The sequence below is a fragment of the Macrotis lagotis genome, chromosome 5 (assembly GCF_037893015.1).
Source record: "Macrotis lagotis isolate mMagLag1 chromosome 5, bilby.v1.9.chrom.fasta, whole genome shotgun sequence".
In the NCBI taxonomy this organism is placed as follows: Eukaryota; Metazoa; Chordata; class Mammalia; order Peramelemorphia; family Peramelidae; genus Macrotis; species Macrotis lagotis.
Genome location: NC_133662.1, coordinates 43,248,057 through 43,320,145, shown reverse-complemented (window position 1 = coordinate 43,320,145; position 72,089 = coordinate 43,248,057). Strand labels below are relative to the sequence as shown.

Sequence of the window (72,089 nt, the reverse complement as noted above, 5' to 3'; positions counted from 1 at the left end):
ATATTTTTATGAGAGGGAATTTTTACTTTATCCTCGTTTTAAATAAAAATACAGTGTGAAACTTAATGTAGAACTAGATCTGTGTTTGTCTGCTGCTGAGTCAAATATTGTACTTTTGTTCAACAAAAAGCCCATTCAAATTAAATCTACACATGAATATTATATAATGTTAAATATCTTCATTGGACATTTCATTTAAAATATTTATGCTCAACAAAATTTGCAAATACAGAAATTTAATCTAAATATATGCAATAATAAACATAGATGGTCTTTCTGGGTTCCTTCTTTTCATTCTTATAAAATTTCCCACATAAAGTATTCATTATTGCTTTAAATTTATCATTTTATATTTAGTTTTCATCATTTTATAGAATAGTATTTTACATAATATAATTATGCAATAAAAATTTTAATTTGGAGCTTTTGGGGGCAAAATATTATTATAAATACTTAATGAATAAATCTAAAAGATTGTGACAAGTAGTCTATTAAATTACCCTGAGGATAATTATTGTTTGTTGAAGGCTGTTCTTAGAACTGAAAACATTGGGAAAATTGGTTGTAGCAGAGAGTGATGATTTTTGGAGTCAAATCTCAGGTCCTCATAGAACATGAAAGCATTGTACTTGAAGACCTCTAATGTCCCTAAATCTGTGGTGTTGAGAATTGCAACAATGTCCATCGTTCATATGTAGACTAAAATGAGGACACTATTACCTGTATTAATTTACAGATTGAGAGCTATAACAATCAAAATACCAATGGGCTACTTTATAGAACATATAAAAATAACAAAAGTAACATAAAAATAATAAATAGTCTAAAATAATTGGTCTAAAACTGAAAGGGAAATTTGAAAGGAAAAGTGGGAATGAAGAAGAAAAGACACTTCTAGACCTCAGCTATATTATCGAGCAGGAATCATCAAACCTATTTCTTATTGGTTAAAAAAAAAATTGAAAAGAAAACCAGTGCAAAAAGTTGTATCAGCAAAAATCAAGTATAGAGAATGGAAGGAGAAAACTTCCACAGATGAGGTAGAATTCTTCTATATATAAATATTCTCTCACTTTTGTATCTGTATATCCATTGTCTAGGGCAGTTCTTGGTATAGAATATGTACCTTATAAATGCCCTTTTCCCCTATTTACTAAGGCAATGACAGATAAATAATTTCAACTAAATGTAACTCCTTTCCCAAAGCCCATTGATATAGGACTCTCTTTTTATTGGTGGAGATGAAGAAATGAAGCCGCTGCCCTGCTCAAGGGGTGGGGTGGAATTGAGAAGTGATCAGAACATTAGTTCTCAGCCAGAGCTCACTTTGGAATTCACTTTGGAATTCATCTAACCAGGGTCTTCAAGCACAGCATCAAATCAACTTCCAGCTGTAATTGAGAAGGTGGAGAGGCCAATCCATTTCAGGTTGCCTTTGGGAAGACATGGTAGGAGCAGACAATCTCCATCATATTTCTACTCCAGTTTGCTTCTCTAGAGATGGGAGCATTTTCTCTCAGATGAGACCAAGGATACCTTCTCTTTAGCTGAGTTAAGTTAATAAGAGAGCTTCTCTACTTTATATTGTTTGGTATAAATTCTCCTATGTATACTATTTCAAATTTCAGTTTTGCTATGATTTGGAAAAATGGTTTTCTCTGCTATTTGCTATGTGTGTTCATTGGGGAACTGGTTTTACGTGAGAAAACCTTAGATATAAAGTTTGTGGTCCTATTTCTCTCCCAGAAAAAAACCAAAGTAATCAAAAGTAAGATGGAGCTCAATCTACAAACTGCCTACAAAACAGATAAATAACTTCTAGCTTACTTAACAAAAAAATATCTAAAGTCTAGAGCTAGTCTTTAAAATGGTAGTCAAAAGAAATGAAAATTTAGTTCAAAAGAATTGTGAATTATCAATAGCAATATAAAAGATTGTTCCAGATCACTAATGAAAATATAATTTAAGCCAAAAATAACACTGTTTCAGCTTAGACCCAACAAATTGACAAAGATAATTAATTCTATATAATTCTATATAAATGTAAAAATAAAATGCATCAATATTTTTAAAATAAGGAACATGATCAATAGTAGAGATTTGGGGTTTATTTGAGCAGTATATGTGTTATATCAAAAAACCCTAGATAAAAAGACTCTAGCTTATTAGAAATCCCTCTGAAGGATTTATATGAAAATTTGGAAGTCACACATGGAATGAGATTTAAGCATGTTATGATCTAAACTATTGGAGGGAGTATTGGCCTCAGTGAAACTAATTAACTATTGAGATATCATTTAGTGCACTTTGGTTAGGTCCTTCTATAAACCCAACCCAGACCAGATTTCAATACATTACTCTAGAATGAGGAAATACACCAGAGGTAGTAGTCAGAGCAAATATTTAACTGGTCTGAGCAGGAAAACAAAGGCATTAAAGAAAATCCAGACATATATAAGCTCAAGTCAGAAAGACCCTATTTTGAAAGTTGCCTGAAAGATTCTAGGACCAACACAACATTCTAATTTTGAAGATAAAAATAATCACAGTAATGGGGGGAATTGTTACTCCCATGTTCTTCTAATATGAGCTTCTCATATTGGGCAAATCTTTCTATGGGGGACAAAAAAAAGACAAAGAGATTCCATATAATTTTAACTGTTGCTGGATTGAACCTTGTGTCATGTTTACTTGATTCTTGCATTCTTTAATGATTCTCAATAAAGGTATAAATCAGCATTTATGTAGTGTGGTAATGCATATTCTGAACCAAATCTAGAACTGCTGGTTCCTCAGGTCTAGTTCAGTCTTTGAATCAATTGTAAAGGAATATTGTGCATACTTTCAGAAAGAGTCAGTGAGTAGGATTCAACACAAGTATTCTGGGTCTGAATCTATATATAATAAATAGGAGAAACTTATTTGTCAAATGATGTCATATCTAATTAAACCAGTGGTAATGATGAATCAAACTGTCTTTTGTTTCTATTTTAAGGATCAAGGCTGATCCCCATACAAATCTCCCTATGGTGTTATTTAATTGAATTTAGTATTCCTTAATGAGAAACTAGATTCAATGCTATATACCACAACTCTCTTATTGTTATGAGGTTATTGTTTTCCTCTTCTCATGCAAAACCTGATAAATGATTTTGGCTGAAAGAATGGTGAAAAACTCAAAGGACCTGTTGTCTAACTTCAGCCTTTCATCTACAAAATCTTTGAGAATCCTTTTATGCAGAAAAGAAAACAAAAGGCAAGGGAAATATTTTCCCTCAAATTGATTTTCTTTATAAATCTCAACTTCCATGACTATGTTTTCTATACCTTCAGAGCTCACATAGAAAGGGTGAAAAAAGACAAACGATTAGTCCCTACTATTAAATCCCAATGTGTAAGCTCATTCACTTGTCTGTTGTTAAATTCCTGCAAGTATAAACTGCTTTGATCCAAGGATCACTAAACATTTTACAAGTATTACTTACTGATAATTAAAACTCTTTGAGGGCTGCTGGTGTTCCTACTGGTGTTTGGGGGGATGGAAGGTCTAAGATGTAGAAATTTGTTTGACAAACTGTGAAAAGGAAATTATAACATAATGGTGCAAAGTGCACTGGATTAGCAATCAGGAGACCTGGTTTTGAGTTGCCATTAAGAAGCACTAAAGAAGTAAGAGCCAAGATAGTAGAGTAAACAGCAAATTACTATAGCTCTCTCATATTCACCTCCAAACAACAGTAAAATAGCACCCTAAAACATCTTGAACCAGCTGACCCAGAAAAAAAATGGGATCTTTGACCCCAAGAAACTTGAAAGATCAAAGGGAGTGCAGTCCAGGAGAGGAAAAGTACAGGTAAGCCCACCTCAGAAAAACAGCAGATCCTAAACCTCAGTGGAACAAACACCAGCACCTACCTCTGCATTGCCAAAGGAATGGGCAGCCCCCAGGTCTGAGAGCCATAGGCTTCAGTGAAGTCTTAGGCAAATAGGAAATCTCTCTCAGGTAGACTTCAACATGCTTCAGGGTAACCTTAGGCCATCATATACCCAAGGGTGCCTAAGCAAAGTGTGGCTGCCAGTTCTGGGCTCACAGCATATATATTTCAGGCATTCAGGCAGCAGTCAGTGGGCAGACTGCCATGAACTTCAGAGTATTTCCAAAAAAACCCCACAGAAACAAGCCTCAGCACACATCGAACACCAAAACCAAGACCCCAGCAGCACCAAGTAAGCTGTCAGATTCCTCCAGCTTCTAGAAGTACAAGTTCACCCCCACAATCCCCTCAGTGTAACACCAGACACAAGGGTCCCCAGTGGACCTCAGGACAATATCAGTGAAGCACATGGTTGACATCCAGGGCCTGTAGCCCCTGGCACAAAAAGCCTGGGATAATGACCCTTCCACCCTAGGAGCAAAACTCAAATTTAAAAGAACAGAAAAGACTAAAAATGATGAGCAAAAAAAACAAAAAAAAATTGACCATAGGAAGTTACAATGGTGAGAGAGAAAAATCAAAACACTTAGAAGAGGATAACAATGTCAAAATGCTTATGAGCAAAACTCCAAAGTAAAAAATGGGGAATGGTCTCAAACCCAGAAAGAACTCATGGAAGAACTCAAAAAGGAACTTAAAATTCATCCAAAAGAGACAAGAAAAATTGGGAAAAGATATGGAAGTGATGCAAGAGAATTATGAAAAAAGAGTCAACAGCTTAGGGAAAAAAACAATTGCTTAAAAAGCATAATTGGTCAAATTCTTACTTAATAATCGCCTAGCTGGGTGATCTTGGGCAAGTCACTTAATCCCATTGCCTTAAATAAATAAAACTAAAAGAAATTAATTTTTAAAATGCATTTAAAAAAAAATCAAGCAAACATTCAAAAGAATGAAGAAAATGTCGAATACCTCATAGGAAAAACAACTGGCCTTAATAATAAATCCAAAAGACAATGTCAGAATCATTGTGAAAGTCACAATCAAAAGTAGGACCAGAATAGCATCTTTTAAAAAATTATCAAGAGAAACAGTTGTGTTATCCTAGAACCAGAAAGCAAGATAGGCATTGAAAGAATTCAGAGATTATTTTCTGAAAAAAAGATCCCAAAATAAAAATTCCAAGAAACATTATAGTCAAATTTCAGAACTATCATGTCAAAGGAAAAAATTCTTCAAGTGGTCATAAAGAAACAATTCAAATATTGGGGAGCCACAATCAAAATTACCTAGGTCTTAGCAGCTACAACATTAAAAGATCAGAGGTAATGAAATATGATATTCTGGAAGCCAAAATATTGAGACATTAGCTACTCAAATCAAGAATCACTTAACCATCAAAATCAAGCATACTACATCAAGAAAAAATGATCATTCAATGAGATAGAAAAATTTCAAACTTTCATGAGGAAAAGACTACAATTTAACCAAAAATTGGGTCTTCATTATAAAGATCCAAGAGAAGTATAGACAGGAGAAAAGGGAGAAGAAAACATAAGGGATTCAATAGAACTAAACTGTTTGCATCTCTAAATGGAATAATAATACTTGTAATTCTGAAAAGTTATAAAACTGACCTACAACTAAAAGGAATATACCTACACAGAGGGCATAGGTATAAGGCAAAAATAATTAGGGGATAAAACAGATGAGATCACTGGGTACAGAAAGCAGAGAAAGATAGAATGTGGTAAATTAATTTCACATGAAGTAGTGCAAAAGACCTATTACAAGGGAGGAAACAATGAAAGGGTGTGTGATGGGCAATACTTGAACCTTACTCATCAATACTGACTCAAAGGGAATAATATAAACAATCAGTTGAATATAGAAATCTATCTTATCTGACAGGGAAATAGGAGGGGAGTAGATTAAGTAAACAGAAGGGAGTGTGGGAAGGACTGACAGAAGGGAGGTAACAAAAGGAAAATACTGGTGAAGAAGGAAAGTGAAAGGAGGGAGAGAAGACAAATAACTGTGAATGTGAATGCAATGAACTCTCCCATAAAATGGAAGTGGATAGCATAATGGATCAAAAAACAGACTCATACAATAAGTTGTTTGCAAGAAATACACTTCAAACAGAGAGACATACACAGATTTAATAATAAGGGACTAGAGCAGAGTCTTTCTATGCTTAAATAATCTTTAAAGCAAATGTCTCTGATAAAGGCCTAATTTCTCAAATTTATAGAGAACTGTATCAAATCATTAAGATATGAGATATTCCTCAACTGATAAATGGTCAAAGGTGGCTATAGGCAAATGAAGAAGTGCTCTATATCAGTACTGATTAGAAAAATGGAAACTAAAACAACTGAACTAGGACTTTACACCAATCATATTAGCTATTATGACAAAAAAGGAAAATGATAAATGTTGGAGTGGATGTAGGAAAACTGAAACAATAATGGAATTATGAACTGATCCAACAATTCTGGAGACCAATTTAGAGTTATGCCCAAAGAGTTATATATTGTGCATACTTTTTGTTCCAAAAATATCAATACTGGATCTATATCCTAAAAAGATTATTAAAAAAGGAATAAGGACCTACATGTGCAAAAATATTTATAGCAGTGGCAAAATACTGAAATCTGAGGGGATGCCCATTTGAACAAACTGTGGGATATGAATGTAATGTAATGCAATAAGAATGATAAGCGGGCTAATTTCAGGAAAACCTTAAAAGACTTGCATGAATGAGTGAAAAGTAAAATGAGCAGAACCAGAAAAACAGTGTATACAATATCAGCAACATTATATGATGACCATCTATAAATACCTGAGCTTTTCTCAGCAGCATAATGATCCAAGACAAGTACAAAGGACTCATAAAGAAAAATCCTATCCATATCCAGTTAAAGAACTAATGGCCTCTGAATGCCAATAAAATCATATTTTTTTCCACTTCATTCTTTTTTCTGGTCTTCTTTTCTTTTGATCTGGTTCTTTTACAACTATGACTATGGAAATATGGAACTACTACTATAGAAATATCTTTTATTTGATAGTACATGTATAATCTATATCAAATTGCCCACCATTTTCATAAGGGAAAGGGGAGAGGAGGAAGAAAAATTTGAACTCAAAATTTGGATAAAACGAATGCTCAAAATTGTCTTGACAGGGAATTGGGGGAAAAAATAAAATGCTATTTTTAAAAGGAGCACTGGGATCAAGTTATTTCTTCTCTTTGGGCCTCAGTTTTCCTCTTTAACAAGTGAAATAGTAATATAGATTCCCCAAAATAACCTTCCCAGTTCTCACAATCTTTGAGCAGAAAGTAGAACTTTTCAATTATGACATTATGCTATTAGTCGGAAGACATTAAGATTTATTAATAAAATATGAATAAATATATCAACATGCTTTTTGTGGTACTTTGTAACTACAAATCATGGAATACCATTATCTAAGAATTGAAGTAATCCTAAATGGAATGGCACTATGCATGGGAGACATGACCAAGTAGAAGCATATTACCAACTGCGCCAACAGAACATGATTGTGGCTATGTCTTCCAGAAAAGAATAGGGAGATTGGATCTGGTAGTAAGAATAACAGAAAATAATGGACAGCCTTAATGCTAACACACACAAAAAAAAGACTTTCGGTGCATCAGTGCAATATCTAGAGAGAGAGAGAGGATTTTGGGAAAGATATAGAAGCAAATTTCACCAAGAGAGAAAGCATGGTTGGAGGAAGAGATGAAACTAGTGAACTCACAGATCCACCAAAGTATCAATTTCCTTTGACCATTCAATCTGCTATTTTCCATGTCAAGCTGAAGTACCACGTTAGTTTCAAGTAGGTGACAGGAATTATTACATTATACTGACTGGGGCTAAATCAATCAGATTCCTCATCATTTTAGGTCTCTTCCTGGACTTCATAGCTACCATAGTAGTGACAGTGCATATAGAATTAGCCATATATATCGCCATTTCCACCATTCATTTATTTTGCTATTTTCCTTCACCATTACAACCTGGATGCTGGGTTGACTTTTCAAAGAGTATTATTGTTGGTGTTTGGTAGTGATAATAATGATAATGGAGAAAAGTTTTATTACTCATATAATAGGACAAGTAAAAGACATTTCTGTATGAAGAAAAGATTGAAACATACATATTGGCTCTAATGACACTGGCATTTCAAACAACAGATGAAGGTATATGTCTCATATTAATTGCTCTGGAACTTAGAATGATAAGAAGAGCTAGATCTTTCTAGTGTAGAAATTCTTGACCTGGGGTCTATGAATTTGGTTTCTGAAAAATATTTTGATAACTGTATTTCAAAATAATTGAATCCCTTGGTAATTCACTATATGTTTTTATGTATTTAAAAACATTTTTTCAGAGAAGATGTCTATAGGCTTCACCAGAATGCCTACTGGTCAATAATACAAAATTGATAAGAACTTCAGATCTAGTTTAACTGTATCATTTTATAAATTTAAAAAAAATACCTTAAATCAAAAGAAGAGAGCTGACTTGCCTAAGATCCCAGAACTCCTGATACTTTATCCACTACACTTTGTAATAACTGATGATATGCTTTTAAACGTTCAGCTACTAGAGTCAGAAAGGTTATGCTTAAAACAGAAAATCAACTATGTAAATCCCAAAGAATTGAGTATTTTTTTCATCAAATACCTTATCTTCCTTATAATCAAGTTTCTAATTTCTTGTTTAAAGTAAAATATTACTGTATCTATGAAAGTAAATCGTCCTTTATCTTCTTACCTGAGGACCAGAGGAAAAACAGCAAACACTACAGAACTGCAAGAAGCAAGTACCTGAGTGCAACAAGTGCTTTGTTTGCTTACAACAAAGGTGATATTTTCTCAAGAGAGTGATAAAAAATAAATACAACTGATGTCAGTTCCCAACTACCAATGTTTCCCTGGAACAAAAAATATAAGAAAACAGTTCACATTAGAATAAGAAAATAACTATGTTCTTTGAACTAGTCAAAAAATTAGTATCATCTAGTTGTCTTGAAAGTCACCTAAAACTCTTTTTAAAAAATGTGACCTATTAAAGTCAGTTAATACAATTGATTCATAAAGGAAAACTTCTAAAGGATTGGTAACATCCAAAGTCAAAAAAAAAAGTCTCATAGTGGCTAATTTAAATGACTCTTAGTTAAAAGTACAGTCCTTTATTAAATTCTAGAATATTTTTCTGTTTTCTCAAAGCTCAAGATGCTATGAAACTGATTCTATAGTAGCTACATGAATCTAGAAAAAAAACATTCTATTTTAGAATTAATATAATAGTTCTATTTGTAAGTAGAAGAGGTAATTCAAAAGCTTGTTTAACAAATCATAACTGATACAGAAGAGTCTTTAACTTGGAATTCAAAGATCTTCCCCCTATCAAAAATAGATTAAGGGAGGAAGGGAATTTGAATGGGGAAATATTTTGATATCAGTTTCCTTTGTAATTCTTTGTTTTTTAACAACTTTTAAAGCATTATTCTGAGAATAGTCATAGACTTCACCAGATTGCCAAAAAGGACTATGAGTTTCAGACCAACCAAATCAATCAATCAATCAATCAATCAATCAAGTATTTTTAAACAATTATTATGTTCCAGGCAATCCCTGAGGAATTCAAGAGATTCTTTGAGTCTTGTTTTGCTGAAGTACAATTTCAAAACTCTCTGTTAAAAGAACTAAAAAAAAAAAAAAAGAAAGAGACATGAAGGATCTTCTAGTCCACCCTCCTCATTTGGCAATTTAAGGGGAATTTAAGAGGATTACTTGGGACTAGGACTGAAACTGTCAAATACTATGATATGATCAAGAGAAAAAAAATAATTATTAGGATTTAGAGTGTGGAAATTTTTGGTGTTGATGTTTACATTGTACATTAGTGATTGCTTAATATATTGCAAAGGAGAATACTACCTAAAGACAAAAGTCTCACTGATGGGGATGAATACAATAAAAGTAGATGCAATAACTAGATCAAAGATTGTTCATGTCCATTTCAACACGATCACAAAATGATCAGTGGTTAGAAGAGGTCTATAAGAGAATAAATAAATTTTCTACTCACCAGTTTTGAGAAAAAGAAAAAATAAGTACATAAATCTTTGAGCACTGTGGAATATTAAAATACAAGCAAAGAAATATACATAAAATGCAAAAAAAAGGTACTTGATTCCATCTTATAGCTGGCACTTAAATGTACTTTAAGGTTTGCAAGGAATTTACAAATATTAGCTTATTTTATTCTTCTAACAATCTTGGGAAGTGGATACTATTATTTCTATTCTATAGATGAGGAAATTAAGGCAAGCAGAGGTCAATTGACTTGCCCATGATCACACAGTAAATAAGTGTCTGGGGTCAGATTTGAACCCAGGATGTTCTGATTATAAGTTCACTTTCTATTATGTCACGTCGTTGAACAATACTTTTATTTTTTGCACTTTTTATATTGCTGTCCCTTAGCTTTACCAAGTACTAGATAAAGATAATGGTGAGTAGTTGATTTAAAGATAATTGAGTCTCATCCCTTTACTGCTATGTGATACTGACCTGTCACCTGAATCTTATCCTTGCTTATAGTCCCCTAATAGTCTCCTTAATCAATTAGGAATATCTTCCATATTTCTACCTCTGGCCTTATTCATATTTTTTCACCATTCAGCTGTTTTCCTTAGAGATTCATACTTTCAAATCCCTAAAATTCAAATGTTTTACTGTATGTAAGAAATTGGGCAAAACATAGACATATGTTATCTTCATTATGCAATGTGCTTTTTCCCATAAAAGTGAAAAATCCTAGATTTTTATAACCAAGAGTTCAGGATCATATGACTTTCTCTAATAGCATTGTGCACTTCTATAGTAGTGTTCCAAAGGTCAAAAACATACCAAAATCTATTCCTTTGAAACGATGTATTCCTTTCAAAGCAATAGATCTAGGGAAATTTGCAAAGATTCCAAACATAAGTGACAACCAACTTGATTAAAAATAATCAAAATCACAGACTAAATATTCTTCTCTGCCCAAATGACTTACATATGAAACAAATAAGTATTACACCTAAATGGCAAAGGTCAGTGCGCTTTGCTGAATTGGTTTGATAAAGCCAGAAATTTGACAAAACTTTTTTTACTCTATAAATTAATTTGACAGTGTTTATCTTTGAACACTGCTGTAGTTTACTTCACTGATCTATTGAAGCTATTGGGGCTGTATGACCATAAAAGGAAGGCTCAAAGTTCTTTGTTCTAACAATTATTTAATCCAAACTGTAACTCCATTTCCAATTTTAACCTTAATCTTTTAGTTAACATTTTGAGATTCCTATACATTATCTCTCTACTGTCACATAATCTAAAAATTCTTCTGGTTCAAAGTGATAGATTCAACAATCCTTTATATTTCTATTTTAAATACATCCTAGGAGCTAATAGTTACTTCCCAGTTTATTAAGTGTCTGAGACTGGATTTGAACCCAGGTACTCCTGACTCCAGGGCCAGTGCTTTATCCACTACACTACCTAGCTTCTTCTCTTCTTCTCTCTCTCTCTCTCTCTCTCTCTCTCTCTCTCTCTCTCTCTCTCTCTCTCTCTCTCTCTCTCTCTCTCTCTCTCTCTCTCCATATATATATATATATATATATATATATCCCTGATCTTCCCAAAAGTTACTTCCTCTGATGTCTATTTATGAAATATTAAGTAACTCACTGTACTAAAAGACTGTTCCTTCAAACTATCATACATGCCTTTGAACTTTGCATTTGGTATTTGACAAAAACACAAAGAAATATAAACCAGGTACACTTGCAATATACCTAACCTTTCTTTTCAGATATTTAAGTCAGTTGACTGTGTATTAATCTTTCTAAAGTCTCTAACTGAAAATGATAAATCTCTCAAATAATTATCTGAGATTAAATTTATTTTTGGTAATTAGATTTATAGTTCCACTGAATTAAATCACCTTGCTTTAGCTCTTTTTTTCAAAGTTCACCTATTTTATTTTAATTTTTCTAACATTCATCTATATGCACATGTACATTTTTAAGTTACAAAATTTCCTTCCACCCTCCCTTCCCACTCTCCTCCCCTAAACATCATAAGTCAGCTTAACAATGTACGTACATATTTTTGATAAATATTTATAGATTTATCATTTTCCATATGAGGAATTAGGATTGAGAGAAAGAGTTACATAAGAGATAACATTTATAAAATTTTCAACAGATGTACTTTTTGTTTTTGGTTTTGTTTTGTTTTTCTTCCACTGGATGGAGTTAACATAGTCCAAAGCCAGTCTAATACACTTGTCCTAGCTCTCTGAACTGCTGAGAGGAGCTGTTTCTATCAGGGTTGTTCATCTCACAAAGTTGTTTTAATGTGTGTTCTCTTGGTTCTGCTCCCTTCACTCAGCATCAGATCTTGAAGTCATTCAGTGCTTCTGTAGAATCTATTTATGGTTTCTTATAGAACAAAAATATTCCATGATATTTGTGTACCATAACTTGTTTAGTCATTCCCCAACTGATGGGCATCCCCTCTATTTCCAATTCTTTGCCACTACAAAAAGAGCTACTATAAATATTTTGGAACATGTGAAATTTTTCTCATTTTTTAATAATTTCTTCTGGAAATAAATCTAGAATTGGAATTCCTGGGTCAAAGGATATGAACAATTTTATTGCTCTGTGGGCATGATTCCATATTGCTCTCCAGAATGGTTGGATCCATTCACAACTCCACTGGCAAAGTATCAATGACCCTCTACTCCCAGAACTTCTCCAGCATTGAACATTTTGCCTTTTTCTCATTTTGGCCAATCTAACAGGTGTGAGATGATACCTCATGGATTTTAATTTTAATTTGCATTTCTCTAATTAAGAATGATTTGGAGCATTTTTTCATATGATCATATCGATAGATATAGATATAGATATAGAGCTTTAATTTCTTCATTTGAAAACTGTCTATTCATATCCTTTGACCATTTATCAATTGGGGAATGGTTTGTAACCTTATAAATTTGATGCATTCTCTATATATTTGAGAAATGCTTTCCCCAAGGTTACACAGCTAGGCAATTATTAAGTACTGAGGTCAGATTTGAATTCAGGTCCTCCTGATTCCAGGGCCAGTGATCTATCCACTGTGTCACCTAGCTGCCCTTTTCCCAACAATTTTTGTCAAATAATGAGTTCTTGTCCCAGAAGTTGATGTCTTTAGGTTTGTCAAACAATAGATGGCTGTAGTCATTTATTGTAGTTTCTTTTGAACCTGTCCTAATCCATGGATCCATTCCTTTATTTCTGAACCAGTACCAGACAATTTTGATGACTGCTGCTTTATAGTATAGTTTTAGTTCTGGTGGAGCTAGATCACTTTCCTTTACTTGTTTTTTTTTCATCATTCCCTTGCTATTCTTGACTTTTTGTTGCTCCAGGTGAATTTTGTTACTATTTTTTCTAGCTCAATAAAATAGTTATTCAATAGTTTTATTGGTATGGTACTGAATAAGTAATATAATTTGGGTAGAATTGTCATTTTTTATTATATTAGCTCAATCTAACCACGGGCAATTGACATTTTTTCAGTTATTTAGATCTGACTTTATTTGGATGAGAAGTGCAATCATACAGTTTCTGGGTTTGCCTTGGGAGATAAATTCCTAAGTATTTAATTTGTCTATAGTTACTTTAAATGCAATTTCTCTTTCTGTCTCTTGCTCTTGGGCTTCGTTGTTCATATATAGAAATGCTGATGATTTATGTGGGTTTATTTTATATCCTGCTACTTTGATGAACTTGTTAATTGTTTCAAGGAGGTTTTTATATGATTTTCTCTGGTTCTTGAAGTATACCGTCATATCATCTGCAAAGAATGAAAGCTTTGCTTCCTCATTGCCAGTTCTGATTCCTTCAATTTCTTTTTCTTCTTTTATTGCTACAGCTAGCATTCATATTATTACATTGTATAGTAATGGTGATAGTGGGCATCCTTGTTTCATCCCTGATTTATTGGACATGTTCTGAGTTTATTCCCATTACATATAATATTTGTAGATGTTTTAGATAGATAATTATTTATTATTTTAAGGAAAACTCCATTTATTCCTAAACTTTCTAGTGGGTTTTTATTTTATTTTATTTTTCCACACAATTGGTTTATTGGCTCTTCATCGAAACACTCAGCCCAGAAAGGGACAGGCTAGAAGTAAGTGCAGCTTTACTCAAAGCCTCCTCTCTATTCTGGAAGGGGGCGGGGGTTGACATCTTACATATATTAGCCAAGGGGGAAAATTTTCCTTTTCTGGAAAGTAAATTTTTAGATAGAACCTCAGATACCTGAATTCCAAACTGGAAGTCATTTTTCTCTCTAAGGCTTCTTTATCAAGACAATTAGGACAGCCACTCTCTCCTTAGCTCCTTAACAAGAGAGAGAGGAACAGCATAATACAGTTTTACTGGGACCTGGGATTATTTTACCCTTCCAGAGACACTGAGGTACCCTAAGTTAGGGAACGGAGCCCTAGCTCACAAGACACGATCATAGATATAAAATCTCAGCAATTCTGAGTCCAGTTTCCAGAAGGAAACAGACATAAGATTCAGTTCCTGGAGTCAGGCTACCTAACTCTTGGGGGATCTCCCTTACCCCTCAACATCTCCTAATTGAGTAGCTCACCCCAGATTCCTGAGTTCTCTCTCCCTGGAGAGCCAGAAATTAGGGCAAGGGAGTAGGGAGGCAGACATAAACAAGACTTGCCCCAGAGGATGAAGCACGGATCAAACAAAATAAATAAGTTATGGGGCTAGTCTCAAGTATGGTGCACCTCATGGAACATGAGTTCATGGGGGATGGCTGTCTCTGGACCAAACTTCATGGCTGCTCGTCGCTCAAAGGCAGCAACATTCTGTTTCACAATCTCATCGAAGAACATGGTAGCCAGCTGAGAGTGGAGCAGTGATCGAAACTCAAAGGAAATCGAAAAGTCCACAGTACAAGTTTGGGAGTAGGTGGGAAGACCAGGGCTGAACCTCCAGATGGTCTCTAAATGGTTGAAGCGTTTGCCATCAGTACAGACAGCCTTGACAATATGTGGTTTGACCATGGAGACAGCTGAGGTGTAACGTTCCACAACAGGTGGGAAGCCAACCTCCAACTGGGCCTTCAGGTGACCTTTCGGCTGGATGCTACTAAAGACTTCTTACACCAAGGTACAAACTCCCTATACTCTGGACATTGGACACCACTTCAAACATTTCCTGCATTGAGTACCTCATAATCCTGCATTCCGAGTAGGCCTTGCGCTTGTTGGTGAAGGGGGCAGCGAAGCCCATGAAGCAGCGCTGCGGGGCAGGCTGGCCTTGGCCCCCCAGGCCCGGGCAGCCCCGGGCAGCCCCGGGCAGCAGGAGGCTGCAGGAAGGCAGGAGCCTGGGGGAGAGGAAGGAGGGGGCGTCAGCCGGGCCGCGTCCCCCCCCCACCCCACCCCCACCGGGACTCCTCACCCCCAGCACCAGCTGGGGCCCACCGGGCCCCCTTGCCAAGCGGTCACCTCTAGTGGGTTTTTAAAAGAATGAATGCTGCATTTTATCAAAGGCTTTTTCAGCATCTTTTGAGATAATCTTATGATTTCTGTTGGTTTTGCTATTGATATGTTCAATTATGCTGAGTGTTGTCCTAATATTGAACCATCCCTGCCTACCTGGTATAAATCCTAACTTGCTGTAGTCTCATTGCTAAAATTTTATTTAAGATTTTTGCATCAATATTCATTAGGGAGATTGATCTATAATTTTCTTTGTCTGTTTTGGTTCTTCCTGGTTTAGGTATCAGCACTATGATGGTGTCATAAAAGGCATTTGGCAGAACACCTTTTTTATTTTTAAAAATAGTTTGGGTAGAATAGGAATTAATTGTTCCTTAAATGTTTGGTAGAATTCACTTGTAAATCCATATGGAAACTTTTTCTTAGGGAGTTTATTGATGGTTTCTTCAATTTCTTTTTCCAAAATGTGATTATTTTAGTATTTGACTTTCTCTTCTGTTAATCTGGGCTGTTTGTATTTTTGTAAACATTCATCCATTTCACTCAGGTTATCAAATTTATTGGCATACAGTTCTACAAATTAGCTCTCAATTATCTCTTTAATTTCCTCCTCACTGGTGGTTAGTTCACCCTTTTCATTTTTGACATGGTAATTTGGCTGCCTTCTTTCTTTTTTTTTTTTAATCAGATTATCCAAAGGTCTGTCTGTTTTGTTGGCTTTTTCATAAAACCAGCTCTTACTTTTATTTATGAGATCAGTGGTTTTCTTGCTTTCACTTTTATTAGTCTCTCCCTTGATTTTCTTTTCTTTCTGTTTTTTTAGGGTTTTTTGGCAAGGCAGTGAGGTTAAGTGACTTGCCCAAGGTCACATAGCTAGGTAATTATTAAGTGTCTGAGGCCAGATTTAAACTCAGGTAGTCCTGACTCCAGGGCCAGTGCTCTATCCACTGTACCACCTAGGTGCCCCTCTCCCTTGATTTTCAGAATTAATTTGGGATCTTTAATTTGTTCTTTTTCTAGCTTTTTTAGTTGCATGTCCAATTCATTGATCCTCTCTTTCCCTATTTTATTCATATAGACATTTAGGATATAAAGTTTTCCCCTCAGAATTGCCTTGGCTGCATCCTATAAATTTTGATATAACATCTCATTAGTATTATTTTCTTGGATATATTTTGATTATTTCTATTATTCCTTTTGCTGTGTGATCCACCCATTATTTAAGATTAAGTAATTTAGTTTCCAATTAGTTTTTGGTTTATCTTTCCATAACCCTTTATTACATATAATTTTTATTGCACCATGATCTGGGAAGTGTATATTTATTATTTCTGTCTTTCCACATTTGATTATAAGGTTTTTATGCCTAGTACACAGTCAATTTTGGTATAGATGCCAGCTACTGTCGGGAAAAAGGTATATATTTTTTTCTATTCCTATTAAGTTTTCTCCAGAAGTCTATCATGTCCAAGTTTTCCTAAGATTTCATTCACCTTCTTAACTTCCTTCTTGCTTGTTTTGTGGTTAGATGTATCTAGTTCTGAGGGCTTTAACTTTTCCAAGGAAGTAATTGCAAAAGTTAGCAATGGTTCAAAGACTAAAAGAAACTTCTGTGGTTAAAAATAAAATTTGTTACAAAATTAGAAGTCCATTAAGCAATTTAATAAACATTTAAGGGATATATTATAAGTAAGATACTTTTACGGTCACTGGTGTTGCAGAAACAAAGAAGAAATAGTCTCTGCAAAGAACTTGTGTTCTACTAGAATATGTCACATATCCTATGACTATATTTATACAGACACTATGTTATTGGATCAAATACGTAATCTTTATACACAGGAATAGGTTCATAGATGTTTTTGAAGGTCTGTTGTACTGAACACAGATAAAATTTGAAGATGTTAATTTTGGTCAGACCTGAACTTTGGATTTATATATTCATGAAAAAAATAGTTATTTACCTTTCCCTTCATACTCTAGATCTATTGGACCTTCATATCCTATATCATCATATGTGCATTTGATTTTACTGAGAGAGAGGGAGAGAGACAAAGACAGAGACAGAGTCAGAGACAGAAAGAGACAGAGAGAGAGAGAGAAACAGGAAAAACACCTTCAAGTAGCTTATATATTGATAAGGAGACCTATACAAAGGGGACTTGAAAGCCAGGGAAATAATTTTGATCTGGGGAGAATGCAGGATAATAAGATAACTATGGGACACTCAGCTAGTATTCCCTTACCTATCAATGGTACTATTGATTGATTACTCTTCTCAGAGCATTAAGTAGGAAGAGAAGGAAATTTATATGCAGTCAACAAACGGAAAGATGTCTGGGTGAATGACTAGATGGGATGTGAAAAGTCAAACTTGTTCTGTAGACTAAGGCCAGTTAGATATATTGGATGAAGGCCTACTTTATATTCACTCAGTCACTAGTCAAGATATCTAGCCTCCAAGGTAAGAATTCCAAATGTGAGTGTATCTACTTCCTCAAGAAGTGGTAGAATAGATGATAGATTTCTGGGGTACAGAAATCTAGTGCCATTGTAGAAAGTGTTGATTTGATCAAGGTTGCTACAGCAAACAGATAGCAAGAAAGCTTATTCATTGTAACACACATTGATATATATACAAACAAATATATGGTATTCTTCTTTATTTGTTTTTGTTTTCTTCCAAATGTATAATTTCATTGCTCTGGAGGATTTAGGGTATAGAATCCTACAGAGATCACTTATTATCTACAATCACTCAAAGACATTGCTTGGGGTTCTAAAACATTGATTCTTAACCTATTATCACCCAGGCAGTGTGTGTCTACAGATAGAGAGAGAGAGAGAGATAGAGAGAGAGAGAGAGAGAGAGAGAGAGAGAGAGAGGAGGGGAGGGAGGAAGGGAGGAAGAAAGGGAGGGAGGAAAGAGACAGAAGAAAGTAGGAAAGAAAACAAGTAAATTGGTAGATATGTAAATGTATTACTTAAATAAATTTTTAAAAAATACAAAATATAAGTATAATGCCTTCTGGAAAGTAAAATGAGACCTTTAAAACAGCTTTCATTTGGAAGGATTCTTTTTGGGAACAAATATAGCCTTGAAATGCTAGGAAATACAAGTATAATGAGGGGAGGATAGAGGCCAGGATGCTGATTTACAGCTCTCCTAGGTACCTTTCCTTGCTGATTTATGGATGTGCCATGGAAATGCCAGTAGAAGAAGGTTGTTCACTTTTTCAGTGAATGGTTATTGCTTTGGCACTCAGTCAAGGAACAAAGAGAGCAAGGAAGCAAACCACAGAAATTAAGTTAAGTAAAAGGTATAAATATTTTGAGTAACTTAAGTGCATTTCCTTTAATCATTATCAGTTTTCACAAACTCAATTACTGTAACAGCCAATGGAATCCAAGGTACTATCTTGAATTTCGTTGTTGTCAAAATTTTACTTTATGGTACACATTAATGTTATTGACCTTGACATGGATTCTAAATGAGTTTTGTTTAAAAACATTGTGCAAAATCACCCAGGTATATAAGAATGGTAACTTTCAATTCTACTCTTTTTCAACATTATGAATATTCATGATTTTGTTGGTAAGAATATTCCCTAAAGCAAATTTCCATTTTTCTGGTGCTTGGAGGTCTATACCTCAAAAATGTATCACTCTGTAGTCATTCTATAGATAATTTTATCTGTGTATTTATCCTTAGATCATGAGCATATGAACCCTAACCAGTGCTATAACTGAAATATTTCCAACCTTATAAAAACCTGCCAGACTAACATTCATTGCCACAGACTTTGAGAACTCAGAGACATCTACATTATAAGAAGCAAACCTCAGTGGAAGGTCAGTAATATGTACCAAGAAATGAATTAAGAGCCTAAAAAAATATAAATTTTAACTTCCAACTGAGGAGTAGTTATTGGCTCCTAACATAAAATAGAAGTAGCATGTCTATGTTAGACTATCACCATAAACCAAAGGAATACTTAGATTATTAATTACAGATCTTGTACCAAGTAACAGCAAAGTTAAGGAGAGGTTGGGAAATGAATACTAGGGCAGTGCTGGGAAGGGGGATGAAGGGGGAAAGGACTTTGAGCAGACATATGAGTGAAAAATTACTCCAGAATCCTGATAAGGGCCTCTATTTCAGTAGTCTGATTTAAATATACCTAGCAACTCCAAGTCAGAATAAAGAAGTAAACTAGAAAATAGGCAGATTCACAAGAATCAGAAGGATCTATGTATGGAGGGACATGATAAGTGGTAACTAATTCAGGTAGGAACCAAAGGATGCAAAGGGCAGTAGTAAGCATACAGAGAGACAAAATACAGCACCAATAGTATAAGATACCTTAATCTCAAAGCAATTTTCTCCTCTAACAAGGAACTTCCAAAATATATTCCATTGAAAATGAACCAATTTAAAAGAATAATTACTGGTAAAAGCAAAAAAGGGGCGGGGGAGGGGGGGATCTGGTTAAAGAAAGCTAGGGAAGACAGAAAAATAAGACCAGGTCCTGACTGTGACAACATAAAGATTTTTTGTAACATAAAATAGTTCTCTTTCATTAATCAATCAACAAGTATTCATTAAGGGCCTATATGCTAATTATTCAGCTAAAAGTTGGAAATAAAAATACAAGGAATACAATAATCTCCTACTCACAATGTGTTTATATACTAATAATTCAACTTTGAATGGAGCTGAATATTGAGTTTGTGTAATGGAAAACCAATGTGCCTTATCTGGTCTAATACTAACTCTTTCAGTGCTGAAATAATTTTTCCTTTCATTCCAGTACAATGCTAATTGTACCAAATTTGGGTCAAAATACAAATTTCATAGTTGCAGTTTATGTTAGTTTCTTCCTAACTATCATATAAATGAGTCTAAAACAACTAAAAAACAAATTGAACTTGCAGAAAATATTTATTTATTTTTAAACAGGCTTCCACAATGAAAGAACTAAATAAGTTCTAATTTAACCTGGACCTTCTTCATCTAAGATATTCTTAGATTTATACTTCTCATATTCATAGTTGAGGGCATTTATAAAATTATCATTGGCATAATTTGCAGCAGTCATGAAGAAAGATCATAGTCTATATCTAAGAGAAAACAGGTGTTACAATAGATAGAATGCTAGATTTAGGGTTTGGAAGATCTGAGATCAAATTTAGCCTCAGATGACTACTAGCTGAGTAACCCTAGGAAAATTAACTACTGCCTTCTTCAGTTTCTCCATTCGCAAATTGGGGATAATTACCAGAAAACACATCCTAGTATTTCTTTAAAGAGCAAATGAAATAATATTTGGAAAGTATTTTGCAAACTTTAGACATCATATATATAATAACTACCAATATTTAGACAAAGAACATGACCTTTCCCTGAGAATTAAATTTGTGGCAATGGAATTGTAAGTTATTTGGTAATAATTAAAGATTGAATTGGTAGGAAGAGCATGAGTCTTAGAGTCAACAAGAGTCATATATTCTAGGCCTGCCTTTCCTACTAACTCACTATGTGACCTTGTATAGGTTTTCTCTATTATCTTTAGATCTTAGGGATAGAGTTGGAAGGCCCCTCCATATTTAACTAGTCCAATCCTCTCAATTTTCATATGAGGCAATTGAGACCTGGAGAAGAGAAATAGAATTCCCCAAGAATACCAAGGCACTAAGTGGGGTAAGCACTATCTGATAGAATCAGAATTGGAAATTTTAAAACCTATGACTTCATAATTTACTTATCTGTAAAATGACAGGATTGGATTACATGTAAGTTTCCCCTTCTAGCTCTGAAATCTTATGATATGATTTTGGAGATAGAGAAGGAAACATCAGATATGCCCATTATTCCCTTAAAATAATACCACCTAAGCAATTTTCTCTTCTGTATCCATATAAAACTAGTCCAGCTTTATTACCAACATGCACTTCATATCATTATGGGTTTACTTGTCCAAGGCGAGACAGTTGTATTATTTATAGATTTTTTCTACTGGATTATATTTTAGCTTTCCAAGCTGAAGTGTCATAAAACTGATTAGTTTTACTGAGCAATATATATTTGATATTAAAATTATATGGCAGTAGTAGTAATAATCACAGTGATAACAAAAATAAGCATAGATCAAACAGTACATAAGACATAAATCTGCCATAGATATGGTCCAGTAGATTTGTCTAAATTTGACAGGCAAAATGAACACAAAGGTAAAGGAAGGGGGAGGTGGGAAAAACGAAGAAATCAAGACAGAATGCAAGTCAAGGAAAACTAGTGTCATATAATCTATTAGAGCTTGAAGTGATCTTGGACATCAACTCTTTCATTTTTCAGATGATCTTGTAATAGTTACATACAGTCAAATCAGTCCACCTACCCCACCCCCCACAAAACATACAAGTTCACTTCCCTTTTCTTTCTTGAGATATTAGCATTAAAACAATTCAAATTTCACCAGCAAAAGGTTCTGTCTGCACTTTTGTCTCATGTTATCCTAGAGAAGACTTGAAATAATTGGGTCAGTTTCAGGATAGAAAGGATAGATATGTCAATGAAAGAAAGAAAAGTACCAACTTCTCTGAGTCGCATGAGCCTTAACGCAAGTTGATTTCCTCTCGTGCTTAAGGTATCATTATTCATTATGCTGTGTTATAAAACATCCACAGCAGCACACACACACACACACACACACACACACACACACACACAAACATATGTACAACCACTGACCCAAGTCAGTGATTCAAATACAAATTTTAGTTGACAATCAACACACCTGTGCTAACCCAAAATATTAGCAATCATGTGCAAAAAATATATATTATGTACCATGACTCACTTATATATCTAAAAGAATTCATTGCATTGAAGTCCATTTTTAAAAGATCCAAATTACTTGTTATGAAGTCATTTCAGTCATTTTATTTCTCCTACAGCATGAAATATTATTTTATTAAATAGCTATTTAGTGATAAGAAATAATCTCCCATGTAAGGAATTTACCTTATACTGATGTGATATCTCTTTTTTAAAAAAATTTATTTATTTATTTTCATCAATATGCACATGTATATTTTGAAATGACAAAATTTTCTTCCACTCTCCCTTCCCACCTCCCTCCCCTCAGCAGTGAACAGTAAGGTTAGCACTATACATACATATTTTGATAAATATGTTTATAGATTAGTTATTTTCGGTATGAGTATTAGGATTAAGGGAAAGAGATACATAAGAGATAATTTTTTATTAAATGTTTATCAGAGTCTGAAGGGTTAGTTTGTGTGTGTGTGTGTGTGTGTGTGTGTGTGTGTGTGTGTGTGTTTCATTTTGTTTTTCTTTTTTTTCATCTGGATGGGAATAATATAGTCCATAGCCAGTCTAATACAGTTGTCCTAGCTTTCTGAACTGCTGAGAGGAGTTGCTTCCATCAAAGTTGTTCATTTCACAGTATTGTTGTTGATGTGCACATTGTTCTCTTGTTTCTACTCCCTTTACTCAGCATCAGAACATGTAAGTCATTCCAAGCTCCTCTCGATTCCAACCATTTATGGTTTCATACAGAGCAATAATATTCCATAGTATTCATGTACCATAACTTGTTTAGCCATTCACAATTGATGGGCATCCCCTCAACTTCCAATTCTTTGTCACTACAAAAAGAGCTGCTATAAATATTTTGGAACATGTAGGAATTTTCCCTTTTTTTATAATTTCTTCTGGATATAGACCTAGAATTGGAATTACTAGGTCAAAGGTATGAACAGTTTTATTGCTCTTTGGGCATAGTTCCATATTGCTCTCCAGAAAGGTTGGATCCATTCACAACTCTACCAGCAAGGCTTCAATGTCCCAATACTCCCACAACTTCAATTGATCATTTTCCCTTTCTCTCATCTTGACCAATCTAATAAGTGTAAAGTAATACCTCATTGTTGTTTTAATTTGCAATTCTCTAATCAGTAATGATTTGGAGCATTTTTTATATGATTACATATAACTTTGATTTCTTCATTTGAAAACTGTCTGTTTATAACCTTTTACCATTTATCAATTGGGGAATGACTTGTGACCTCATAAATTTGATACAATTCTCTATATATTTTAGAAATGAGACCTTTATCAGACTCCTAGTTGTAAAGATTGTTTCCCAGTTTTCTGCTTTCCTTCTAATTTTGGCAGCATTGATTTTATTGGTGCAAAGCTTTTTTTAATTAATATAGTCAAAATCATTCATTTTGCAGTTTATATTGTGTTCTAATTCTTGTTTAGTAATGATTTTATTTCCTTTTCATAGATATGAAAGATAGAGTATTTCTTGATCTACTAATTTATCTATGGTGTTGCTCTTTAAGTGATATCTTAAATGCCCCAAATAAGATACACTGTTATCTCCCTATACCAATTTTTTTAAGAGGGGAGGATAATGGGATTCATCAAATAGAAGTCAAATGTAAAGGTTAATATGAAGGACACTAAACATAGAATGAGGAAGCCTGGTTTTGAGGACTGATTCCACTATTTAATAGATCCTTTATAATTTCATTTTTTTTTTGCCTGGGAACTACCATGGTTTTATTTTTCCCCAAAAAGTTCATCTATTTTATTTTTTTAAAACATTCATCCATATGCATATGTGTATTTTTAAGTTACAAAATTTACTTCCACCCTCCCTTCCCATGCCCCTCCCCTCAGTGGTGAACTGTCAGGTTAACATTATACATACATATTTTTGATAAACATTTTTACAGATTAGTCATTTTGGTATGAGCAATTACAATTAAAGGAAAGTGATGCATAAGTGATAATTTTTATAAAGTGTTCATCAGATTCTGAAGGGGGCTTTGGTTTTGTTTGTCCATAGCCAATCTAACACAGTTGTCCTAGCTCTCTGAACTCCTGAGAGGAGCTGCTTCCATCTAGGTTGATGATCTCACAATGTTGTTGTTGTTGTGTACATTGTTCTCATGGTTCTGCATCCTTCACTCAGCATCAGATCCTATCACTCATTCCATGCTTTTCTACAGTCTGAGCATTTAATTCTTTTGAACCTTTGTTTCCTCATCTGTAAAATGGGGGTAATGATGATTGCACTATCTCCCTCACAATGTTATCATGGGATCAAATGGTAAACGCATACAAAATTTTACAAACATCATATAAATTCAAATGATTTTTATTATTATCTCTTTTCATCTTTCAACGTGGTTCAGATGATGGTAATTGTCCTTTGAATTAGAGGATCATGACATCAAGAAAGTAATGCAAGGACTCATATGTAGGATTGATTAGAGTGAGGGGGTGTTATTCAAAGACACCATTCTCACTATCTCATGCGAGTCCTGTGATCTGACATATTAAGATCAGGATGGTTAATCAATGAGAGACCTTAACCTTTTAGAGTAAGGTCTTTCCCATTTCACTGAGGCCCTTAGGCAGTAAAATATCATCAAGTGATGAACTTTCAACAATAAACTAAAGCAATCTGTATCTAAATGGTCTATTTTTATGATGAAAAGCTTTCAACCTGTCACTCAATGGTCTATTTTTTTCACTTTGGATATCATGCTTCCTTGAGAAACCAAAGACCTTGGATTTCTAGAAGATACCTGGTGGGTCATGGAAATAACACTACTGGATTGCCAGTCAGAGTCCTTTATGATTCAAACTATATGAGAATATCTAATTGTCTTCAGATTCCAAATTTTGCTCTTGATTAATGAAAACATTCTTAGAAAATACCTTTACTCTACTTTCTCTTACAAAGGTCCTAGAATTTGGGCCAACAAAAGAGAACTGGAGTCTGGAACAAATCAATAATGGGAAACTTTTCTTTTTTATTTATCCCTATTTACATAGGGAGATAAAATAATTGCTTTTTTGCACTTGAATAAAATTACTCAAAAGTAAACTCATATTTTCTATGACTCACTGTAAAGCTTACTTAGGACTAAACAAGTGACAAACAGGACATTAGGGATAATATGATGAACTTCATTCTATTCCCAAATGATTATTACATTCTCTGTTAGTTCTGTATGGTTTTTTTCTTTGGCAAGACAATGGGGTTAAGTGACTTGCCCAGGGTCACACAGCTAGATTATTAAGTGTCTGAGGCCACATTTGAACTCAGATCCTTGTGACTCCAGGGCTAGTGCTCTAGTTCTGTATGTTTTAACTATTTCCTGTTTCAATTATTTTTGGAAAAGTATTAGGCATGGTGACATCTACTTAAAATCTAGGACAATTTTTAATGTGGATATCAAATGCTCTACAATCTCATTAAATTTTGGTCTATTTTATATGTTTGCAGTAATACAGTAGCCATTGAAAGGAAAATTTTATGTTCAGGCCTTTGTTCTGATTAAAGAAACAAAACCCAAGAAGAGAAAGTTAAAAAGGAGTTTATTAACACACCAAGGTAAAACACATGGTACGTCCACTGCTGAGCAAACCCAAGATCCAAATCTTACATCTTGTTGGATATCACAAGAAACTCAATAGGACTTGAATAATATTTTGTGTAAACCTGAAAGTTAAATATTTTGAGTTGCTTTTACTATCCATGATTACCATCATTGCAGTCTGTATTTGTAAAGAATTTTCTCAGATGGGGAGTTCTTGATTCTGAGGGAAACATAAATCCTTCCTCTCTCCATGTATAAATCACATCAAATACCTAATTTATTTCAAAGAATGTGAAAAGAGGACCAACACCATGAAAATACTTTAACATTTGATTTTGTGACTCTTTGATGTATAAAATTAGGTTATTATGTAAGACCCTGAGTGTCGAAACCTATGAACCTTTGCCTAAATTCCTGTAAGACCCTGAGTGTCAAAACCTATGAACCTTTGCCTAAATTCCTGTAAGACCCTGAGTGTCAAAACCTATGAACCTTTGCCTAAATTCCTGTAAGACCCTGAGTGTCGAAATCTATGAACTTTTGCCTAAATTTCGCTCCTAAGTTTCTGCCTGGTCATCTCTCGCATCATGTGACAGAAGAGTCTCCCTGAGGACCTGCATTCAATAAGAACATGCTGCACCATCTCAAACTAACCAGCAGATGCTTGGAACTCCCCTACTGAACCATATATAAGGACTCTCCTCACTTTACTCAGGGTTCCAGGATCCTAGCCCTGTCCTAGGACGGAACCCTAGCTCAAGCTAGTTAATAAACCCTTGCTATTGTATCTCCATTGTGTTGAGTGTCTATTTTCAGAGATTGGTGATTTCTCTAACCCTGACAATTAAAGGCTGAAAGGCAGTATGGTACCTTGGTAAGTGAAGTGGCTCTAGTCAAAGAGACAGTGCTCCACTCTTGACTGCTAACTCACTACTTGTGTGATCTTCCACAAATCCTTTAACTTGTCTGAGCACATTTGCTAGGTTAAGGTGCCTTTTGGCAACTAGGTGGGCACAGTGGATAGAGTGCCAAAAAAATTCTTCTTCCTGAGTTCAAATCCTTACTCAGACACTTAATAATTATGTGACCCTAGCCAAGTTACAACCCCATTTGCCTAAGTTTCTCATCTATAAAAATATGCTGGAAAAGGAAATGGAAAACAGTATCCTTGCCAAGAAAATCCCAAGTGGTGACATAGAGTCAAATATGACTGAAATGATTGAACAACAAAGTTACTTTAAGATCCTATTATCTTTTTTAATCAAAGAAAAAAAGTAACATGTTGAAAAAAGTGATGTACAAGAGTAGGTCCCACCTTTTCAAATGGACTATGTCTAGAAATTTGCTTGTAGGTTAGTTAGCAGGAAACTTGGATCTCATTTCCCCCAAAGAAACAATGTTTTAAATAGTTTTTTCTGGTCCCAGGGTAGCTCACAAAAGCCTATTTAACAACCCAAAATGGAATTGGAGTGTAGCATTTGAAATTCAAATTGTAGAAAATAACCCTGTGGGAAAACTGGTAATTAAACAAAATAGAAAAAAATTAAAATAAAAAATAGTTTTTTATTTAACTTGAGTGCTTCTGCACAAAGAAAACCAAATTTAATTAAAGAATGCTGGAAAGGTACAGGAAATCTTTTGTAGAGCTCCTAAACCCTTGGTTCATAGGATTTTAAATTTGGAAAGAATGTCAAAGATCACAACATTCAATCTAATCATTTCAGTATTTCTTCTATAGCACCTGCAATTCTGCCTCACTTAAATCCAATTAACACACAAGTCAAGACATCATTCCATTATGTTATTGGTCGTTCTTGAAATGAAAAATGAGCATCACTGAGAAATAGATGTATAGTGTTTTATTTAGTTTGTGCTTAATAAAGAACTCACTACCTAATCGAATCAATGATTATTCTGTTTTTTGGAAAGGTCAAATTTGAGTTAAAAATCTACCTGCTTCCTGTAAATTCTGCCCATTGATCCTCATTTTTTCCTTCCGTTCATGATATACTCTACTGTGTAACAACTATTCAAATATTTGAAGGCAGCTGTCATTCCTTGCTTTACTTTTCTTTTTTCCAAGACAAATATTTTTAGTGCCTTCAACTATTCTCCATTTAAAATATTTTAGAAAATATTTTGTTATCTTTTCTTCCTTCATCTGGAATTTCTCTAGATAAGCAATGCCACTCTTGAATTATTTATATCAAATGTAATATACCATTCTAGATTTAGTCTATTTAATGAGCAACATAAAGAGACAATTTCCACTAATGCTTCCACTAATGCAAACTAAAATTATATTAGCAGCAGCATGAAATATAGTGAATAGACTACTGAATACTCACACTATTTAGCAGATCTTTTCAATTCTATCCCTATACATGTATATTATATAGGACTATATGATGATTCCTATTGAATTTTGTATTATTAATCTGTCCTAACATTCTGCCTGTCAAGTTTATTTTGAGATTTCATTTATTCAACTACCATGCTAACTAGCCTTTCCACCACCATCTTAAGCAATTTTGGACCTGTTTGTACATACAAGGTCCTTAAGAGGTTATATCTGTTTCATATATTTAAAAAGTGTCCGATGAAATGGCACATCGCAGATGCTTGAGTCTTCTTTATTTTTGTCAGAATCACTAGGAAAATTATACCTCTGGTGTGGGTCTGGACATGAACTTCCGAGAGTCAGGTCAGGTAGAAAAACATACCCAAACACGAAAGGTTGGGAAGTGAAAATTCTACCAATTTTATTTTTGAAAACTCAGACTTTTTATAGCAAAAACTTATCTCAGGAATGACTGGTTAAAGGAGACCCAGTTTCACAATTTCCTGGGTAAATTTACAATATTTGTTCTTAGAAATCTGCTTACTTCTCTATCAAAGAAACCTTTTACAACCCATACAATGAACAATAATCCATCCATATCTTTGATGGAAAAAGTCACCAAGGATATATGAATATCACTCCCAGGGACTGGCCCTCTACAAAAATTATTAAACAGAATAGAACTGAAGACATAAAGCTGAAACATGCCATTATAGAATTTCTTCCATGTTAACAGTCTTTAAATAAGACATTCTTCATATGCTTACTCAGCTTATTGCTAAAAGAAATAGGACCTCAGGCTCAATCAAGAGTATGTACCACATGCAAGATCTACTGGTTGTGGACTTGCTGAGACTCAGTCAAAGTGGCAGCCCAAAGCTGGTGTAAGAAACAAGCACTGATTTTGAGGACTTCTGGCCAGGATGGCAGAGAGAAGACAGGCACAGTTCTAAACTCTCCTGATCTTTCCCCATCTATCACATGAAACAAACCTCTTAAAAGAAATCCGACCCACAAAAACCAGAAAGAAAAGACAGGAGAAAGAACATCTACCTCAGGAATTGTCTCCAGCAGCAGCTTTGACCGAATTCAGGCAGGTGAGTCTGGGCTCAGAGGGAGGATCATCCCCGGATCAGCCAGATTAACAGCTGAACTGGAACCAGGAGTCTGAGGGCCCAAAGAGCTGGACCTGCTGGATCAGCAGTGGGGCTGGGTGACAGGGCCTTGGGTCAGCAGGGGAGCAGAGGCACTGGTGTTGGTGCTGTCCCCCTGGAGCTTGGGGATGGGGTGAGGGGAGCAGTAGAGTTCTGGTGCAGGAGAGCTGCGGACACCATCCTGGGCTCCTCTGGTCCCATTACAATTCAGACCTCCTCCCAAACAAATAAATGCAAACTACTTCTGCCTCAGGCCCAGGTGTGTGAGCAGAAGAACCAGTCCAGCTGAGGAATTACCTCAAGCCAGGGTAAAGCCCACCATTGATTGAAGGCAAAAGAATTCAATAGCTCCAACCCCTCCCTTCAAGCAAAGGGAGAAGGCCTCAGTCAAGGTCACAGACACTCCAGAGAAAGCAACCAACACTTCCTAATGGCCAGCCAGAGAAACTGCACTCAGTGAGCCCCGGTGAACCAGCCCCACCCAACTCAAGGTCTTAGCAAAATGAAGAAGGGTCAGCGGAAAGGTGGATCCATAGAAAAATACTTGGAAGGGAAAGACCCTAACTCAGAGAGACCTGGAACCTCTGAGGAGAATACAATTTGGTCTTCAGCACAGAAAGACTTCCTTGAAGAAATAAGGAAGGAGCTTAAAAATTTGGGAGAGACAATTAATACCTTGTAACAAGAAAACAAAAGCTTAGAAAGTACACTCGGACCAATACAAAATGAGAATAATTCTCTCAGATCCTCAAATGAGCAAATGCAAAAAGAAAGTAATTCTCTCAAAACCTCAATTGGTCAAATGGAAAGCTCTTTCAAAAGTAGAATTGACCAATTGGAAAAGGAGTTGCAAAAGGTTAATGAAGAAAACTCCTCCCCTAAAAAAAGAATGGAGTCTACAGAAACTAATGACTCCATGAGACAGCAAGAGTCAGTTAAACAAAATACAAAAATACAAAAAATAGAAGCAAATGTAAAATACCTCATCAACAAAACCACTGACCTCGAGAATAGACCGAGGAGGGGCAACCTGAAAATTATAGGACTTCCTGAAAACATTGAAGAGAAAAAACACCTGGATTTATATTACAGGATCTAGTGATGGAAAACTTCCCTGATATCATGAAATCAGAGGCCAAAGTAGTTATTGAAAGAGTACATCGATCCCCACCAGAAAAAGATCCTCAAATGAAAACACCAAGGAATGTTGTGGCCAAAGTCCAGAACTATCAGATAAAAAAGAAAATCCTGCAAGCAGCCAGAAAGAAACAATTTAAATATCAAGGAGCCACAGTAAGGATCACTCAGGACCTGGCTGCATCAACATTAAGGGATCGAAGGGCCTGGAATGAGATATTTCGAAGAGCAAGGGAGCTTGGAATGCAGCCAAGAATCTACTTTCCTGCAAAGCTGAACCTTCCCTTCTAGGGAAAAAGATGGACATTTAACGAAATGTAAGAATTTCAAAAATTTCTGATGAAAAGATCAGAGCTAAACAGAAAATTTGGACATCAAACAGGAGGTTCAAGAGACACATGAAAAGGTAAAAAGGGGGGGGCAGTAAAAGGAAAAAAATGCAATCCAGTAAGTTGAATCTAGCTATATCCCAGCATAGGGGGCAAAAAAGATTTTCATAAATCTTGAGAATTATAACTCTAACAGAGAGAATACACCTAGCCGAAATGATGGACATTCATGACCTATCCATGAGACTGCTATCTAATGGGATGTAACTGGCTTTAACCCCACTTAGGAGAAAGACTCTAATAACTCTCAGGAATTTTGACTCTATTCGATAGAATATACTGAACTAGAAGGGACAGACACTCAGAATTTTCTATGACTTAGATAGAATGATCTAAAAAAACACTACTTCCTTAAAAAGGGGGACAGGAAAGAGACTGGAGGAGGGAGGGCACTGAATGTAGTAAATCTCATTATGTTAAGAGGTACAAAAAACCTATGGTAATAGAGGGGAAGAAGGGAGTAGAGGAAAAACAACTGAATCTTCTTCTCATCAGACTTGGCTTAAAGTGAACCTACACATACTCAGTTAATTTATAAAACATCTTACCTTTCAAATATTAAAAGTGGAAAAGGGCAGGGGGTGATGGAGAAAGGGAAGGGGAGTGGGGGGAAAAGGGGGAAATAACAAAAAGAAGGGAAGAGAAAAGGGAAAACAGGAAAGGGAAAAGAAAGGGGAGGGCCTGATATAGGAGGGCAAACACACTGAAGGGGGTGGTATTCAGAAACAAAATAATGGGGAATATTGATAAAGCAGGGGGGGAGGGGGAAAAATACAAACAGAGGGAAGATAGCACAGAGGGCAATAAAGAATTAGTAATCATAACCTTGAATGTTGAATGGGATGAACTCTCCCTTAAAACATAAGCAAATAGCAGAGTGGATTAAAAACCAGAATCCTACAATATGCTGCTTACAAGAAATTCATTTGAAGCAGAGAGATACATATAGAGTATAGGTAAAAGGCTGGAGCAAAATATTTTGCTTCAGCTGAAGTAAAAAAAAGCAGGGGTAGCAATCCACATCTCAGACAAAGCAGCAGCAAAAATAGATAGCATTAAAAGAGATAAGGAAGGAATCTTTATCCTCCATAGACAATAAAGTCATTTCAATATTGAATATATACGCACCCAGTGGGACAGCACCCAAATTCTTAGAGGAGAAGCTGAAAGATCTACAGGAAGACGTAGACAGCAAAACTCTACTAGTGGGAGAACTCAACCTCCCGCTATCAGATGTAGAGAAATCGAATCATAATATAAACAAGAAAGAAGTTAAGGAGGTAAATAGATTGTTAGAAAATTTAGATATGGTAGACTTATGGAGGAAACTGAATGGGGATAGAAAGGAATATACCTTTTTCTCTGCAACACATGGAACTTATACAAAAATTGACCATGTATTAGGACATAAAAACCTAATGATCAACTGCAGAAAGGCAGAAATAGTGAATACATCTTTCTCAGATCACAATGCAATAAAAGTCATATGCAATACTGGGCCAAGGAGATATAGACCCAGAACAAACTGGAAACTGAATAACCTCATTTTAAAAAATTAGTGGACCAAAAGCAAATTATAGAAAGAATTAACCATTTTATCCTAGATAATGATAATAATGAAACAACATACCAAAACCTATGGGATTCATTCAAAGTGACTCTCAGGGGATATATTATAGCTCTTAAATGCTTACATGAATAAATTGGAGAAAGAGGAAATCAATGAACTAAACATGTAACTAAAAAAATTAGAGGAGAAATCAAATCAAAAATCCCCAATTAAATACCAAATTAGAAATTCTAAAAATAAAAGGAGAAATTAATAAAATAAAAAGCAAAAAATCTATTGAATTAATAAATAAAACCAAAAGTTAGTATTATGAAAAAACCAATAAAATTGATAAACCCCTGGTCAATTTGATTAAAAAAAAGGAAGGAGAAAACCAAATTGTTAGTATCATAAATGAAAAAGGTGAACTCACCACCAATGAGGAGGACATTAAAATAATAATTCGAAATTATTTTGCCCAATTCTATGCCAACAAATTTGATAATCTAAGTGAAATGGATGAATATTTACAAAAATATAAGTAGCCCAGTTTAAATGAAGAAGAGATTAAATACCTAAACAATCCCATCTCAGAAAAAGAAATTTAACAAGCCATTATTGAACTCCCTAAAAAAAATCTCCAGGGCCTGATGGATTCACAAGTGAATTCTACCAAACATTTAAGGAACAATTGGTTCCAATTATATATAAACTCTTTGGAAAAATAGGGAAAGATGGAACTCTGCCTAACTCTTTCTATGAAACCAATATGGTACTGTTACCTAAACCAGGAAGAGTTAAAACAGAGAAAGAAAATTATAGACCTATTTCCCTGATGAATATAGATGCAAAAATCCTAAATAAAATCTTAGCAAAACGATTAGAACAAGTCATCACTGGGATAATACATTATAATCAAGTAGGATTTATTTCAGGAATGCAGGGTTGGTTCAATATTAGGAAAACTGTTAGTATACTCAATTATATCAACAACAAACCTATCAGAAAACATATGATCATATCAATAGATGCTGAAAAAGCTTTTGACAAAATACAGCATCCATTCCTATTAAAAACACTAGAGAGTGTAGGAATAAATGGACTGTTCCTTAAAATAATTAGCAGTATCTATCTGAAACCATCAACAAGCATTATACTCAATGGGGAGAGGGTAGAAGCATTCCCAATAAGATCAGGGGTGAAACAAGGGTGCCCATTATCACCACTACTATTCAATATTGTATTAGAAATGTTAGCATCAGCAAATAGAGAAGAAAAAGAAATTGAAGGAATTAGAATTGGGAAGGAAGAGACAAAACTCTCACTCTTTGCAGATGACATGATGGTCTACCTAGAGAATACCAAGAAATCATCCAAAAAACTACTGGAAACAATTAGCAATTTTAGCAAAGTTGCAGGTTATAAAATAAACCCTCATAAATCCTCAACTTTTCTATATATGTCTAGCAAGAAACAGCAGGAAGAGCTAGAAAAAGAAATTCCATTCAAAGTAACCTCAGACAGTGTAAAATACTTGGGAGTCTATTTTCTAAGACAGACTCAGAATCTTTTTGAAAACAATTATAAAACACTTCTCACACAAATTAAATCAGATTTAAATAACTGGGCAAATATCAACTGCTCAGGGATAGGGAGAGTTAATATAATAAAAATGACAATTCTACCAAAACTAAACTATCTGTTTAGTGCCCTACCAATCAAAATTCCAAAAAATTACTTTAACGAGTTAGAAAAAATGGTAAGTAAATTCATATGGAGAAATAAAAAGTCAAGAATTGCCAGGAGCTCAATAAAAAAAAGTGCAAAAGAAGCTGGCTTTGCCCTGCCTGTTCTAAAATTATATTATAAAGTATCAGTCATCAAAACTGTTTGATATTGGCTAAGAAAGAGACCAGTGGTAGACCAGTGGAATAGACTCAGTGTAAAAGCAGGAGATGATTATAGTAATCTGCTTTTTGATAAACCCAAAGAGTGTGGCAATTGGGATAAAAATTCCCTCTTTGATAAAAATTGCTGGGATAATTGGAAGTTAGTATGGAAGAAACTTAGATTAGGCCAACACCTCACACCCTTTACCAAGATAAAATCCAAATGGTTACAGGGCATAGACATAAAAAACAATACTATAAGGAAATTAGAAGATCAAGGACTAGTGTACCTGTCAGATCTAGGGAAAGGGGAACAGTTTATTAATAAGGAAGAGTTGGAGAACATCACCAAAAACCAATTAGATGATTTCAATTACATTAAATTAAAAAGCTTTTGCACAGATAAAACCAATGTAACCAAGATCAAAAGAAATGTAGTAAATTGGAAAACAATCTTTACAACTAATGATTCTGACAAAGGACTCATTTCTAAAATATACAGAGAACTGAGTCATATTTTTAAAACAAAAAGCCATTCCCCAATTGACAAATGATCAAAGGATATGCAAAGGCAATTTACAGATGAGGAGATCAAAGCAATTCATAGCCATATGAAAAAATGCTCTAAATCATTAATTATTAGAGAAATGCAAATTAAAGCTTCATTGAGGTACCACCTCACACCTCTCAGATTGGCCAGTATGACCAGGAAGGATAATGATCATTGTTGGAAGGGATGTGGGAAATCTGGGACACTATTACACTGTTGGTGGAGCTGTGAACTCATCCAACCCTTCTGGAGAGCTATTTGGAACTATGCCCAAAGGGCAACAAAAATGTGCATACCCTTTGACCCAGCTATACCACTACTGGGTCTATACCCTGAAGAGATGAGGAAAAATGGTAAAAACATTACTTGTACAAAAATATTCATAATAGCCCTGTTTGTGGTGGCAAAGAATTGGAAATCCAGTAAATGTCCTTCAATTGGGGAATGGCTTAGCAAACTGTGGTTTATGTATGTCATGGAACACTATTGTTCTATTAGAAACCAGGAGGGATGGGATTTCAGGGAAGCCTGGAGGGATTTGCATGAACTGATGCTGAGTGAGATGAGCAGAACCAGAAAAACACTTTACACCCTAACAGCAACATGGGAGTGATGTTCAACCTTGAAGGACTTGCTCATTCCATTAGTGCAACAATTGGGAAAAATTTTGGGCTGTCTGCAAAGGAGAGTGCCATCTGTATCCAGATAAGGAGCTGTGGAGTTTGAACAAAGTACAAGGGCTATTCCCTTTAATTTAGGGAAAAAAACAGATATCTTATTGTCTGATCTTGTTACCTCTTAGACTTCTCTTCTCTTCTTTAAGGATATGTTTTCTCTCTCATCACATCCAGTTTGGATCAAGGTACAACATGGAAACAAGAGTGCTTTCCTTGGGAGGGGGGGAAGCAAGATTGGGGGAAATTTGTAAAACTCAAATAATATCTTTAATAAAAAATGAATTTAAAAAAAAGAGAGAAACAAGCACTTAGCAAGAACTCAGAACCATTATTAGTGAACCAAGGAGGATCTGGTTATTAAAACATCCTTAAGGATGGTTATACATAATAGAAATTTGCACACATACCCATGAAATCAGGGCCTTTTAATTCTTATCTAGAAACAGGAACCCTTCCTCATCCCCCAACTGACTGGCTATTATCAGGGTTTAAGACCTATCTGAAGTACCCAAGTCTCTCCTGACACGAGTTCAAATTCCTTATGATGCCTCCCTTTCTCCACACTCTGGTAAATCAGGTTTTGAAAGGGATAACACAGATGTGTGAATCTGACTGCTCATTCACTCATCCACCCAATTTGCTAATTATATGGTCACTTGTTTGCCTGTGCCAGTTCATCCCCTTCTCTTTAGAGCTAATTGCTCCCAATTAGCTTGATTTACCAATTAGCTTGTAAACCAACATTCCTCAGATTCTATCACTATAACTTCTTTCTTCATCTTCCCTATTGTTTCTCTATAAGATATAAACTACTTTCCTCAGTTTCCCATAACTAATGCAGAAATAAAACCTAACCCCTTATCACAGTTGGGAAGCTCCTGAGCTTTTCTGAAAACAACTTTAAATGAAGCCTCTAAATAGACCCTAAAACAAAAGAATACACCAAAAAACAGAGTGAAACAAGTTTTCAACCCAAGATATCATGGAGGAACTTGAGTAAAGGTCTGTCGCTTCTGGGTAAAAGGAAAATCTAGCTCAGTTTAAGTGGGGAAAGCTCAGATCCAGACTCAACAAGTCAGCAGAAGAGCAATAAAGCAATGAGGGTTCCAATCCCATTTGCTGGACAAAATTCAGGTTTCAAGAATGTTGGGATGACAGTGGGGATTGGGTTGGGCTACCCTAAAGCAAGGAACATCAAAAAGTAAAATTACGAAACTGGAACAATGAAGATTTGCAAAAAGGATGATATCTGGAAAGGAAGATTGAGGCATTAAAGAATAATTAGCACCACTTGAAGAGACACAAAGGATCTATTAAAGTAAAAGGAAAGAAGGAAGAATGTAACCATTGAGCAATTTATATTCTTGAAGATTGGACTTAATGAGGGAATGATATACATCCCCAATTGTGTTTAGAAGTTTACCCTACCCTACTGGGAAGTAGGAGGGAATGGAGTAAAGGACAGTAAGAGGCAGATAGCAGGCAAAATCAAAATATTGGTGAGAAGGGGCGAAAAAGAAAGAAAAGTAACAATTAGGGGAAAGATAGGATAGAAGGAAATAAAACCAAAGCAAACGATTAGAAAGGAATACAGAAAGCTGGAAAGCAATTTTTCACAGCTAGTGTTTCTGTAGGAAATACTGAGAGGATGGACACTGGAAAAACCTGGAAAGACCTGCATGAACTGATGCTGAGTAGAACAGGGAAACATTGTATACATTAACAGCAACACCATCAAATTATCAGTGCAGCTCTTTTCAGCAGTTAAGTAATCAAGGACAATTCTAAGAGAATTGTTATGGAAAATGCCATCCATATATACAGAGAAAAAAACTGGAGTCTGAATGCATAGCAAAGCACAATATATTCACTTTTTAAAATTTCTTTTCTGTGGTTTATTTCACTTTCATCATCTTTTCCCCCCCTTATTTCTAATTCTTCTTTCACAATATTTCTAATATGAAAATATGTTAAACAGGATTGTACATGTGCTTAACAGGCTACTCCAGACTTTAACAATGGGAGGACGGGCACAGCTCATGTTCCTTAGGAGAGGTTCTAACTCAAATCCGGTTCAGTTTATAGGGTAAACAGAAGGCTGGCAGGGTTCGAAATAAGATCAGATGCCTTCAGGGCTAGAAATGAACCCAGTATTTACCCTTCAGTAACCTTTTCAGGAGTGAAGTCTTGACAAAAAAAAAGTACTAAAAAGATGGATCACAAATTAATAATTGGTTGTTAATATAATTGTATAATATTGATTTCCCTCATACCTTTGTTTGCCTGATGAATGCCAAAGAACTAAGAGAAGTAGAGGAGAGTTTGGATTAAAAGTTTTAGTCAGGGGTGGCTAGGTGGTACAGTGGATAAAGCATCAGCCCTGGAGTCAGGAGTACCTGGGTTCAAATCCAGTCTCAAATACTTAATAATTACCTAGCTGTGTGGCCTTGGGCAAGCCAGTTAACCCTATTTGCCTTGCAAAAACAAAAAACTAAAAAAAAAACTAAAAAAAAGTTTTAGTCAGTATGAATGAATTCATATATGTATATATATATGTATATATATATATATATATATATATACACATCTATATAATTATGTTTATATGTATGGATGTCTGCACACATACATACATACATATGTATAGTTACACATTTTTGGTATCCCAAAAGTCTAAGGACAGTTTTAAAGTTATTAAAGCTTAAAATGAGAAAGAAGCAGAGAGAGAAACAGATTGTCTCCTCAGTATATATAAACTCCTTTCAGGTAGGGATTACTTCATTCTTTGCCCTTGTAACCATAGTACCAGGTCCATAGTAAGCACTTAATAAATGCTTATAGATTGATTCAGTCTCTTAGGGATTATCTCTTGCCAAGACCCTTAAACCAACCTTTTCACTACTTCTATTTTGACAACTCTCCAATAGAACCCAAATCATCGAATACTTCTTCAGACTTATGAATTTAATTCAACAATCATTTATTAAGTGCTTAATAGGTAACAGGCACTATGAATACAAATATAAAAATGAACCAGTTCATGATCTTAAAGAGCTAACCTGAGGGAGAGAGTAAGGGAAAGACAACGTATACCAAATAAAATTTTTTATTCATTTATTTATTTTTATTATTTAATATTTATTTATGCTCATTTTGTACAAATGATTTTTTATACATTAATAAAATATTCTTGTTTAAGAGTAAGAAAAGTACCCCCTATCCCCCCAAAATATAGACTCGCTTCAGCAATAAAGTAAAAGGGAGAGAAAAAATTAAAATTAAAATAAAAAAATAATAGTAATAATTGTAGGTATGGCCAGGTGGCACAGTGGATGGAGCACCAGCCCTGGAGCCAGGAGCACCCGAGCCCATATCTGGCCCCATACACCCAACAATCACCCAGTCATGTAACATGCAAACCACCCCAACCCCACTGCCCTGCAAAAAACAAACAAAAAAAAAGACCCAAAATAAAATAAAATAGTAATAATAGTTGGGGTGGCTGGGTGGTGGACAGAGCACTGACCCTTGAGCCAGGAGCACCTGAGTCCAAATCCGGCCTCAGACACCCAACAATCACCCTGCTATGTGGCCCCAGGCAGGCCACCCAGCCCCATTTGCCCTGCACCCCCCCCAAAATAATAATAATAATAAAAAAAGTGCTTCAGTCTGTGTTCCAACACCACCAACTCTGTCATGGGTGGATCACACTCTTTATGATAAGTCCATCACAAAAATTACTTCCAAATTTTTCCATCTTTGACATTGCTGATCGCAACTCCCTCCTTTCTTATTTCTCCACTATCATGTACTATATTTTCTCTCTCCTTTCACTCTGACTCAGCTGTAGGGTAGCTGAGTGGCACAGCAGACAGATCCCCGGCCCTGGGGCCAAGAAGCCCCAGCCCACATACCACCCCTTAGGCCCAGTATCCACCTGGCCCTATGGTCCCAGACAGGCCATCCAATCCCAGCCCCTTGCAAGAAGTAAAAAAGAAAATATGTTATATCTGACCACTCTCCACCCATGGTCCATCCTCTCCTCCTTCATTCATATTCCCCCCCTCCCCCTGGCCGCCCCTCCTTCTTACTCCAGATGTCTATACCCCATTGAGTATATATGCTTTTTCCTCTTCTAGCCACCTCTGATGAGAGCAAAGATTCCCTCATTCCCCTTTGCTTTCCCCCCTTCCATATCACTGCAGTAGCTCATTGTAATAAAGAAAAATCTTATTATATGAAATACCTTGGCCTATTCCCCCTCTCCTTTTTCTTTCTCCCTTTACATTTCCCTTTTTTCTATTGACTCCATTTTTACACCACATTTTATCTTCAAACTCAGCTTTCTCCTGTGCTTCAATTATAAAATCTCCTTCTACCTGCTCTATTAACTGAGAAGGTTCATATGAGTATTATCAGTGTCATTTTTCTATGCAGGAATACATGCAGTTCATCATCATTAAGTCCCTCATATTTTCCCCTTCTCCAATCTCTATGCTTCACCTGAATCTTGTATTTGAAGATCAAACCTGTTCAGCTCTGGCCATTCCAACAGGAACATTTGAAATTCCCCTGGTTCATTGAAAGTCCATCTTTTTCCCTGGAAGAGAACATTCAGTTTTGCTGGGTAGTTGATTCTCAGCTGCATTCTAAGCTCTTTTCCCTTCCAGTATAGTATATTCCAAGTCCTTGAGCTTTTAATGTAGTTGCTGCTAAGTCCTGTGAGATCCTGATTGCAGCTCCACAGTATTTGAATTGTGTCCTTCTGGCTGCTTGTAATATTTTCCTCTTTAACTTGCAAGTTCTTGAACTTGGTTATTGCTGGGGATTGGTTTTTTGGAATCTCTTTCTCGGGGAGATTGTTGGATTCTCTCCATTTCTATTTTGCCCTCTGCTTCTAGGATATCAGGGCAATTTTCCTGTAGTAATTCTTTGAAAAATGATATCAAGGCTCTTTTCCTGATCATGACTTTCAGGTATTCCAATAATTTTTAAAATTATCTTTCCTAAATCTGTTTTCCATGTCAGCTGTTTTTTCAATGAGATGCTTCACATTTTCTTCTAATTTTTCATTCTTTTGGTTTGAAGTATTGAGTCCTGATTTCTCATAAATTCATCAATCTCCTTGAGTTCTATTCTTTGTGTGAAGGATTTGTTTTCCTCAGAGAACTTTCTTATCTCTTTTTCCATCTGGCCAATTCTGCTTTTTAAAGCATTCTTCTCCTCAATAACTTTTTGAACTGTTTTATCCATTTGACCTAAGCTGGTTTTTAGCATGCTATTTTCTTCAGCATTTTTTTTGGATTTCCTTGACTAAGCTGCTGACTTCATTTTCATGTTTTTCCTGCATCTCTCTCATTTCTTTTCCCAGTTTTTCTTCTATCTCCCTCATTTGATTTTCAAAGTCTTTTTTGAGCTCTGTCATAGCCTGAGCCCAATTTCTGTTTTTCTTGGAGTCTTTAGATGCAGGAGCTTGTGCTTCCTCATCTTCAGACTGAGTGTTTTGATCCTTCTTGGGCTCACAGGCAAAATAATTTCAATGGTCTTCTTCTTTTCTCTGCTTGCTCATTTTCCCAGCCTGAGCCTGGTTTGGGGGTGCTTCCTGAGCTTTTGGGACACTCCCACAAGGATCTCAGTGTGTGAGGCTCTGTCCTCCCTCCTGGTCTGTGACTGACCATAAGCGCCCCACTCTGCCATGGGCCTGAGGTGGGGGGGAGCCCTGCTGTTCTATGGAGGGCCTAGACTGTAATCAGCATCTGAATGTGATCAGGACCCCAGAGTCCTGCTCCAGGGACAGAGGACAGAGCTTGGTAGTCTCTCTTTACTTCCCTCCCTAGAGTTCAATGGGCTCATGCCCTGGGGGCTCCTGCTTACTGGCTCCACCTGCTTCTGTTTCCTAGATCCGGGCTTCCCTGGCCAAGCTGCTGGCTGTGTGCCCTGAGGGCTGGGCTTCACAGTGCTCGCTCTGGCAGAGGTCCCCCCTCTGTTCCCCCACGTTGTGCCAGTGCTCCCTGGGTCGTAGGTCAGGAAACTCCCCTGCTGCTGTGAGCCTTGGCTCCCAGTGCTCTAGGGTTGACTCCAGGAAGCTGAAGTTCTTTCGCTCTGGTGGGCTACCCCTCTGGCAGGCCGCCTCTCCAACCCCGGGAAGCAGAGCCTTTCTGCTCTTTTTCTGGTTACCTTGAGTAGGAGAACTGCTTCACTGGGTCGCTCTGTGGGTTCTGTCACTCGAAAATTTAGTTAGAGTCCTCAGTTTAGAAGCTTTATGAGAGAGCACTTAAGAGAAAATCCTCTGTTGTCACCATCTTGGCTCCGCCCCCATATACCAAATAAAATTACAAATTTCTCAGGAGTGATACTACTCAAAATCTTCTACCACCCTTTTCCCATGAAATTCATCAATGAGTTTATATTCTGAATTGACTTTGCCCTGACATCTTAGTCACCAAATAAATTTCTTCTAATCTCCTTATGACAATTTATTCAATTAAGTTAAATGTTGATATGCAATTGCTATAATCATGGTTATTTCTTCATGTGAGACAGAATAAAAGAGGAGAAATTGGAGGAGAGAGGAATGTCTAACCATGGGAATGAGAGAGTTCTTACTTAATGGTCTTAACTTTTTTGTGAAGTATAAATTTTTTAACTGCAAAGGTAAACTGACCATATTGTTCAAATACTGAAGGCACACTTGCGTAATTTAGAGAGAACTCACACAAGACAAGGACACTCTCAAGGTCTTTCTGAAGAACTATGATATTGATTGTGAGACATTGGAAACACTAGCATTGGACTATCCAGCATGAGAGACCTGCATTAAGAAAAGTTCTGTGAGTTCTATGAGCAAAGCAGAATTGCAGTGCACTCTCTGCAGGAGAGTTTGAATACTTGGCAGTTCCACTTGAGAATGGATTGTTGACATTATAAGAATTTAGTGAAAAAATTAGTCCATCTTTTCTTATCCACATTCACAAAATGAGAGGCAATATGACTTGGGAGTATAAAAGGGCCATCCTTAGAGACAGGAGAGCTTGATTTTCTATCCTGCCTCTGACAGACATTAACACAGTGACCATAAGCAAGCTGCACACCTCTCAATGACCCTAAGCCACTCTCTAAGACCATAAATTAGAGATGAATTGCCCATCCACATTGTTGGAAGAAATTATCATATTCTGTGAGTTGCCTACTTAATGAAATCACAAGTCTGGACCAGTTTTTAAAATCATATAATAAATGTACTACAAGCTCTTAAATATTCCTAATAATTCATTGCTTGAGTTTTGCCCTTATTTAATTTTGAATTACCTAGTGAGCATTGAGACCAATACATTTAAGCCCAGAACACATGTGAAAGATTAGTTGAGCTTTTCCTTGGAAATGTCAAGTCTATGATTTATTTCCTTCCAGCTAATAGAGAAATGGAAGCAAGGATAGTTACCAGTGTAGGAACTTCTAATAAACAAATTCTTTCTTAAGTAAGTGCATCTTGGAAACAGGAAATGTCTGTTGTAACCTTTAACTGAATGATAACGTCATTCTTATTGATAATTTGTAAAACATGCACTTTTATATAACATTTGCTGTGACAGCGTCTGAAGGGATGACTCACTGACCTTATTGGCTTTCTTCTAGATTTTCCTGGAGCTAATCTTTCTAAACACCTTTGAGATGAAGAGTAACACATAATCAACTCACAACTTCTAAAAAATGAACAATAATTATTATGATCTCAATGTATAGAAGTACCTGAACATACGAAATCAATTAAATCTCATTTTGTTTCTGTCTCTAGAATGCATGAAGAAGTAACTTCCCAATTTTTTAAACTAGAGATTTAAATATCTATGAATCTTTGGAATCTTATAGTTTGAAATCAAAAAATTAAAATATTTTAAAATGTTATATGTTAGGTCTCAAAGAAGAGCTAGGAGAACATAACACCATCTCCTTTGAAAAATGGGACTAAATGCTACAAATATTGCATATACTATCAACTCAGCTGATATATTAATTTTGCTGAACTGCTTTTTTTTCTTTCTTTTTTCTTCTTTGTTACAAATGATGGCTTGCTGGGTAGGGAAGGGATAAGAATAAGTGCTGAAATTAAAAGTATGTAAAACCAAAAGATACCAATATATTTTTAGTGGGTGATGGTGAACAGCAGGGAATTCTAAAAGTGACAATTGGAAACAAAGATTGTCCCCAAGGAGATATCTTAAAAAGCTTCAAGTAATGAAGAGGTGCCGAGAACTGTGGTGTCTTTAGCAGAAAGTCAAGTTTCAGTAAGTACCAGAAGACAGAAGGAATATGAGATGAAGAGATCATAAATATAGAGCAAGAAGTTACCTTAAAACTTATCTAGCTAATCAATTCACAAATAATCGGGTTTAACTGGAATCACAAGTACCTGGGATAACCTTTGTTGCAGTGATTTATTTAGCTATACCCCACTACGATATCCCCAAGGAAGTCTATGGTTTCTGTCTTTGCAGAGAGTGTGGGGGGTGACTGTGATAGAGTAATTACTTCTTTCCTATCTTCAAGAGGGATACTGGAACTAGAATCTTAACTCTCTTCTATTTATCAAATATTTGCATTCTGGGGATCAAATACTTTAGGGATTCAGGAAAAAAGGCATTTTCCTTCATAGTTCCAAAGGAGAGGACAAATTCTTCTCTCTTGCTTTGCTCCTTCCTACCAATTGTTTATGCACTCTTTATCTACAACAAACAAATTTATTAAAATAAATAGTAAAACAGTAAGGAGGGAAGTTTTTATCTTTAATTTAAATAATAGACTGCATGAAAGAAGAGGGTCTTTGATTTGTGAGCATGAGGATACCTCAACTCAACCCAAGATAGGATGGCATCATCTTTAGGAGTACATTTCAGTCTCAGAGGGTTCTGGCACTGAGAATCAAAGGACATATTTCAGGGACAAATTTTTCCATATGCTTGTGACTCTTGGGAGAGTCTTTCATATGTCATTCAAAATCTACATCTTACCTTTTTTTCCCCCTATTCGTCTCCACTTTTCCAGTAAAATCCTTCTATCTCACCATATATACAAGTGTCACCATCTCAGAGTCTTAGCCAATAAGGAGTTATGTCTCTCTCCAAGTATATAGCACATAGATTCAGAAGACTCACTTTTAAGGAACTTCCCCAAACCCTTGGTAATTTTTATTAGTTACTAATAAGGAAACTGAAGCTCAGAGAAATCAAATATAATAAATATGACAATTAAGGTTCTATTAAGGAGTGGATCCAGGATTTGAACTCAGCTCTGTCACCTCTAAATTCAATCATCATGCCACTCTTCCACAATAAAGAAGGTGGGGAGGGAGGGCAGTAAAGAGAATCAAAGCAGCAGCTGGTTTTCATCCTTTTGCCAGTAATTCCCTGATTTGCCAGCTCATCCTATGTAAACTGAGTAGACTAAAAACCCAGTAAAAATTGCATGTGTGTTATGGTATGAGGTGTTGCAGGTTTGTCCTTTCTCTACCCTAATGGGGGACCAGTTAGGGAGAGATGTGTTGAGAGGATGGGTAAAGAAGCAAAAGTCAGAAATGAGCAAGTTGAGCAGTTGATCCTAGGGAGAGATTAAAAAAAGTTTTAAGGAATGGAATTGAACCTCTGAGGATGTTGACAGCTGGAACCAAGACCCAGATACTCTAAGTTTGTTCTTATCGTGTTTATACAACATGCTAAGAACTCATGGACAATTTCTATTCCTGGATCTAATACCTACTATTTCTATACATTAAAGTGATCTCTGTCTCCTTCCTTAGAAATATTAGTTTCAAGATCAAGATCAATATCAATATCAATATCACATGATAGGAGATGAGTGAAAAATTCTTGCTTTATTAATCAACTGTTATATAGCTTAAAATTTAATCTAAGAATTTGAATTTTGAATATTCATAATACATATTGAATTTAACCACCAGGTGGTACTCTATTCTGAACTATTTCTCTGCCACCATGTGCCAGAAATTTCTTTATTGGTCACTATACAAAGTTAATAACATCTCTCATATCTCAGTTTTCTCTTTATATTTTTTTTAGGTTTTTTGCAAGGCAAATGGGGTTAAGTGGCTTGCCCAAGGCCACATAGCTAGGTCATTATTAAGTGTCTGAGACCAGATTTGAACCCAGGTACTCCTGACTCCAGGGCTGGTGCTTTATCCACTGAGCCACCCAGCCGCCCCATATCTCAGTTTTCTCAACTAACTCTCAGGGAGAAAGTGAAGCTGGTGACTTAGCACAGCACCCCTCACTCAAATCCTATTCATATGATTGTCATGGTATCACCTTCTCTGATGTCATGGTCTTCTTTGAGAATGAAGGACAAAAAAAAAATTATCAAAATGAGTACATTGACTAGATGATCTCATTCAGCCTTATCCATTCTAAGAGTAAAATTCTTTAAGCCATACTTTAAAAGGAATACTACACAATTTTAAAAAATGATTTTTCCTTGGTGACTTACTCATGTAGACAGAAGAAGCATAACAAAGAAGATAGAGCATCTCAAACTATTGCCAAGGAAAAGAGGAGTGAAAAAGTTAAAATCACTTATCGGGATCTTGAATGATCAGGATACTTCACTCAGTGGGCCATAGTGCCTTAGTTTCCACCTTCTTCCATGGGTGTATATAATAAAAACAGCAATAAATATGCCAAGGTCATATTTACCTGAATCTAATGAAGTCAAGCACAAATATCAAGTTGTTAACAGTCTATTGGGAATGGGAGGGGGATTTTTCTAAAGCTAAGTAATTAAAATGGAAAGAACCTGTTTAATGTTGAAGGGGAAAAAAAACAGGAATGTTACTATATTAGATGAGGGAAAAGCTCATGGCCACATAATGCCATTAAAGTGATCAGAAAGGATGTGGTCTTTTAAATTGCTTTATTTCCCTCAGCAGAATATTAATTTCAGGTGAGTAATTTAAATTGCATTAACAGCAGACTCCTTAAAAATGACAGTTCATTTAGTTTGGAGTTGCCGATATTTAAGATACCTATCTCTTCTCCCAATCTCCCCCCCCCAACTCCCACCCCAGTATGCAGCTTCACACTGGTTGTTAACTTGTGCCAGATTGCACATTGTTTTTTTTCCAAAATACCATGGGGGTGTCAAACACTTTATTGCAAACCTGCTGTTTTATGAGAAAATGCAATGTAAATAAACCACAGAGATGCTTCTGTAAATTGCCTTATTTTAGATAGAAAATGTTTCAATTAGATGTATGAAAGAGACTGACAGTTTTATGAACCAAATCATTTTGAAAATATCCCTTGTATACACTAGATATAATCATAATTTCAAAGACCATATGGTTGAAGTAGATCCACAAGATCTTCAAGGACAGGGAAATGTACAGCTCTAAAGAGCTAGCCCAGCATGCTCTCAGGCTCCTGGGCCTCGTGTTGACAGTCTCTTTGGTAACAAACCTGCCACTATTGGAAAGATATTTCAAAAGTTATTTAGCATGAAAGGAGTACTGAAAGAATGCAATAAACAAGCAAACAACATTGACACAATTATTCCTTTGTGTGTATAGAAACACACACACATATTCAGATATGTTGCTCACAAGGACTCTTATGATGTCCTGGAAGTCTTGGACAATCAAGTCAGAAAAATCCCATAAATAAATGTGAACCCTAGAGAAACAATCAATTAATTAAACAGCATGGTTACTGCTTATTTAATGCTTATTTTCTTAGACACCTATGATAATAAAGTGTTGTTCTGGAGATAGCTAGAAGCATAGTGGATAGAGTCCTGAGTCCAGAAAGAAATATTCAATCAAGTTCAAATATAGTGTTAGATGCTAACTGAGTGACCTTGAACAAATCACTTAGCCTCTAATTACCTTATTTTCCTCAGCTTTATGATGGGGATTAATATCACTTACTTCTCTGGATAATTGCTAGTATCAAATGAAATAATAACATGTATGAAAATTCTTAGCATAGAGTCTGGCTCATAGTAGGCAATAAACATGTTCATTTCCCCTGAAGGGTTTCCTAGAATAAAGTCAAGCAAATTACTCTTAAAAAAAATCAAGAGAAAGTAAATCATTATTTTACTATAATGAAGCTGTGACTCAGTGCAAACCATTCTAGAAAATTATTTGTATCTAAGAAAAAAAGGAATGGCAAGGGGCATATACTTTGACTGAGGAAAATGACTTCTGCCTTTACACTCCAAAAAAATAAGATAGGTAAAACGCAGAAGGAAAAATCACCTAGCTACTAAAATATTTAGAGGAGCATTTTTTTCCTGATAGCAAAAAATTGAAAATAAAATGGTTGTTAGTTTCTTTTGAAAATAGCTTAACAAATTATGATGCAGGGATGAAATAAAATATTATCATACCATAAGAAACTGCCATATAATAAAAAATAAAAATCAAACCAAAAAACTTGAGGAATTAAGAGATATTTAGAAAAGTTGTTTGAACTAAATCAAAACAAGGCAAGCAAAATGAACAAAATATATGTAAATGACCAAAATAATGCAAGGTAAAGAAATACCAAAAGAAAGGGAAATTCAGATCAATGGCATATATAATAATTACCCCAGAGTAATGATGATGAAACATAATTCTGGAATTTGGTAGTAAGTTGTTGCAATACACATTCAAATGGAGTATAAATTATTTGATTAAAAAAAAAGATTTTGGACAAGGTCAGTGGTTTTGCCAATGAAGTATTTTATTTTTTTTTCTATTTTTCTGATTATTTTGGCTTTGTTTAACAGATTCTTGTTGTATCATGAAGTCATTAGTTTCCACAGAGTCCATTCTTTTTATTTTAGAGAAGAATTTTCTTCCTTTAACTTTTGCAACTTCTTTTCCAATGGGTCAATTCTTTTTTTTTTTTTTGCTGAAGCTTTCAATTTGTCAAACTGATGTTTTGAGAGAATTATTTTCTTTTTTGCATTTGTCCAATTGCATTTTCTAAGGATCTTTTCTTATTGCAAGGTGTTAATTTTCTCTTGAGTTTCTTTTTCCAATTTTTCCAAATGATTTTTTTTAGATTTTTTCAAAGCAATGGGTTTGTGACTTGCCCAAAGTCACACAGGTAACTAGTAAGTGTCTGAGGCCAGATTTGAATTCAGGTCCTCTTGACTCCAAGGCTGGTACTCTATTCACTGCATCACCTAGCTGCCCCTCCAATTGATTTTTTTGCAAGGCAATGCAGTTAAATGACTTGCCCAAGGCCATACAGCTAGGTAATTATTAAGTGTCTGAGACCAGATTTGAACTCAAGTCCTCCTGACTCCAGGGCCGGTGCTCTATCCACTGTATCACCTAGCCGCCCCTCCTCCAATTGGTTTTTAAACTCCTTTCTGATTTCTTCTAAGAAGTCTTTCTGGACTGGAGATAAATTCATATTCTCTTCAGAAGCTCTAGATCTCTCTGAGTTAGGATCTTTGGCTTCAAGGTAATTTTCTATAGACTCCTCCTCCCTTTCCATTAGCTTTTCTTCATTTTCCTAGGATCTTGTGTTGAGATCCCTAGAGACTTTGCTCACTGGGTTTAGTAACTCCAAGTGAGTTCTCCAATAGGGGGTGCTGGTTGCTTTTCTGGAGTGTCTGCAACCTTGATTTGTGGCCCACTTCCTAGTCCTGGGCGGGGGGGGGGGGGGGGAAACACAGATAGATACTGGCTATCTTTGAACAATGTGGGCTGGTCCCTTGGGTTAGATAGTTCATCTCCTTATTCTACTCAGAGAGATCTGCTGCCCACTCCTGAGCCTGGGGAGGGAGGGCTGTTACTGTGTTTTTTCTGGGAAGAAGACTTTGCTGAAAGTATGGAGCCTGGGGTCCTGGTCCTCCAGACCAGTCAAGCTGAGCACATCAATGTCCAGTCTTATTCTACAACTCTCTGTGCTGGAACACCCCCTCCACCCCTGCTGGAGCTCCCCTTTCCACTTCCCACACAGTCAAAGCCTCCATGACTGTTCTTAGGTTGTTTCACAGGATTCACCCCACTGCCCCTGAGTTGGTTCTCTGTTCACTGCTCCCAGATCACCCATGCTCCTCTGAGACAGATCTTGTTGGGAGATGTTTTTCTCCTAGCTTCTTTTTCTGGGGTTTGTTGATTGAAAATTCTATTAAGAGGTTTGATTCATATTAGTTCTGAGGGAAAGCCAGGAGACCTTAGCACAGTGCCTGGCTTCTCTCTGCCATCTTGGCCGGTAGTCTAACACTCATTTTTTTTATAAGATTTTGAACTTCAAATTTGTTTTCTCCTTTCTCTCATATTCCCCATTCCAAGATGGCAAGCAATCTTATAGGGTTATACATATGTAATCATCTCAATATATTTCCACATTGATAATGTTGTGAAAGAAGAATCAGAAAAAAAGGGGAAAATCACCAAAACCAAACAAAAAAATTAGCAAAAAATAATGCTTTAATCCACATTTAGACTCTATAGTTTTCCCTCTGGATGTGGATAGCATTTTCCAGCCTATTTTTTGGAATTGTGTTGGATTATATTTCTGAGAAGACCTAAGTCAATCATAGTTGATCCTGTTACTGTGTACAACATTCTCCCTGTTAAAGTTACTTCTTTCAGTATCGTTCATGAAAATCTTTCCAAATTTTTCTGAAATATGCCCGTTCATCATTTCTTATAATATGATAGTACTACATTTCATTCATATACCACCACTTGTTTATCCATTCCCTAAATCACGTAAGTCTTTTCATGCTGTTTTGAAATCCATATACTCATCATTTCTTATAGAATAATAGCATTCCATTACATTCTGTCTATTCAGTCATTCACAAATTGATGGATATTTTCTAATTTGGGGCACCACAAAAAAAGCTGCTATAAAAATTTTTTCACATGTAGGTCCTTTCATCTTTTTTTTAGGATCTCTTTAGTTTAAAGACTTAGTAGTACAATTGCTAGATCAAAGGTTATGCTCTTTAGGCATAGTTTCAAATTGCTCTCCAGAAGCATTTGATCAGTTCACCACTCTACCACCAATTTCAATTTCCCCACATCTTCATCAGCATTTATTATTATTATCTTCTTTTTGTCTTTTTTGCCAATCTGAAATGGACAAACTGGTAGCTCAGAGTTATTTTAAATTGTGATTATGTAATCAATAGTGATTTTGAGCATTTTTTCATATGATTATGGATGGTTTTGATTCCTTTATCTGAAAAATTGTCTATCCCTATTTATCAAGTGAAGAATGTTATATTCTTATACATTTGACTGAGTTCTCTACATATTTGAGAAATTAGGCCTTTTCAGAAACACTAGTTATTTCCCATCATTCTACTTTTCTTCTAATAGGCTATGTTTGTGTTGCTTGTACAAAAAAAAAAACCTAATTTAATATATTAATTATTTTATATTTCATTATAATGTTCTCTATCTCTTGTTTGGTCATAAATTCTTTTCTTTTTCTATAGATCTGACAGGCAAACTATTCATTACCCTCCAGATCTGTTTATGGTATCACCCTTTATGAATAATCATGTACTTGTTTTGACCTTTTCCTAGGTCTTCAGTCCTTTCTGGTTTAAGTATAAGCAACAGATTTGTGTATAAAAGGAATTTTGTAGAACATTGTCTTCACCTAGTTTTCCAAATAGTTTGCATAATGTTGAATTAATTGTTCATTAAATTTTTGGTAGAATAATTCACTTATAAATTCATTGGGCTATGGAGATTTTTTTCTTAGAGAATTCATTGTTGGCTTCTTAATTTCTTTTTTTCTAAAATGGGGTTGAGTATTTTTTATTTCCTTTTCTGTTTATCTGGGCAAATTATATTATTTTTGTTCATCTGTTTTTTTGGTTTATCTGTTTCACTTAGATGACCAGATTTATTGACATACAGCTGGCCAAAATTGCTGCCAATTATGGTTTTAATTTCTTCTTCATTGGTGATGAATTCACCCTTTTAAATTTTGATACTGGCAAATTGGCTCTTTTTTTTCAAAAAACCAATTAAACCAATGTTATCTATTTTATTGGGGATTTTTCATAAAACTAGCTCAGTTTTATATATTAGTTCAATAGTTTTCTTGCATTTGATTAAATTAATTACTTTTTATTTTCAGAATTTCTAATTTGGCATTTAATTGAGAATTTTTAATTTTTTCTAGATTTCTTAATTGCATGCCTAATTCATGGGTCAATTCTCTCTCTATTTTATTCATGTTAGCATTTGAAGACAAACTTTTCCAAGAACTGTTTTAGCTGCAACCCATAAATTTTGCTGTATTGATCCATCATTGTCATTATTTTTAATGAAATTTTTTATTGTTTTTATGATTTGTTGACCCATTCATTCTATAGAATTAGATTATTTAGCTTACAATTAATTTTGTTTCATGTGTGCTTTTTAAATTTTTTTGGTGTATTATCATTATTTTTTTCATCTATATGCATGTGCATATTTTTAAGTTACAAAATTTCCTTCCATCCTCCCTTTCTACCCCCCTCCCTTCAATGGTGAACTGTCAGGTTGACATTTTATATACATATTTTTGATAAATATGTTTACAAATTAGTCATTTTTGGTATAAGGAATTAGAATTAAGGGTAAGAGATACATGAGATAATTTTTTAAAGTGTTCATCAGATTCTGAAGGGGTTTTTGTTTTGTTTTGTTTTGTTTTCTTTCTCTTCCTCTGGATGAGGACAACATTGTTCGTAGCAGGTCCTAGTTCTATGAACTGCTGAGGGGAGCTGCTTCCATCAGTGTTGATCATCTTACAATGTTGTTGTTAATATGTACAATTTATAATTAATTTTAATCTATCTTTCCATGATCCCTTATTACATATAATTTTTATTGAATCATCTGAAAAGGATGCATTTAATATTTCTGCCTTTCTACATTTGATTGTGAGGGTTTTAACCCTAATACATGGTCAATTTTTATATAGATGTCATATAACCCTGTAAAAAAGGTATATCCCTTCCTAGCCCATTTAATTTTCTCCTGAGATCTAGCATGTCTAACTTTTCTAAAATTCTATTCACCTCCTTTACATCTTTTAGTTGGTGGTCAGATTTATCTAGTCCCAAGAAGGGGAGATTGAGGTCTACCATTAGTTTAGTTTTGCTGTCTATTTCTTCCTGTAATTTACTTAACTTCTACTCTAAGAATTTGGATGCTATACAACTTGGTCCAGTTATCCAAGTTTTTATTGAGCCCTCCAGACATATCAAAGCAGGCCAAAGACAGAGTGCAGTAAATCAGATAGTGGTTTCTTTTTTTGTTTTGTTTTGGTTTTTTTTTAGAATTTTTGCAAGGCAAATGGGGTTAAGTGGCTTGCCCAAGGCCACACAGTTAGGTAATTATTAAGTGTCTGAGACCGAACTTGAACCCAGGTACTCCTGAGTCCAAGGCCAGTGCTTTATCCACTATGCCACCTAGCTGCCCCTAGATAGTGGTTTCTTAATTATTTCTTTGTTAGGAATGGATTTGCAAATCAAGGGATTATTCCATTTCTTGGAGCTCCACCTTGTTGTGGAGTCAGATATATTATACATAATCATAAGTGGGAAGTTGGGACTTGAGTGATCTTCCCAGGACAAGCCCACCAGGTAGACCAATACAAGTTACATCACTTGTGAACATCCAACTAGGGAATCTGTGGGAATGGTTGGATTGATTGTATAATTTTGGGGTTAAAGTACAGTAAAAGTTATACCAATATACTTCACTTAACACAGACAAGCAAAGTTCAGGACAGGACCAATCATAATTGATAGCTGACTTCTATTACTTTGTTTTCAATATTTTCCCAGACCTAAAATCTGCTGGTAAAAAAGGATCTTAAAGAGGCGGAGCCAAGATGGCAACAGGAAGGGATCGAGTCTTAGGAGCTCTCTGATAAAAACTCATAAACTAAAGACTCTAACTAAACTTTCGAGAGACAGAACCCACAAAGGGACCCGGTGAGGCAGTTCTCCTACTCAAGGTAACCTGGAAAAGAGCAGAAAGGCTCTGCTCCACATGCCAGAGGGGCAGCCCATCAGAGGGGTGGCCCACCAGAGCCAAAGAACTTCAGCCTCCCGGAGGCATCCCCAGGGCGCTGGGAGCCTCAGCTCACAGCAGCGGGGGAGTCTCCTGAGCTGCAGGGGAGCACCGGCACAAAGTGGGGGAACAGTGGGGGACCTCTGCCAGAGCAAGCACATGGAGCCCAGCCCTCAGGGCATACAGCCAGTAGCCTGGTCTTTCTGCAGCCTAGACCAGGAAACAGAAGCAGGTGGAGCCCTTAAGCAGGAGCCCCCAGGGCATGAGCCCATTGAGCTGAGGGAGGGGAGTGAAGAGAGACTGCAGAGCTCTGTCCTCTGCCCCTGGAACAGGACCCTGGAGCTCTGACCACATTCAGATACTGATCCCAGTCTAGGCCCCGCCATAGAACAACGGGACCCCCCCACCTCGGCCCCGTGGCAGAGGAGGGTGCTTATGGTCAATCACAGACCAGGAGGGAGGACAGAACCCCACACACTGAGACCCTTGTGGGAGTGTCCCAAAAGCTCAGGAAGCACCCCCTAAAAAAAGGCTTAAGGTAGGGAAAATGAACAAACAAAGAAACAAGAGGAAGACCATTGAGAATTATTTTGCAACTGAGCCCAAGAAGGATCAAAATACTCAGTCTGAAGATGAGGAAGCACAAGCTCCTGCATCTAAAGACTCCAAGAAAAACAGAAATTGGGCTCAGGCTATGATAGAGCTCAAAAAAGACTTTGAAAATCAAATGAGGGAGTTAGAAGAAAAACTGGGAAAAGAAAGGAGAGAGATGCAGGAAAAACATGAAAATGAAGTCAGCAGCTTAGTCAAGAAAATCCAAAAAATTGCTTAAGAAAATAGCATGCTAAAAAACAGCTTAGGTCAAATGGATAAAACAGTTCAAAAAGTTATTGAGGAGAAGAATGCTTTAAAAAGCAAAATTGGCCAGATGGAAAAAGAGATAAGAAAACTCTCTGAGGAGAACAAATCCTTCAGACAAAGAATAGAATTCAGGGAGATCGATGAATTTACCAGAAATCAGGAATCAATACTTCAAAACCAAAATGAAAAATTAGAAGAAAATGTGAAATATCTCATTGAAAAAACAACTGATATTGAAAATAGACTTAGGAAAGATAATTTGAAAATTATTGGAATACCTGAAAGTCATGATCAGGAAAAGAGCCTTGACATCATTTTCAAAGAATTACTACAGGAAAATTGCCCTGATATTCTAGAAGCAGAGGGCAAAATAGAAATGTAGAGAATCCACCAATTCCCCTCGAGAAAGAGATCCCCAAAAACCAACCCCCAGTAATATTATAGCCAAGTTCCAGAACTCCCAAGTCAAAGAGAAAATATTACAAGCAGCTAGAAGGACACAGTTCAAATATCGTGGACCTGCAGTCAGGATCACACAGGACTTAGCAGCAGCTACATTGGAAGCTCGTAGGTCTTGGAATACAATATACCAGAAGGCAAAAGAGCTTAGAATGCAGCCAAGAATGAACTACCCAGCAAGGCTGAATGTCCTCTTCCAGGGAAAAAGATGGACTTTCAATGAACCAGGGGAATTTCAAAGGTTCCTTTTGGAATGGCCAGAGCTGAACAGAAGGTTTGATCTTCAGATACAGGACTCAGATGAAGCATGGAGATTGGAGGAGAGGGGGAAAATATAAGGGACTTAATGAGGATGAACTGCATGTATAGAAAAATGATACTGATAATATTCATATGAACCATCTCAGTTAATAGAGCAGGTAGAGGGAGCTTTTAAGGTTGAAGCACAGGAGAAAGCTGAAGTCGAAGATATTTTTATGGTGTAAAAATGGAGTCAATAAGAAAAAAAGGGAAATGGAATGGGAGAAAGAAAAAGGAGAGGGGGAATAGTCCAAGCTATTTCACATAATAAGATTTTTTTTATTACAATGAGCTATTGAAATGATATGGAAGGGGGGAAGCAAGGGGCAATGAGGGAACCTTTGCTCTCATCAGAGATGGCTAGGAGAGGAAACAGCAAATATACTCAATGGGGTATAGACATCTGGAGTAAGAAGGAGGGGGGAGCGGGGGGAAGGGGTGGGGATGTGAATAAAGGAGGAGAGGATGGACCATGGGGGGACAGTAGTCAGATATAACATATTTTCTTTTTTTTACTTCTTGCAAGGGGCTGGGATTGGATGGCCTGCTCAGGACCATAGGGCCAGGTGTATTCTGGGCCTAAGGGTTGGTATGGGGGCTCAGGGCTTCTTAGCTCCAGGACCAGGGATCTGTCTGCTGCACCACTCAGCGACCCTACAGCAGAGTCAGAGTGAAAGGAGAGAGAATATAGTACATGGTAGTGGAGAAATAAGAAAGGAGGGAGTTGCGATCAGCAATGGCAACGTTGGAAAAATATGGAAGTAACTTTTGTGATGGACTTATCATAAAGAATGTGATCTACTCACGACAGAGCTGATGGTGTTGGAACAAAGACTGAAACACATTTTTTGTTATTATTATTTGGGGGAGGGTGCAGGGCAAGTGGGGCTGGGTGGCCTGCCTGGGGCCACATAGCAGGGTGATCATTGGGTGTCTGGGCCCGGATTCAGACCCAGGTGCTCCTGGCTCAACGGCCAATGCTCTGTCTGCCACCCAGCCACCCCTTCTATTATTACTATTTTATTTTATTTTGGGTCTTTTTTTTTCTTCTTTTTGGTTTTTGCAGGGCAGTGGGGATCGGGTGGCTTGCATGTCACATGGCTGGGTGATTATTGGGTTAACGAGGCTGGATATGGACTCGGGTGCTTGTGGCTCCAGGGCTGGTGCTTCATCCATTGCACCCCCTGGCCATACCTACAATTATTACTATTATTTTTTTTATTTTAATTTTTTCCCCCCTTTACTTTTTTGCCCAAGCAAGTCTATCTATATTCATGGGGGGAGGGGTATTTTGTTTACTTGTAAACAAGTATATGTTATTAATGTAAAGAAAAACATTTGTACAAAATGGGAATAAAAAATAAATTTAAAAAAAGGATCTTAAAAAACTAGATAATTGTTATTAAATTCTTTATACTTATCATAGTAAACAATATAAAATTCATAAACAGACAGTACATATGTTTAATTTAGTACTCCTATTACTTCATTGGCTATGGTTCCTTTTAGGAAGATGTAGTTTCCTTTCTTGTCACTTTTAATTAGATCTAATTTGCTTTTACTTTGTCTGAGATAAGGATTGCTACCCTTAGTTTTTAAACTTCATTTGCAGCATAATATAAGTCTTTTACCTTTACTCTATCTGTGTCTGTTTCTTGTAAACAACATATTGTAGAAATTTTAATCTGTACTTCTATCTGCTTCCATTTTAGGGAAGAATTCATCTTATTCACATTCATAGCTATGATTACTAACTGTATCTTTACATTGACCCTATTTTCTCCTGTATGTACTTTTCTCTCTGTTTTCACCTTTTTTCTTCCTCAAGAGTATTTTGCTTCTGACCACTGTTTCCCCCAAGCTTCCTTCCCTTCTATCAGACCCTCTCCCTTTTCTTTTCCCTTTTTCTTCCTACTTCTGTCCTCCCTTCTTCTCATCCACCTATCAGTCTCCCCACTCTTACCTTTTCCCTTTGCCTTTTATTTCCCTATAGCCTGAGATAGATTTCTCTACACAACTTAGTTTGTATGTATGTTATTCCTTCTTTGAATAAAATATAATGAGAATAAGATTTAAAAAATACTCATCTCAGGGCATCTAGGTGTCACAGTGGATAGAGCACCAGCCCTGGAGTCAGGAGTACATGGGTTCAAATCTGGCCTCAGATACTTAATAATTACCTGGCTGTGTGACCTTGGGCAAGTCACTTAACCCCATTTGCTTGCAAAAAAAATCTAAAAAAAACTCATCTCCTCCCTTCTTTCTCTCTATAATAGGTTTTTCATACCTTTCATGAGAAATCATTTATTCCATTTGACCTCCTTTCTTATTCAAGTAAATTCCTTTTTTGAATCCCTTAATTTTTTAATCATATCAAAGTCAACTTACACCCACACCCTTTAAGTATACTCCATTTGATAGCTATGAGAAAGCTACAATTTTAAAAATTGCAAGTTTCATCTTCTCATATAGAGGCATAAGTAATTTATTCTTATTGAATTACAAAGTTGTTTTTTTCTTTCCTGTTTACCTTTATAAGCATCTCTTGAGTCTTGTATTTGAAGATCAAATTTTCTATTCAACTCTGGTCTTTTTTATGCAAAACTTTGAAAGTTCCCTATTTTAATGAATGTTCATCTCTTCCCCTGAGAGATTATACTCAAATTTTGCTGGGTAGTTGATTCTTAGTGGTAATCCAAACTCTTTTCCTTCTCTAATATCATGTTCCAAGTTCTCTGAACCTTTGATATAGAAACTACTGATTTTTGTGTAATCCTGACTGTGGTTCCTTGATATCTGAATTGTTTCTTTCTGACATCATGCATTCTATTTGACTTGTTTTATAATCAGTTTTCCTTGGAGTTTTCATTTTGGCATTTCTTTCAAGAGGAAATTGGTGAATTCTTTTAATTACTATTTGACTCTCTAATTTTAGTATATCAGATCATATTTCCTTGATAATTTCTTTTTTTTTTAGGTTTTTTTTTTGCAAGGCAAATGGAGTTAAGTGGCTTACCCAAGGCTATTAAGTGTCTGAGACCAGATTTGAACCCAGGTGCTCCTGACTCCAAGGCCAGTTCTTTATCCACTATGCCACCTAGCTGCCCCGATAATTTCTTTAAAAATTCTGTCCAGGTCTTTCTTTTGATTGATGATTAATGTTCTTCTCAAAGAAGAACATGGCATCAGGGAGGTGATAGCGTGACAAGCACATGAATTTGGATTTAAGTGAGGGAGGTTGTACTAAGTCACAAGCCTCACTTTCTCCTCCAGAGACATCTAGATCCAGTGACCAGATATGAATCAGGATGACTGAAAATGACACTGGATGTGAGGCTATGAGGATTAAGTGATTTGGCCAAGGTCACACAGCTAGTAAGTGCCAAGAAAGGTTGAATTTAAACTCCCATTCTCCTGACTCCAGGACCAGTACTTTATCTACTGTGTCATTTGGCTGCTCATTTTATAGAAAGGAAATCTGAAATCCATAAAGTTGAAGTGACTTACTCAAGGTTACTCAGTAAAGTTGAAAAACTGGGATCTGAACCCTGAACTTCTGATTCCCAAGTCATCAAACCATATGAAGGAGCACACTAGTTTGAACTGTAGTGGGAATTTTAGACAAAGCCTGTTTCATCATTCTGGACATTCCTCTTTCCCCATCCTTCAAAGCAAATGCTATGTCCATCTTCATAACCATTGAGAGAATTCTAGCAAATACCCAAATCTATCTGAATCTGGGCCAAGAGATTTATAGAATTCAGTGAAATTATAGTGCCTCTTTCCCCTTCGTTTCTACATGTGAATATCTTTTTCTCAGTGCCTTCATTCTCCAACTACCAAGTCACAAGTACAAAAATGAAAGGCATTTTAATCCTCTAAGGAACACAAGCTTCCTAGTTCAGCACAGTTGCAGTTTTACTGATGTGGTTGTGATGTGGTCTTTAATGGAGTTTCCCCTCCCACTTTGCCCCATTTCACTGATTTAATGTGAGCAACATTTCATTTTCTTCCATCTCCTTTTCATTTTCATTTCCATATCTGAGTCCCCAAAAGTTTCAGTGATCATAGTTCATAACCACATCAAGTTATGTGACCTCAGAACAAGTCGTTCAATTCTGATCTGGAAGGTCATCTGGTGTCATCCATCCATGTATCACAGACATGATCACAATCGAATTGTGATCTTTTTGATTATGGCTCTCAGGTAGTCCAATAACTCTGACATTGTCTTTCTTGGATTTTTTCTTAATGTCTCATAGAGTCAAAAAAGTCATTAGTTGGGGCAGCTAGGTGGCATAGTGTATAAAGCACCGGCCCTGAAGTTAGGAGTGCCTGGATTCAGATCTGGTCTCAGACACTTAATAATTGCCTAGCTGTGTGGCCTTGGGCAAGCCACTTAACCCTGTTTGCCTTGCAAAACCCTTTAAAAAAACGTCATTAGTTTTCATTTGCTCTATTCTAATTTTTAAGGAATTGTTTTCTTCACTTAGCTTTTGTACTTCATTATCCAATTGACCAATTCTACTTTTTTAAGGAGTTGTTTTCTTCAGTAGATTTTTTTCTATTTGTGCAATCATATTTTTTAAGGAGTTGTTTTCTTCAGGCAGTTTTATATTTCCTTTACTAAACTGTTGACTCTTTTATCATCAGTCTTTCTCATCATTTTATCTCCTTTCCCAATTTTTCTTCTATTTATCTTATCTGATTTATAAAATTTTCTTTGAGCTCTTCCAAGAGAACTTTTTTGGATTTGAAACCAATTTATATTCTCCTTTGAGTCTTTGCAAGTAGGCATTTTAATATTATTGTTTTCTTCTGTGTTTGGGTTTTGATCTTCCCTATCTCCATAGTAGCTTTCTATGGTCAAAACTTTTGTTTCTTCTCATTTTTTAAATTGGAGTTCTGCTCCTGGGACCCAGGGGTACACTGTTCCAAGCTTCTTAAACTGGTCACTAGCTTTCTGCACTGGGACCTCTTGGACTTACAATTTTCCTTTTGGACTCAGATGACCTGACCTAGTCTTGTCTGTTGAGCCCTAGGTTCTGGGGTTGGCAGCTTATCTTTTATACTGGGCCTGAATTCATCATAGCTGACCTGCTGTACCACTGACCTACTGAATCACTGTTCTGTGACTGAGAACCTCCTGCTGACTTACCCAAACATCACCTATGTTAGGCTAAGCTCTACTTTTATCCAAGTGAGAAAGTCCTCTCCTGAAGTTAATTTTTTTTAAACATTTATCTTGCATTAGACAATTATTCATTTTTTTATTTTGTGGATTCTTTCACTACAGAATTCTTTTAGAGAACTGATTTGATATTATTTCTGAGGGAAACTGCAGAAAGGTCAGGCAACTTCCTGCTTCTCTCTGCCCTCTTGGTTTTGCCTCTACTACCTCTTTCTCCATATGGGTCCAAAATTGAGACAGAAATTTTGTCCTTCATCATCTATACAGACAGCAAAAATATTCACAAGGAAGAGTTTTTGTCGTTATTGCTTTAGGGAAGGAACCCAAGGGAAATTATGATCCATTTGGGAATTGCCATAGTGTTTTGTTTGAAGTAATGGAATGAACATTGGTAATGCAATCAAAAGACATGACTTTGACTTACACTTCTCTTGGTTACTAAGTTATAGGACCTAAAAGTAAGTCAGATAACCCTAGTTTACTCATCTATAAAATAAGGACAATAATATGCATTCTACCTACTTCACAGAATTGTTGCATGAAATTATGTACAATATTTTGTAGCTTCAAAGCATTAATTGGCAACTGTTGTCATTGTTGTTAATTGTCACATCTTGTCTTTTTGTCCTTTTCTTTCTGTTGGGAGATGTGGGAAGATGTTGAGTGGGAGTTTGGAGGAAGTGTGATTCAAAAAAAAAAAACCTTGACTTTTTTCCTGGGAAACTTGATATTTTCTGGGAACTTTTTAAGACTCTTTCATTGCCATCATGTATCATAGAGCAGATAAGTGAAATAACTTATGTAGCAGTTGTACTAGTTAAGCAATCAACAACAGTAATGGAACTGGGACTCAAAGGAATTTAAATCAATTTACAGACTTAATGCACTTTAGTTTATTCTTCAGATGTTCCTATAAATTTTAAAGAATTGATTAGCATCATCCCATTAAAAATGGGGAAATCAAAACTACCTCAGATGGTAGGACAGCACTTTCCTGATTCAGCTTCCTTTTACCCTGACCCAGATTCCTTCCCACTCACAACTTCATTGGTTCCAGGCGTCCCTAATTCGCTCTTCTGTTCTAAAGTCATAAAAGTTCCCAATCTCATGTAGTTATTTTTTTCCAGGTTGGGAGGTGAGAAAGATAACATGAGTCATTATGCCTGATGACTGGCTGACCAAAGGTTTTCAGATGGAGATAAGGGGAGAAACTAAGGGTTACTGTGTCTTTTTTGTGTTTCCTTGTAAGTAGTTGCTGATTTTAGAGTGATGGCTATAACTCCAGAACAGGGTAGCCATAATCCATAAACCCATTGGGGGGGGGGATCTGAAATAGGATTCAATTATTAGAATTTTCCAGAAAATGGGAAATGTAAAGAACTTTCTTCCTCAAAAGCAAAAAAGTGATAGCCTGTTTGGATAGCATTTTATATATAATTTTAGATTCTATCACTATATCAAAGGTTTTTGCAGAATTATTACTCTGTAACAAAAGAGAGTTCAGTCTTGAGAGAACAAAAGTCAACCTGTCCATAAAGAAATAACTATGGGGCGGCTAGGTGGTGTAGTGGATAAAGCACTGGCCCTGGAGACAGGAGTACCTGGGTTCAAATCCGGTCTCAGACACTTAATAATTACCTAGCTGTGTGGCCTTGGGCAAGCCACTTAACACCATCTGCCTTGCAAAAACCTAAAAAGAAAAGAAATAACTATGACGTAAAGACAAAATTTATCAATAAAATATCTTTTTTAAAATATCACTTTTTAAACCTAGGCTTAGACTCTAAAAACCCTAAGATCATAAAAAGTGCAGAAAGTAAGTTGCCTTACTCATTGTCTCTCTAACAAATTTCTTTTTCCATGAAAAATGAAATAAAATGAAAGTTGCTAATTACCAAGCAAACTGAAGAATATCCTTCACCAGAGATTTAAAATAGAATGGATATCCATTTATTCAACAGAAAACTGTAACCAGTTATCTAAGCCTGGAGCATCCTACATGAGATTTGCCCAGCTGGATGAGAGATTGCTGAGACAATGTTAAATGACAATGTGAGGGGAAGATATGTTCCAAGAATTTTGGCAAAGAGACATTCCTTCAAGAAAAAAATGTGGGGGAGGCAGCTAGGTAGCATGGTGGATAGAGCACCGGCCCTGGAGTCAGGAGTACCTGAGTTCAAATCTGGCCTCAGACACTTAATAATTACCTAGCTGTGTGGCCTTGGTCAAGCCACTCAATCCCTTTGCCTTAAATAAAAAAAAAATTAAAAAAAAGAAAGAAAAAATGTGTGGTTTCAGACTACTTTAAGGAAAAATTCCAGATACATAGAGATAGACTGTAGAAGTGGAAAATATATAGGGAAGGTTGATTTCTCAAAATGTTTCTGATGTCTGTCTTGCCTTGGCTAGAAACCTTGTGTCCCACTGAGTCACGGTAAAATGGAACAAGTGATTTTAAAAGATATCAGGAGCTCTAATTTTCTGAAATCTTAATTATTCACTTAGCATAGCAGAAAGTACACTAATCTTTGAATCAGAAGATCAGAGTTTATGTCCTTGTCCTTTTTTTTCTTTTATTGTTTTTTTAAATTTTTATTAAAGATATTAATTTTTACAGTTTTCCCCCAATCTTGCTTCCCTCCCCCCACCCCCACCCCAGATAGCAATCCATCAGTCTTTACTTTATTTCCATGTTGTACCTTGATCCAAATTGGGTGTGATGAGAGAGAAATCATATCCTTAAAGAGAACAGAATTCTCAGAGGTAACCAGATCAAACAATAAGACATCTGGGGTTTTTTTTTTCCCGAATTAAAGAGAATAGTCCTTGTACTTTCTTCAAACTCCACAGCTCCTTATCTGGATACAGATGGTACTCTCCTTTGCAGACAGCCTAAAATTGTTCCCAATTGTTGCGCTGATGGAATGAGCAAGTCCTTCATGGTTGAACATCACTCCCATGTTGCTGTTATGGTGTACAGTGTTTTTCTGGTTCTGCTCATCTCACTCAGCATCAGTTCATGCAAATCCCTCCAGGTTTCCCTGAAATCCCATCCCTCCTGGTTTCTAATAGAACAATAGTGTTCCATGACATACATATACCACAGTTTGCTAAACCATTCCCCAATTGAAGGACATTTACTGGATTTCCAATTCTTTGCCACCACAAACAGGGCTTCTATAAATATTTTTGTACAAGTAATGTTTTTACCCTTTTTCCTCATCTTTTCAGGGTATAGACCCAGTAGTGGTATTGCTGGGTCAAAGGGTATGCACATTTTTGTTGCCCTTTGGGCATAGTTCCAAATAGCTCTCCAGAAGCCTTGGATGAGTTCACAGCTCCACCTACAGTGTAATAGTGTCCCAGATTTCCCACATCCCTTCCAACAATGATCATTATCCTTCCTGGACATACTGGCCAATCTGAGAGGTATGAGGTGGTACCTCAGGGAAGCTTTAATTTGCATTTCTCTAATAATTAATCATTTAGAGCATTTTTTCATATGGCTATGGATTGCTTTGATCTCCTCATCTGTAAATTGCCTTTGCATAAACTTTGACCATTTGTCAATTGGGGAATGGCTTTTTGTTTTAAAAACATGACTCATTTCTCTGTATATTTTAGAAATGAGTCCTTTGTCAGAATCATTACTTGTAAAGATTGTTTCCCAATTTACTACTTTTCTTTTGATCTTGATTACATTGGATTTATCTGTGCAAAACCTTTTTAATTTAATGTAATCGAAATCATCTAATTGGTTTTTAGTGATGTTGTCCAACTCTTCCTTAGTCATAAACTGTTTCCCTTTCCATAGATCTGACAGGTAGACTAGTCCTTGATCTTCTAATTTGCTTATAGTATTGTTTTTTATGTCTATGTCCTGTAACCATTTGGATCTTATCTTGGTAAAGGGTGTGAGGTGTTGGTCTAATCTAAGTTTCTTCCATACTAACTTCCAATTATCCCAGCAGTGTTTATCAAAGAGGGAGCTTTTATCCCAGTGGCTTGACTCTTTGGGTTTATCAAACAGCAGATTACTATAATCCTCTCCTGCTTTTACACCTAGTCTTTTCCACTGGTCCACCACTCTATTTCTTAGCCAATACCAAACAGTTTTGATGACTGATGCTTTATAATATAATTTTAGATCTGGTAGTGCTAAGCCACCTTCGTTTGCATTTTTTTTCATTAAGCCCCTGGCAACTCTTGACTTTTTATTTCTCCATATGAATTTACTTACAATTTTTTCTAACTCATTAAAGTAAATTTTGGAATTTTGGTTGGTAGGGCACTAAACAGATAGTTTAGTTTTGGTAGAATTGTCATTTTTATTATATTAGCTCTACCTATCCATGCGCAGTTGATATTTGACCAGTTATTTAAATCTGATTTAATTTGTGTGAGAAGTGTTTTATAATTGTTTTCAAAACGATTCTGAGTCTGTCTTAGAAAATAGACTCCCAAGTATTTTACACTGTCTGAGGTTACTTTGAATGGAATTTCTCTTTCTAGCTCTTCCTGTTGTTTCTTGCTAGTCATATATAGGAAAGTTGAGGATTTATGGGGGGTTATTTTATAACCTGCAACTTTGCTAAAATTGCTACTTGTTTCCAGTAGTTTTTTAGATGATTTCTTGCATTTCTCTAGGTAGACCATCATGTCATCTGCGAATAGTGAGAGTTTTGTCTCTTCCTTCCCAATTCTAATTCCTTTAATTTCTTTTTCTTCTCTAATTGCTGATGCTAACATTTCTAACACAATGTTGAATAGTAGTGGTGATAATGGGCACCCTTGTTTAACCCCTGATCTTATTGGGAATGCCTCTAGCCTCTCCCCATTGAGTATAATGATTGTTGATGGTTTCAGATAGATAATGCTAATTATTTTAAGGAACAGTCCATTTATTCCTACACTCTATAGTGTTTTTAATAGGAATGGATGCTGTATTTTGTCAAAAGCTTTTTCAGCATCTATTGATATGATCATATGATTTCTGATAGGTTTGTTGTTGATATAATTAAGTATACTAACAGTTTTCCTAATATTGAACCAACCCTGCATTCCTGAAATAAATCCTACTTGATCATAATGTATTATCCTAGTGATGACTTGTAGTCGTTTTGCTAAGATTTTATTTAGGATTTTTGCATCTATATTCATCAGGGAAATAGGTCTATAATTTTCTTTCTGTGTTTTAACTCTTCCTGGTTTAGGTAACAGTACCATATTGGTTTCATAGAAAGAGTTAGGCAGAGTTCCATCTTTCCCTATTTTTCCAAAGAGTTTATATATAATTGGAACCAATTGTTCCTTAAATGTTTGGTAGAATTCACTTGTGAATCCATCAGGCCCTGGAGATTTTTTTTTTTAGGAAGTTCACTAATGGATTGTTGAATTTCTTTTTCTGAGATAGGGTTGTTCAGGCATTTAATCTCTTCTTCATTTAACCTGGGCAACTTATATTTTTGTAAATATTCATCCATTTCACTTAGATTATCAAATTCATTGGCATAAAGTTGGGCAAAATAATATCGAATTATTACTTTAATTTCCTCCTCATTGGTGGTGAGTTCACCTTTTTCATTTATAATACTAGCAATTTGGTTTTCTTCTTTCTTTTTTTTAATCAAATTGACCAGGGTTCATCAATTTTATTGGTTTTTTCATAATACCAACTTTTGGTTTTATTTATTAATTCAATAGATTTTTTGCTTTTTATTTTATTAATTTCTCCTTTTATTTTTAGAATTTCTAATTTGGTATTTAATTGGGGATTTTTGATTTGTTTTCTCCTCTAATTTTTTTAGTTACATGTTTAGTTCATTGATTTCCTCTTTCTCTAATTTATTCATGTAAGCATTTAGAGCTATAATATATCCCCTGAGAGTCACTTTGAATGAATCCCATAGGTTTTGGTATGTTGTTTCATTATTATCATTATCTAGGATAAAATGGTTAATTCTTTCTATAATTTGTTTTTTGGTCCACTCATTTTTTAAGATGAGGTTATTCAGTTTCCAATTTGCTCTGCATCTATATCTCCTTGGCCCAGTATTGGGTATGACTTTTATTGCATTGTGATCTGAGAAAGATGTATTCACTATTTCTGTCTTTCTGCAGTTGATCATTAGGTTTTTATGTCCTAGTACATGGTCAATTTTTGTATAAGTTCCATGTACTGCAGAGAAAAAAGGTATATTCCTTCCTATCCCCATTCAGTTTCCTCCATAAGTCTACCATATCTAATTTTTCTAACAATCTAACTATCCATTTACCTCCCTAATTTCTTTCTTGTTTGTTTTATGATTTGATTTATCTAGATCTGATAGCGGGAGGTTGAGGTCTCCTACTAGTAGAGTTTTGCTGTAAGCAGCATATTGTAGGATTCTGGTTTTTAATCCACTCTGCTATTTGCTTATGTTTTAAGGGAGAGTTCATCCCATTCACATTCAAGGTTATGATTACTAATTCTTTATTGCCCTCTGTGCTATCTTCCCTCTGTTTGTATTTTCCCCCTTTCCCCCCTTTTATCCATATTCCCCAGTATTTCGTTTTTGAATACCACCCCCTTCAGTGTGTTTGCCCTCCTATATCGCACCCTCCCCTTTCTTTCCCCTTTCCCTGTTCACTTCCCTTCCTTTTGTTATTTCCCCTTATTTCCTCCACTCCCCTTCCCTTTCTCTGTCCCCCCTCCCCTTTTCCCCTTTTACTTCTTGAAAGGTTAGATGTTTTATAAGTTAACTGAGTATGTGTAGGTTGACTTTAAGCTAAATCTGATGAGATGAAGATTCAGGTGTTTCTCCTTTAATCCCTTCTTCCCCTCTATTACCACAGGTTTTTTGTACCTCTTAGTGTAATGAGATTTGTCCCATTCAATCCTCTCCCTCCTCCCATCTCTTTCCTGTCCCCCTTTTTAGGGAGGTAGTGTATTTTTTTTAGATCATTCTATCTAAGTCATAGAAAATTCTGAGTGTCTGTCCCTTCTAGTTCAGTATATTCTGTTGAATAGTGTCAAAATTCCTGAGAGTTATTAGTGTCTTTCTCCCCAGTGGAGTTAAAGCCAGTTACATCCCATTAGATATCAGTCTCATGGATAGGTCATGGATGTCCATCATTTCTGGCTAGGTATATTCTCTCTGTTAGAGTTACATTTCTCTGGATTTATGAGAGTCTCTACCCCCCACCCCCCATGCTGGGATATAGCCAGTTACAACTTGCTGGATTGCATTTTTTTTCCTTTTACCACCCCCCCTTTTTTTTTTACCTTTTCATGTGTCTCTTGAACCTCCTGTTTGATATCCAAATTTTCTGTTTAGCTCTGGTCTTTTCATCAGAAATTTTTGGAATTCTTCCATTTTGTTAAATGTCCATCTTTTTCCCTGCAAGAGAAGGCTCAGCTTTTCAGGAAAGTAGATTCTTGGCTGCATTCCAAGCTCCCTTGCTCTTCGAAATATCTCGTTCCAGGCCCTTCGATCCCTTAAAGTTGATGCAGCCAGGTCCTGCATGATCCTTACTGTGGCTCCTTGATATTTAAATTGTTTCTTTCTGGCTGCTTGCAAGATTTTCTCTTTTATCTGATAGTTCTGGAGTTTGGCCACAACATTCCTTGGTGTTTTCATTTTAGGATCATTTTCTGGTGGGGATCGATGTACTCTTTCAATAACTGCTTTGCCCTTCGATTTGATGATGTCAGGGCAGTTTTCCATCACTAGATCCTGTAATATTAAGTCCAGGCTTTTTTTCTCTTCAATGTTTTCAGGAAGTCCTATAATTTTCAGGTTGCTCCTCCTCGATCTATTCTCGAGGTCAGTGGTTTTGTTGATGAGGTATTTCACATTTGCTTCTATTTTTTCTTTTTTTTATTTTGTTTAACTGACTCTTGTTGTCTCGTGGAGTCATTAGTTTCTGTAGACTCCATTATTTTTTGGAGGGAGGAGTTTTCTTCATTAACCTTTTCCAACTGGTCAATTCTGCTTTTGAGAGAGCTTTCCGTTTGACCAATTGAGGTTTTGAGAGAATTAATTTCTTTTTGCATTTGCTCATTTGAGGATCTGAGAGAATTATTCTCATTTTGTAATTGTCCAATTGATGATCTGAGAGATTTATTCTCCTTTTGTGTTTGTCCAATTGTACTTTCTAAGGTTTTGTTTTCTTGTTGCAAGGTATTAATTGTCTCCCCCAAATTTTCCAGTTGATTTTTAAACTCCTTCCTTATTTCTTCAAGGAAGTCTTTCTGTGCTGGAGACCAGATTGTATTCTCCTCAGATGTTCCAGGTCTCTCTGGGTTGGGGTCTTTCCCTTCCAGGAATTTTTCTATGGATTCACCTTTCCGCTGACCCTTCTTCATTATGCTAAGACCTTGAGTTGGGCGGGGCTGGTTCACCTGGGCTTGGGATCTCTAAAGGATTTACTGAGTGCAGTTTCTCTGGCTGGCCAGTAGGAGGTGCTGGTTGCCCTCTCTGGGGTGTCTGTGACCTTGGTTGGGAGGCCTTCTCCCTTTGCCTGAAGGCAGGATTTGGAACTATTGAATTCTTTTGCCTTCAGTCAATGGTGGGCTTTACCCTGGCCTGAGGTGATTCCTCAGCTGGGCTGGTTCTTTTGCTCACACACCTGGCCTGAGGCAGAAGTAATTTGCATTAGTTTGGGAGGAGGCCTCTGTGCAATGGAGGCGTGGGCTCAGAGTTTCTCAGACCTGAGGAGCCCAGGAATGGCATCCACAGCTCTCCTGCACAAGACCTCTCCCCGCAGCCCTTTCCCCAAGCTCCAGGGGGACAGCACCAACACCAGCGCCTCTGCTTTCCCTCGGACCCAAGCCCCACCACTGATCCATCGTCCGGCTCTCGGGCCCTGAGACTCCCGGTTCCGATTCAGCTGTTGATCTGGCTGATCTTCCCTTGGAGCTCAGACTCACCTGCCGGTACTCAGCCAAGGCTGCTGCGGGAGACAAATCCTGAGGTAGATTTTCCTCTCCTGGCTTTTCTTTCTGGGTTTCCTGGTTCGGATTTCTTTTAAGAGGTTTGTTTCATGTGATAGATGGGGAAGAGTTCAGGAGACTTTAGAACTGTGCCTGTCTTCTCTCCGCCATCTTGGCCGGAAGTCCTATGTTCTTGTTCTAATAATACTAACTAACCACACTGCTAAACACTAACTAATTGGTCATAGGTCATTTTATTAAAAATAAATAAATATATATATATATTTATATATGAGTATGAATAACCACAAATATATGAGATAAATATTAAAATCAATGTAATTTAGTTTAAAAATACAATATATTTTATTAAAATAAAAAAGAGATATTAAACAACAACCAAATATTATCTGCATATTGTACTAGAAATACCAGCTATAGTAATAAGGGGAAAGGAAATTGAAGGAATTAGAATAGGTAATAAGGAAACAAAAATGAACAAAACTTATTAGCATTCTTCTATATAACCTATATAATCCAACAGCAAGAGATAGAGTAATTCAGTAGAGTAAAACAGTAGACAATATAATATACTGGGGAATCTACCTTCCAAAACAAACTATGAACTATATGAACACAATTACAAAACAGTTTTCACACAAAGCCAAAAATATTAATTGTTCATGAGTAGACTAAGTCAACATAAGAAAAATGATAATTCTTTATTCAGTGTAATATTAATCAACCTACCAAAATATTATTTTTTAGAGTTAGGAAAAAATAATAAAAATTATCTAAAAGATCAAGAAGTCAAAAATGTCAAAAGAATGCATAAAAAAGGGGTAGCTAGGTGGCGTAGTGGATAAAGCACCAGCCCTGGAGTAAGGAGTACCTGGGTTCAAATCCGGTCTCAGACACTTGATAATTATCTAGCTGTGTGGCCTTGGGCAAGCCACTTAACCCTGTTTGCCTTGCAAAAACCTAAAAAAAATTAAAAATTTAAAAAAATTTTTAAAAAGAATGCATATAAAGAAATGTGAAGGGAGGTGGCCTAGATGTGCCAGTTCCCAAGTGTATTACAAAGTAGTAATCATCAAAGCAATCTGATATATTTTTAAAAAATTTTTATTTATTTAAGGCAATGAGATTAACAGTGACTTGCCCAAGGTCACACAGGCAATTACTAAATATCTGAGGTCAGATTTGAACTCAGGTCCTCCTAATCCCAGGGCCAGTACTCTAGCCACTCTGCCATCTGGGTGCCGCAAAGCAAACTGATACTGACTAAGAAATAGAATGATAAGGGGCGGCTAGGTGGCACAATGGATAGAGCACTAGCCCTGGAGTCAGGAGTGCCTAAGTTCAAATTCGGCCTCAGACACTTAATAATTACCTAGCTGTGTGGCCTTGGGCAAATCACTTAACCCCATTTGCCTTGCAAAAACCTAAAAAAAAAATGAAATAGAGTGATAGATAAATGGAATAGATTAAATAGATTAGATATACATTACACAGTAGGACCCAACCAAAGTAATCTTATGTTTGATAAAAGCAAAATTTCAAACTTTGGGGACAAAAATTATTTGACCAAAAGAGAAATGCTAAGAAAACTGGAAAACAGTTTGATAGAAATTAGGTATAGACTAATACCTTATATACCTATGCCAAGATAATATCAAAATGGGTCTAGGAATTAGATACATAGGGTGAAATCAAGAGCAAATTAGGGTACCATGAGTCTGCTAGATCTATGTACGAGGGAAGCATGTACTGTCAAAGATAGATTTATAGGATAGAAAACAGATAATTTTGATTATATTAAGTTTAAAAAGATTTTGCACAAACAAAACTAATGCAGCCAAGATTAGAAGGAAAGCAGAAAACTGAAGTGTGATGGAGGGGAAGAATTGCATCAGATTTCTTTGATAAAGAACTTGTCTCTCTCAAATATATAGAGAATTAGGTGGGGTGGCTAGGTGATAGAGCATTGGATAGAGCACAGGTCCTGGAGCCAGGAGTACCTGAGTTCAAATCCAGTCTCAGACAATTAATGATTACCTAGCCATGTGGCCTTGGGCAAGCCACTTAACCCCATTTGCCTTGTAAAAACCTAAAAAAAATAAATTAGGTCAATTTTATAATAACACAAGTCATTTTCCAATTAATGATGAATGATCAAAAGGATATGAATAGGCAATCTTTAGGAGAAAAAAAATCAAAGCTATTTAAAGTCATACCAAAAAAAAAATGTTCTGAATCACTGAAGTACCAGTTCACACCAAAAAGATTGACTAAAAAGACAGAAAAAGAAAATTACAAATATTGGAGGGGTTATGGGAAAATTGGGACACAACTGCATTATTGGTGGAGTTGTGAATGGATCCAACCATTCCAGAAAATAATTTAGAACTATGCCTAGATGGCTACAAAACTATACTTAGACTTTGACCCAGAAAAACCATTACTATGTCTACTTCCAAAAGATCCCCACCTCCAAAAAAGGAGAAGGACCTATACACACAAAATTATAACAGCTCTTCTTGTAGTGGCAAATTGATGGGTTGCTCATCAATTGGGAATAGCTAAACAAGTTGTGGTATATGATTGTAATGGAATACTATTGTGCTATAAGAAATGATGAGCAGAATGCTTCCAGAAAAACT

General features: G+C 36.0%; 1 pseudogene; it reads right to left on the bottom strand.

The window, feature by feature from the left end:
- Positions 1-14,554: 14,554 nt before the first annotated feature.
- Positions 14,555-61,621, bottom strand: LOC141489253 (coenzyme Q-binding protein COQ10 homolog A, mitochondrial pseudogene; annotated as a pseudogene).
- Between the last annotated feature and the right edge of the window lie 10,468 nt (positions 61,622-72,089).